At 37.9% G+C, this 64,079-nt stretch overlaps 2 protein-coding genes across 3 annotated transcripts; both read left to right on the top strand.

Moving 5' to 3' along the window:
• The first annotated feature begins 18,297 nt into the window (after nucleotides 1-18,297).
• On the top strand, nucleotides 18,298-25,841 carry DDX59 (DEAD-box helicase 59). 2 transcript variants are annotated; one of them, XM_054384101.1, is made up of 8 exons: nucleotides 18,298-18,332; nucleotides 19,719-20,545; nucleotides 21,301-21,468; nucleotides 21,844-21,933; nucleotides 22,284-22,535; nucleotides 23,289-23,441; nucleotides 23,809-23,937; nucleotides 25,578-25,841. In XM_054384101.1, the coding sequence occupies exons 2-8, from the start codon at nucleotides 19,730-19,732 to the stop codon at nucleotides 25,839-25,841; spliced, it is 1,872 nt and encodes a 623-aa protein (XP_054240076.1). In that variant the 5' UTR covers nucleotides 18,298-18,332; nucleotides 19,719-19,729. The 2 variants fall into 2 exon arrangements, with proteins under 2 accessions (XP_054240076.1, XP_054240075.1); XM_054384100.1 differs by lacking the exon at nucleotides 18,298-18,332 and adding an exon at nucleotides 19,132-19,200.
• Nucleotides 25,842-29,351: 3,510 nt separating this feature from the next.
• On the top strand, nucleotides 29,352-52,273 carry KIF14 (kinesin family member 14). Its single transcript, XM_054384217.1, is given in 31 exon segments — nucleotides 29,352-30,466; nucleotides 30,859-31,113; nucleotides 32,579-32,666; nucleotides 34,088-34,186; nucleotides 34,767-34,819; nucleotides 35,163-35,193; nucleotides 35,541-35,648; nucleotides 36,426-36,542; nucleotides 37,150-37,268; nucleotides 37,560-37,732; nucleotides 38,090-38,237; nucleotides 38,335-38,398; nucleotides 38,606-38,790; nucleotides 39,563-39,665; nucleotides 39,892-40,052; nucleotides 40,835-40,982; nucleotides 41,643-41,795; nucleotides 42,423-42,549; nucleotides 43,117-43,210; nucleotides 44,193-44,328; nucleotides 45,339-45,439; nucleotides 47,464-47,558; nucleotides 48,299-48,520; nucleotides 48,660-48,844; nucleotides 49,366-49,521; nucleotides 50,062-50,181; nucleotides 50,456-50,510; nucleotides 50,513-50,550; nucleotides 50,900-50,974; nucleotides 51,608-51,743; nucleotides 51,882-52,273. Coding segments are annotated over 31 exon segments (5,052 nt in total).
• Nucleotides 52,274-64,079: the final 11,806 nt, after the last annotated feature.

The raw sequence follows: 64,079 nt of genomic DNA, 5'->3' as shown, positions 1-64,079 counted from the left end.
CGGCTGCGCATGCACGGAGGCCACTACCGCCTCCCCGACGGGCGGGGCGGGGAGGGCGGGGAGCGCGGGTAGGGGGAGCCCGGGAGGGCGGGGCGGGCGGAGTCGGGTCTCCCTCCGCCGCCGGGCGGTCACGTGGTTGCCCCCACGCCACAGCGGGATTCTTGGCTCCGGGCCGAGCAGGGCCCTTGCCCTAGGCGGGGTTGGTTGAGGTGGGATTTGTCTCACGTTGAGCGAGCTACGCTAGGCTGTGTTCAGCTTTAACCGAGCGGCAGCGGAAGAGAGGGGTGGAGAATTTCCCTGCCAGTAAGGGGGCGCCTGGCAGTGGTCGGCTTTGGGGAAAAGGGCGGTGTCCCTTGGCCGCGGGACCCACCCGCTGCCAGCTTCACCGCCGCCACTTTCCACTGTGGGGCCGGGCGGGCCTGCCAGCGCGCTGTCCTGGCCTTTTCGGCGTCTGCTGCAAAGGTCGGAACCAACCCCCAGCGTTGAGGCTGCGACGTGCCTTGAGTGTTAAGCGCAGTCTGAGGAGCCGGCGGCCGTCTCGCTGCGGGGAGCCGGTGGGCCGGGGCCGCACTGACTGGAGCAGGGATCGCTTCTGAGGAGGCGGGTGTCTCCTAGACCTCTCGTGTGTATTCGTTCCCCCTATTTAAAATTGTGTCTATATATAACTTCTCGAATACTTGGGTAGAAAAATGACAGAGCCTTAAGATGGTTTGGGGCCTTGTTCACGTAATGACTGTAATAAAGAGGCGGTACTAACAATTTGCCCTGGAGACCATCAGCTGCCTCATTCAGAAGTACCTGGGCTGTTTTTGGAAACATATGAAATGACTTTAACAGTGGGCTGTATGGAAAGAACTCTTAGTCACAGTAGGGACTAGTAACTAGATGATTAATGACTACCATTCAAACAGAATTGGATGACTTGACTTTGAAGTGCGGGCCTGAGGTTGTGGCCGTGCTGGTGACCGGCCGCTGCTGACGGCAAGGCCCTGCCTCTCCTTTGCATGTGCACTGTGTAATTGGGTGACCAGCAGCGCCAGGGGGTAGTAAATTTGTTCTTTTTGGCAGCAAATAGTTAGGTTGGTGTCATGTAGAAGCGTGCCCTCCTTCCCTGCTAGCCTAGCAGCTGTGTAGTTGAGGTAGTTCAAGAAGCTGATCTGGCTTAAAAATAATAGTTTCTTTTTGTAGTTGGTTATTCATTTGGCTGAGCATTCTTGGATCACTAAAGGACCACTCTGGATGTACAGTAATTATTGACTAATCTGTTTTTTTTGTTGTTGTTGTTTTGTTCTTTTTTCTTCCCTTTCTGGTAATTTAGTGAGTGTCTTCCCAAACTGTTGTAGTGGAGAATGGTAGTTTGAGGTGCGTTGATGTTATTTATTTCTTGTTTGTTTAGCCCCACTCAATCTGGGAAAGACTCTTAAGACACAGTCTTAGCAAGATGCTCTTAAGTTTTCAAATAACACTTTAATCAGACTGTTATTTCTTAGTGTTTAAAGTGGACTATGGATTGATCTGAACAGAGATTTTCCATTGGTACACGGTTACAGACGCTTCTAGGACTTCGTGTGCACAATGATACAAATACTATGATTATGAGGCCTCAGTATACTTTACAGTTTTACTGACATGAATCTGTATGTACTAGTAATGAGTAAGAGAAAAGGTTTTGGAGGTCAACATTTGAAGAGATTATTGCTGACTCTGGAGGTCATTCTCTCTGGGATGGGATTCTCAAACCGTTACGCATACTGTTCATAAGTGGTACATGCTTAGCTACAAAACTAGGAGATGCTGTTGTCAGTATTCAGCAGAAGGGAGGGGAGAAGGAAAATTTAGAAATCCTTGCTTTAGCACGCTTCTGGCTGAAATTACTGTGTGCTTAACAGTGGAAATAAGAATAATGCCGAATATAAACATATGTAACATAGAGATGTGACTTGGGAAAATGATCTCTAGTCAGGAAAAGTATATGCTTAGTTTTCAGCAATTAAAATGAACCCTTTATTTGCACATTTTCCTGATATATTTTTTTATATATACTTTGGAAATGTTATTTTAGACAACATTATTTTAACTATTTTTTTACGTTGCCCCAAGAAAACTGGTTTAATTATTCCTATATATTTAACAACAAGCACCTGGAATTCATAAGCTTTAAAATCTCTCATGATGGGAATTAGAAAAACAAAAGTCGAAGATGCCAACTCATTTGTTTCTTGTATGACCAAGAAAATATCACAAAATGAGATCAATCTACAGGAAAACATGCTTAGGAAAAATACAAGGCCATATATGATGACTGTAGGATCTACTTTGAGAATCTAAAAGTTTACAAACTAGTCCCTATAAAATAATATGAAAATTTCAGAAACAGTGTTCTTACAGAAGTATGGCATAATCCAAATAAAGAATCATCAGTTATAGTTAATGTATTCTTGTATTTATCATCTCTTCCTAAGCCCTTGCAAAGTATCACCTATATGTGTGTACTGTACTATAACACTTACCTGAGGCAAATAAAAATGTGTCTAATCTTCCAAAATTCTTGCAACTCTGAGCCCTTTTTACTTAAAAAAAAGTCCTTATTGTTTAAGAGAATGCATCTCAAATATGGCAATAAATACTGTTATGGATAAGTACATATATAAACATTGCTACCAGTCTGATTTAAAATGCAGAAATCTTTGTGGGTGCGGCCTTTGTGCTGATGAAACCTGTTCAGTCGCAGAACAAAATCTTAAAAAGCTCTGTTGTGGTAACTGTAATTGAAGAGTACTTTAATTTGCATAGTCCTCTTAGAAGTGAATGCATGAATGTAAAATCTAGTATGTGTAAGTGAAAAAGAAGACATCACAAAAACATTGTGGGAGTTCTTGTGCCAGTTCTGCTTTTGCAGACATGCCAAAACGTGATCTTGCTTAATACTTTGTCAAAGATACCAACATGCCAATGGAAGATAAGATTAAAATTTGCTCTAATTGTTCATAATAGATAAACAGAAAAACTGAGTGAAAAGTAGTCCCCTTATGCTCTGGTCCTGTTTATCCATCTTAAAATATTTTAAATAGTGATAATCTCTTCTGTACACAATCTGTCTGCTGCAAAGTATTTTATACTTCAAAGTTCATTCCCAGTGGAAAAACGAAGTATTAAGGATTAAACCAAGCAGCTCAAAGAGGTTTGTTGGGTTTTGGTTTTGTTGGGTTGGGTGTTTTTTTTGACTTCTTCATTCTTTCCTTCCTTCCTTCTCTCTCCATCCCAAATTAGAAACATTTGATTAGTTTTATGCCATAATTACATCATAGGCCTGATTCTTCATTGTCATGTGTCTAGCCATTTACACAGTGCGTGTACTAAGTCTTCAATCAGTGTCAGGCAACAGGAACAGAAATTACCATGAAGCTATGAATAATAGTGTGGATGGCAGTTGTTGCTAATAGTCTTAACCTTGGGAGGCAGTGGAATGAGCCTTAACTACCAATTCTTTACCTCTGTCAGTTGCTTGAAGATTCACTTGTCTTCCAAAGAAACTATGTATAGAATAGATACCCTTAGACTAAATCTAGAGCTAGCCTGGATTACAGGGAGTGTTCAGACTGGAATAAGATTTCATAATGTAATTTCTTCCTTCATAATATTTGATGATAAAGGTAAAGTAAAATGTTTTAAATTAGTAATACTGTTGGTGGTTTTGCAGTAGCACTTGCCTATAGCCAGACTCAGTGCTAGTGAACAGTTTACCAGGTAACTTACAAAGGGTAGTCAAACATTCCCATTTCAACTTAGCTGGTTGTATGAGGGCAAATCCACAAACACAGAGGTCCACAGCAACTATTCTTCCATGTAATGCATCAGTCTTGGTGTTGGAAAAAGGCAAGGAAATAACATAGTGGGGATATTGTTTTTAATTGCTGCTATCAAAGTTGCCTATTTAAGATCTTGTCTTGGCTGTTTGGTACATTTGACATTTTCTCTGGTTACTTTGGTGTCCTTTGAGATTTTTAAAATATATTTATTTTTAATTTTATAATCTTGTTTTCACACTCTTTTGTGATCTGCCCATCTTTTGTCTTAGCTTAGAGGCAGTTATGATAGAAATGATAATGGCTAATGGGAGGGTTGCTCCCTGTGGCCTGTAACGTCTGGCCAAGAGGCATCATGCACAACTTGATGTGGTGCTGTCAAACTGTCAACATGCAGACCAAGAACCAGTCATGTCCCAGTGTGGTCCTTAAGAAGCATGCCAGTTCACTTCAGCATGTCTTATGTGGGTAGGTGTGGCTGAACAGGTAATCATTAATGATTCTATAAGGTTATTGCAGCCTTAGGATGACTTGTGAAATGGAGTTACTGATATTCCAGCCTCTCAAACTTACAATATTTTATTAAATATACTTCTTTATAAGTAATGGTCAAACCTTTAAAATTGTTACGAGTTAAGGAATCAGAATTATTTAGGTATCTTCAAGTGAGTGATTGTTTGAATTTTTTAACTTTCCTGTTTTATTATTACTGAAATGCATGTATGCAGTTTCTGCAAGGTAGGAGTTTTCTTAGAGCATGATTTTAGAGGGGAGTACGTTTTTCCCATTTCAGGATGATGCAAAAGAACGGTTACCTAATTATTTTCTTTCAAACTCTTCTATTAACTTGTAATCAGAAAGTGCTGACATTTAAAAGGGAAGAAAACAGTTTACCACCTTTACAGATTCAGTGGAGTCATGGATGAAATGGAAAATAAAGCTTTGTATGACATTTTACCTGTATGGTCTGTGATTTGATTTTTTTTTTTAATATGTCTAAAACTTAAAAAAGGAAAAAGCTGAATAGATATTTCATTTACTGCTGAAATTTGCACAACCAAAAAAACTACACAGCGAAAATAAAATGAGATACTCAACAGTCACTTCTCTGAAGAATTGGATGCTCCTGGTTTCATTTCCTGAACTTGATTTTGACCTAATGTAGTTCTGTGAAAGGGCTGGGGACAGACACAGGATGTCTACATCTTGCTCCCCTAATTTCACTGGGTTACCAACTGACAGATCTGTCCTTTTCTTGTGGACTGTGAGAGCCAAAACCTCTCATCTCCCTTGACATGCAAGGCTGTTTGGTTCACTTGTCTTTTTCTCTGCTTACTTTGATGTCTTCTGAGTTTTGTTTTTTTTTTTTAACATTTATTTTTAATTTTATAATCTGCTTTTCACACTGGCTCTTTCATGATCTGCCCATCTCCTGGAATTGTGTTTGTCCTAGGGGTTTTTAGGTGACTTTTCTTCACAGATTTGCTGTGCAATACTCCTTAATTTCAGTGCTTTCTCGTTCTTGACATGCCAATATTGCCAAGTTTGCTATGAAGAGAGTAAATACACTGCTCTAAGTGGTACTTTTTATTATGAACTTTTAAATGTGTGGAAGAGATCCTACTCTTTCATTAAGTGAAATCTGTATAATATTTCTTTTATGGCCACCTAGTACCTGATGTGTTTTCTTAAGGAAAATTCTAAGCATGATTTTATGACTATAACCTTTAAATACAAGAAGCAGCTTAGTTGCACTGCCAGATAGATGTACAGAAATGTACATTCAAACACCACTTTGCAGAGAAGTATAATGCAGTGTAACTGCCATTCTGGTAGCTGTTAGATAATGCTTTGTTTGCACTTCAGAGAAAAATGGGCATGACTTTAGTTTTCAAGTTGTTCATTAGGTGCAAGAAGTTTAAATCAGCAAGACTTCTTCAGTAAGACTCACTGAGAGCAAGGACTAAATTGTGCGCTATCTGCTGTTGAACTATACTGCAGTGAAGTGACTGGCTGATTTTTTTTTCGTTCTGCTTCTGCATGTGAAGAAAGATTTGAACATTCATAAGCATATACATGATTTTAGCAAAGCATGAGTAGACTTCAGTTTCCCATCTTTTGGCCCTGCTTTCAGTTTCCATTGAAGTGCACATATGTCTGAATGAGACCAGCAGTAAATAGGAGAGAATGCCCTGTTAGAGCAGTAAAATTCTGCTGTCATTTGATCACAGAGGAATTATTTTTAACAACAACATCCATTTTTAAAATTTTTTTAGTGATTTTCTCTGTTTCTGTTAACTGGTGGAGAAATTACATGTATTGAGAAATTTTTGGTGATTACTTCAGGAAGCAGGTGTAAGTAGCTGGTATACTGTTTAAAAAAGTGGCTGTGGAAAGTGCATATCAATGATTTTTCTTGTAACCATTTATACATAATAACTCTTGATGGTGTTGCAGATTTTGATTATGCATGCAGGCTGAGGTCATCACAATCTGAGTGCATAGAACTCTGTTAGATTTAATTCTGGTTTGGCATAATTTAAGTTGTTTATATTATTCTCTGAGTATCTTTACAGGATATCAAATACCTTACAGTTAAAAGCGCTTTCAGTACACAAAAATCATAGAACCATTTTGCTGGAAAAAACATTTAAGATAATCAAGTCCAACAGTTAACCCAGCACTGCCAAGCTCACCACTAAACCACGTCCCTCAGCACCACATCTACATATGTTTTAAATACCTCAAGGGATGGTGACTCCACTGCTTCCCTGGGCAATCCGTTGCTGTGCTTTTACAACACTTTCAGTGAAGACATTTTCCTGATATCCAATACAAATCTCCCCCCAGCACAACTTGAGGCCATTTCCTCTTGCACTGTCACTTTTTTACCTGTGAGAACTGACTGAACCCCAGCTCACTAAAATTGCCTTTCAGGTAGTTGTAGAGAGTGATGAGGTCTAAGAGATGTCTAAGCCTCATGTAGAACAATTTGATTAAAATAGTTCCTTATTTCAATATATATTAGAAACATGGAAAGAGCAACAATTATTTTAATAGCTGCCTTAAAATGTATGTGTATATTTAGCAATAAAAACTTATCTCCAATAAGGATTTTTGTCAGCTTTAGGTTAATCCTTTGTGTAGCTCCCGTTTGAAATCACTAGTGCTACAGACATGATTAAGTGTGTATATAATTGTGTCTCTGGATTAAGGGTGTCCTGCAGAATATTTGTGTTTGAAGATAACATCTGGATGATTTCTTTCTTCTAGAAAGTCTTAAAAGATAAAGTAACTACAAAAGGATTATACATTTCTCTATTTATTCTGTCCACAGGTGGTTTTCTTGATACATAATATACATGGCTCTGTAAAAGCATTATCTCAGCTGTCTCACCTGGGCAGAAAGCAGTCATAGTTCTACTTGGCATAAAGAATAGGAATGGGTGTCCTTATCACAGTTTCAGAAACAGAACCCTCCCTTTGTATTAGCTAGTGGAATAGAATGTGGTTGAAGGAGGAGGGCAAACAGACTGAAACTTGCTGCTTACAGAAAGTTTGAGCCCTAGTTGTTATGGCCACTGCACTGGAAGACAGCCCGAGACTTCCACTTATGCCCCATAATTTAGGGTTTGACTTAAGAGCCACAGTACAGTCTTTATGGATGATAACTAAATGAGAAAACAATCAGTCTGGGAAAGAATATGCTAGAGGGAACTGTGCTGAAGCAAGGGGATCATTATGTGAAATAATAAAAGTAACCCCTGGAGGTTTTATATGAGAAGTGAGACTTGGTGGGCTATATACCTATCAGGTTTCTTCTGGGTTGGCATGTCTTCTGTTTGTGTCAAGCTCTTTTTTCCTTTTCTTTGTGCTTAACAGAAAGGAAGCAATTGCCTGATTGGAGAATGTAGGGTAACAGATTTCATTGCAGTGAACCCCTATGTTGCTATAGGTTCAGGTTGTTCAGCAGAGTATTTTGCTATGCATAGGGTAGCTGTTGAAATTGGGGTACTTGAGAGTCTCTCTGCCTCAGATGGTAGTATGCTCTTTCAGAAGTGGGAAAAGCAGTAAGTCATGGCCACCAGAAGAGGAGGGAAAGCAAAAACTGGCTCACTAACAAAGTGTGTCCAAGGCAGGTGTCCCACAGAAATATTGTTACTGCTGCTAGAGAACAGGTTTACTGTTGATCAACAGAAGATGAAGAGCCATCTGCATGGAGATGCTCTGTCTGTGCTTCTGCAGGCTCTTTAATCACTAAAGGAAGACATGTCACGCTTCCCAGGGCAACACCCTTTTGTAACCACTGACTACCTTTGTGGCTTACTGCAGAGCAGACGGTGTCAGTAATGCAGAAGCCTTTTTGCTACTTTGCCTTTTTGCTTGAAGTTCCACTGTTTGGTAGCAGCTCTTTGTTCTTGCTTGTCTCCTGTCTGGCTAGCCATGTTCTTTCTTTCTTCAGGTTTTATATGCAGTAGTGCTCTATTTCGCAGGCATTTACATTGGTAATGTCAAAGGGAGCTGTTCCCATGCAGCCTTAGTTTACTCTTGAGCTGAGCAGGATGAGAATTTGAGGTCAGAGACTTACTCCAGTTCGTACAAACTCCTCAAGAATGGTGAAGTCCTTGTATACCCAGCATGGTTGACTGGATTGCAAACAGTCCCAGAGGAATTATTGTTTCATAGGATTACTTTGTTTTCATTTGTGTTGAACTATGAGGAAGGTAGAAATACTCTGGGGCATAATGTGCTCTGGGCAAATTTTCCTGAGAGAAAACCCGTGTTAGTAAGAAAATGAGCAGAAACATTTCTAAGTTACTCTGTCACATGATGTTTTTTCCAGCACTGTTCCTTTCAGTGTTTCCTTTGAAATGATCCCACCAGATATGTTCAGAACAGTTTTATAATTTATTGATCTGTTTTGATTGTCTCTTTTAGTTTTGAGTTGTTGCAAAGTTTCTTCCTCTTCAGTATATGCCTAAGCCCACACTTTTTCACAGCTCAGGCAATTACCATAGCCTTCTTTGGTATGGTTGCCAGAAAGAGAGCTTCCTTAGTTTTGGCTGCAACCTGTGTTCTCCCTGAAACGTAATTTCTATATATCTTTTCACGGGAAACACCATTGCTTTGGCAAGGAACTGTACAAAATGACCTTGTCCTAATGGGTCATGTGCCAAAAAAGAAAACAGGAACACTGAAACTGGACTTTTGCACAGCTCAGAGATTTCAATAATTTGGTTAAAATCAAACCAAAACAAAAACAATGCCACATAGCTTAAAAAGGAAATTTTAAGCTTGTTTTGTAAGAATGATGTGTTAAACTTCACCAGTTTTTTCACAACCTGACCTTATACCCAAGTCAGCTGAGTTGTATTAAGAATTGGCACAGTTTTAATCCACTGAATTCTTCAGCAGATAGAATCCCATGAGTGTTTCACATGCATTTCATACAGGCTTCCTTAAAAAGAAAATACACTTCAGTGGAATCTTGACCATATAGCACAAAAGTTTCCTTTCTCACTGCAATAGTTCAAACTTATTTAATACTAAAGAGTTAGAAAACATATAATGATTTGGGGTACAAATTCGCTAACCGGAGTTTTTTTTTTTCAGTAAAGCAACTAAGAAATATATGAAGTCCTAAATTGTTTATGTTATTTAGTGTAAAGTTAATTTATTCCAAAACTTGAAAATGTATTTTAAAAGTTGTAATTGGAATTCTTTTGAACTGAGCATTTTTTTTTTTTTTTAGCCAAGTTTCAAATCCCAGAAAAATAAGGTTTGCATGGAAAGTTCTTGGCAGGTCTCTCTTGGAACAGCACTAAAAAACCTGCTTAACAAGGAGGCATTCATGATTTCTATCTTGTTACCCTCTGTTATTACAGTCAGCAGCTGTAAGGTTACTGGCATCTTGGAATCTTTCTAATAAAAAGCATAGGGAGCAGTCATTCAAGGGCGGCAGTGAGAAATATGTTGTGTTTCTGAGGCTTTCTTTCTTTGATAGCTATTGTGCTTTATCAGGCTGAGCTAATGCATTGTCTGCGTGTTCTCGCAGCAAACGAAGTTTAGAAAACTGAATTTCAGAAGGACAGATCTGTTGGTTTACCTTTAGCAGTCTGTGAAGTGTGTAATTAAACCACCAGCGAACAACTTAGTGCCATCATGTCATGAAGTGGAGGTCTGTCTGCCTAGTATTTCTAAGAACTAGTTGATAAATACTGCAAGTGATCCACAGGAGCAGAAGCTCAAGAGAGAGTTAAAGTATTTATAGTTTTTGAACCTTGTGATGTATTCTAATCTCTTTTGGTTACCTTGAATGGTATAGCCTTATATAATCAGTGTTTATTTGTATTTTCACTTATATAGTGCCTCAGTCCTCAACTTTATCCCACTTTGACTGTATTTGCTGATAGGTCTAGCTTAAAAGAGAAAACAAAACATGCACTTTTTTTTATACAATAAAACTTAATTACACATTGCTGTGGTTTAACCCTAGTCAGTAACTTAAGACCATGCAGTTGCTCGCTTACCTGCCCCTCCCCTCCCCACTCCCCACCCTGAGTGGCATGGGGAGGAAAGTCAGGGAAAAGGTAAAAATTCATGGGTTGAGATAAAAGATTTAAAATAAACCAAACACTGTTATTAATAACAACAAAATATTGTTATTATTATAATAGCAATGAAAAGGAATGCAACAAAAAGAGATTAATACAACCCAAGAAAAGACAAGTGATGCATAATGCAATTGCTCACTACCTGCTGACTGATACCTGAGCAGCAATCACACAGAGCCCCCAAGCCAATTCCTTTCAATTTTTATACTGAGCATGGCACCCTATGCTATGGAATATCCCTTTGGCTAGTTTGGGTCAGCTGTCCTGGGCATGCTCCCTCAGGCTTCTTGTGCACCTCCTGGCTCGCAGTGCATGGGCAACTGAAAAATCTTTGACTTACTGTAAACAGTGCTTAGCAACAACTAAAACACCAGTGTTATCAACATTATTCTCAGCCTAAATAAAAAACACAGCACTGTACCAGCTACTAGGAAGGAAATTGACTCTATCCCAGCCAAAACTGGGACACACATACTGAGTTTTAGATGTATCCCTTAAGACAAAAGTACTTCAGTTGTATATTTTCATATTTAATAGTATGTTTCTTTACAGAGCTTCAGAAAAACATTTATGAAAAAAATCCATACAATATCCAGTGTTTGGTACAGTGCCATTCTCTGACTGATTGGAGGAGCCAAGCCAAGTATACCACAGGGCACAAAAATTATGTTGGACATCTCCAGTGTAAGTCAGTGGAAAAAGGGAGCCACAACGTGTATATTTTTAATTAAACTACTAGGACTGCATTAAATACTCTATACATAAAGGGTGACATTTGATAAATGGAAAAAAAAAAAAAGTAAATCTGTAGGCTAAAGCTCAACAGAGCAATGGTAAAGGCTGACATATAGGAAGCTTTTGAAACCTGAATCCTGGAGCTGCATAGCCACTAAGCCTGCTACTAGCGAAGGCGCAGGAGCTGGAAGGATTCTCTGTTTTGTAACAGCTGCCAACGGCTTCTAAAGGCAATAGTCACAGCTGGCATTCACTCAGTAGCATGGACATCCTGAATTTGGCTTCTACTTAGGCAGCAGTGAGTTGGCTTTTTGGAGATGCAGTTATAGCCTTTCTGTGTCCTTTAGCAATTTTTGTGTAAGGTATTCAACTGTGCTAATGTGTAAGACTTCATTAAGAGATCGAACAGGGACCTAATGCAAGGAAGTATGAAGTTTAAGCCAAATAATTAGTATTGGCATAGATTTTAATAAGACTGGTAGAAAGTCTAGTTTCTAGTAGCATTCTTGTGTGCTTTCCAGACCATTCTTAGTACAGTGGTTCCTGTTCTCAAAACTAGCAATGCTAGTTAAGAGCTTAGAAGTGGAAAGGGAAAATCCTCATCCATTTACTCAAAAAGCTTATGATGTAAATTTTTCTTTCAGTCTGCCTCACACTAATGGATTATAACTGTTTCTTCCACTTGTCCCTCTGTAATACAAATGCAATAAACTTATGTTTATCATACGTGGTCATGTTCATTAGAAAGGTCTTCATCTCTTTAGTTATATGATTGCAAAGAAAGTATATTGAGGGGGCAGGTGGTAGCACACATAGAACACAGGTCATCTGGCAGACTGGAATTTAATGCTTTCTGTTGTCTTTTGTGGATTTTTTTTTTCTTCCTCTCCCATCCTTTTGTTTGGGACCCCAGAGGGGAGGAAAAAGGGTTTAATTTCAGTAAGAGCATATCATGGGAGTGTTATCTTATTTTTAGAATAGATGCTAATCTCATATAGCTCCTAACAGCCTTAATTGGAACACAGATCTGAAAGGCAAACTGTTAAGCAGCTTCCAAATACTATGTTTATATCCTCTCAGAAAAAAACCCCAACCAACAAAAAAACAACCAATAAACAAAAACCCAAAAAACCAAAACACCAACACATCAGCATGAAAGGAGAGAATTTTAATTCTTCATTCTACACCTTTGAGTTACATTTATCTGATCCTGTTAATTTCTATCTTAATTCTCTAAAAGTCTGGCTTCCATTTTACTGAAGTCCATGGAAATTTGCCATTGTCTTTGCAATATTTTTGATCAAATCCTTGTTGTGTAAGTCTGAGAGACATAACAGAGATTTGTAAATTGGTTTAAATGATTCTTATACCATAAAATCGTGCCTTTTAAATGGAAAAAGCTACTTGGTATCTTGTACAAAAAAGTTGGTAACTGTATTCACTGTAGGTTTTCACAGTTGTGCTAAGGCTATGGTGATATTAAATCAGAAAGTCCTTTGATTCTCAAATATTATATACAGTATTTGAGCAAATAATCAATATATATTTTTGCATGATTTGCTTTGTACAGTTATTTCCACATGGAGCAGTGGCTTTTAATGCTGGAGCTTCAGACCAGGACTGCTATTTGTGTGCATGTTGGATTTTTTGGGTTTTTGATTTGTTTTGTTTTAAATACCACAGCTCAATAATATGATTTAAGAAGTCAGATTTAATTAGATTATTTCTTTTCATTCCAATTTAACCATGGATTTCTGCAGGGACTAATATTGACCAGTATTTCCTAGCATGTGGCTCTCCAATGAGAATGCTCAGAAAGCATGAAAGTCTTAGTCCAACACCAAGATTTACTTTCACAAAATTTACTTTAAAAAAATCTTAGAAGCTGCCTGTTTGGATTAAGCAAAACCAGAAAAACTAGGCCTCAAAATAAATATGCTGTGTGCAATATATGTACTAAATGAGGACATTTTGTATATTAGCAGAACTGAGTAGTTAATGGTTAACCACCATTTATTTGTTTTTAGATTATCTGGATTTTTCGCTTTTAAAGCTGTAATTCAGAAAACAGTGGAGTCATTGACTCACTGATTCCTTCAATCAAAGAACCATTCATTAAGAATGCTTTGGTTAGAGCTGCTGTTGACTACATACCTACAAATCTACTGAGTGTCTTCAAAATCTTGAAACATAAAAGAAATTGAAAGGTATTTAGTTTTACAGCATCAGGTGGAACACAGAGATGCCAGTCCTCAAGTAAACATGCTTTGACTTCCATGCCTTCTAAATGGAGAGACATTCCTCCTTCCTTTCACCCAAGCAGTGGCTGTTAACTCAAATATGTATTGTGGCACATATACCTAAGAAGCAAAACAAATAAATACAATAAATTCAGGGAATCCTTTGTATTCTTTAAGTGACATCTTCATACTTTTCATACCCTTCATCCATTATAACATTAAAAACCATTAAACCACTGGGATTCCTTAGTTTAGAGTAATGAGATACTTAAAATAATGACTAACATAAAGAAAACTTCCTCTTGATGAGGCATGTTTTAATTTTCAGATTTGTCCTACTGACACTTGCTACTTGAGGGACTGATGCATTAAGTGCTATTTGGACTCTAATTCGAGTCTCTTTTTAGTAGTTTGGTGTACACTGGGAGCTCATTGGACATCACATGAGGATATTTTCGCAACAAAGAAAACTTAAAATGCACTGTTGTAAAATGTTCTGGACAGTTACCCTCTGGGATGTATTTATCTGTTACTCAAATCACTGCATGGAACTCAAGAACACCTTGCTTGCCAGATTCCATGAGAGGTGCCTACAGGTCGTGTTCTGTTACAGGTTTTAATTAACAGGGTCACTCTGGGAGGTACCACTGGGGAGAGCTGAGGCATATGCTACAGTCAAGGAGCTCTTTGAAATGCTTGTGATACGGTCTCTGAATTAGTATGCCGAATGCCTGTTTCTTTTGCATTTAGTATGGCTCGGAGTAGAGGAATTTCAGAACCCGGCTTTAATCCAATCTTGTTTTACTGAATTATTTATTATTTGCAAGTGATGGGAAAGGTTTGTTCACACTTCTAAAGAATAGCTGTGAGATGTTACAGGGAAAAGTGCCTGTTATAAAAGTGAGGGCAGGAATCCAAGATGCCACACTTACTTTCTGTTATTTGATAGAGAAAACATGAACGAATACAGAACAATTTTCTTGCTATAGTTTAAAATGCACCAAAAAGTGGGATACCTTAGTATTAATAATTTGTGCTGGAATTATTGTTTTCATTATTCATTTTGACTTTTAACTGAGAGTTACTATATTGGATTTGAAATAATCTGTTGCTGTATACTTACATACTAAATCTCTATTGGTATGTATTTGTGTGTAAATTGTGACATTTCTGTAGCTCCTACTATTTATTTTTGAGGTTACTCTGAAGAGGTATATAATTATATAAGGACTTATAATTGAAGTGGAGCTTGTAATAACAGCACGTGACTCTTTCCTAGGTAACTAATGTGTTGGAATACATGCAGCATGCACAAGGTGAGAAAATTGTACATTTGTGGTGTTTTACCAACTAAGTAACAGTGTCACTGTACAAAATAAAGATCCCCCCCCCCCTTTTTTTTTTCTTTTTTTTTAATTTTCCATAATGACATGCCTGGATAAATTGTCCACAGTGCATAAAAATGGCTGTCCTAATTGTTCATGGTTTTCTAACTGGACTTAAACTCACCTTCATTCAGCCAGTGCCTGAACTAGCTAGTTTTCAGGATAAAGAATATCAAGGCAAAGCCTTTGTAGGATATCAGAGAGCATCTTATCTGGGAACATTTTGTATAACCTAGTGAACTCTAAAGGTAAAAAATTTCCAAGTTCAGAAATCTTACTAAAATGTCATTCACCTCAGATCTGATTAGCAGCCTCAAGAGCTGAGAGCATGGGAATTAAATTCACTGAGGCTATCTACTACTCGTATTTCAGCATTCTAAAAAAGCTTAGGATAGTGACTAGACCAGAATTTTTATGCTTTATTCCAAATTAAAAAATCTTTATTAAAAAAAAAATCACGAAGCACAGTATCTGTTCCAGCCTGATTAACTTCTCCATGTAAACAACACACTACATTCTGTGGAAACTTGTGCTCCTTTTCAGTTGTGAGCACTTACTATAGAGCATATTAAAATCTCCTATTAGTGTTACAAGCCTGTCTCAGTTTATACAGTAATAGTGTCTTTTCTAATATTTCCTGCAATCTAATTTTGTTGGCTTTTGTTTTGGTTTGGGTTTTTTGTTCTTTGTTGTTTTTTTTCTCACTGCTGTTATACACTGAACTGATGCTTTAAACAAAATTATTCCTCCTAATCTTCATATCTTGCTTCTAAATAATAATGGCTAATTCAGAGCCTATCACTCTGTACTCAAAATAGGCCTGTATGTCTAGATTTGCAATTCTCTGTCTGAATTTTACCTGTCATCATAACTAATTCTTCTAAGGCTCTTGTAAAGCTCTTCGGTAAGTATCTGAGGTAGCACTGCTAGCAAACTTTCTCACATTCTGTCTTCAGGTTGCCATATCTATCTGCAAGACAGTACCAAGTTTTGCAGAATACACTGGTGACTTTCCTCCCTTAAACATGGGACCACTTATTAGTGAGTTCCTTATTCTTTTTTTTTTTTTTTCTTTCCATTCTCATCTATGGTACATCCATGCAAGACCATTTCCTCTTACCCTGCATTTTTTTAGTGTCCTTAAAACTTATGGCAAGGAATCTCTTAACAGCTTTGGCAAATCAAGTATTCCACGAGTGATATCTATAATCACAGGTGTGACAGCCTTTTCTGGTACTAGAGAAGTTTTTATTAACAGTTATCCTTATTCAGCAAGTCTTTAAGGATTCCTAGGTAATTGATGATGTAATGAGAAAGAGAGATGCTTCTAGGTTTTATTAATAATATAATCCTGCAGACTGTGCAATACTTGGTTTGTCTTAGTCTTTAACCAGCTTGAATAATCTCAGTGACCTCCTTTTATCTTAACTGCTGTGATGAAGTCTGAATGCATCTTTTGAAAGACCATTATACGCTGAAGAAAAAGCTGTTAGTGTTTCTGATTAAAAATAGAGGCACGCTCCCTATTCAGAAAATGTCAATTTATGTTGCATTCTGATTTGTAATATAATACTGGTCTTATAAAATGCAACTTTATTTAAAAAAAACAACCCAGTCCCTGAATAGAAAGTGTTCTTTACTATCAAAGTAGTGTTGTCATGAAACAAATACAGGGTAGAGCGAAAATTGCAAGTCATGAATCCATAAGTGAATCATGGAATACACCCACTGACATTATTCCTTCCACAGAAATCCCTACCACAGACTTCTGCGGTCTGCATCTCAGAACAGCATGAAAATGTACTCTGAATAAAAATGATAAACACATGTATTACAGTATGGACAGTTGTATTTAATCATAAAAGCCTGAGTGTGTCTGTGTCATCAAACTGTGCAGGTGAGGGCCACAGGGTAGCTTTCAAAAAGCAAGTGTTCTTACCATTATAAAAAGGTACTTTAATTTTCTTTGAACTCAGTTGCTTCCATTAGATAAGTATTTCTGTCAATGAAACATACTGTTAGCAAAAAAAAAAAAAAAAAAAGCTGATACGTTTTCATAGCTGGACTGTATAGATGACAAAGCATCTTGTATCATATTGAATATTGTTGAATACTGGTCCATGTTTAGCAAATGATGCTTTGAATTCCAGGAAATGACTTTGTAAAAATGGAAGCAAGAAATGGAAATTAGCCTCCAGGAGGAAAAATGAAGAAAAGAAAGTCAGTGCAAGGAAAGGGGAGTGACAGGCTGAATCAGAGGAAGGTGGGGATTCTCACAGAGAATGAGGAATGCAAGGAGTGTGGGTGAAAAGTGCCTGACACCTTAAGCACTATGCACAGTTTTGGTCCCCACTATAGAAGGATGCAGACAGGCAGGAAAGGGCCCAGAGAAGGGCCACAAGAATGATCAGAGGACTGGCAGACCTGTCACATGAAGGAAGGCTGAGAGAACTGTTTTTTTTCAATGATGAGAAGACTTAGGGGAGACCTCATAACCATGTACAAGTACATAAAGGGTGGCTATCATGAGGAGGGGGACTCCGTTTTTACAAAGAGTCCCATGGTAAAGACAAGGGGCAATGGGGACAAATTGCTACGGGGGAGATTTGGACTGGATGCCAAAAATTGTTTTTTTTATCAAACTAAGGCATTGGAATAAACTCTCAAGGGAGGTGGTGGATTTCCCTACATTAGTTTGGGAAGCCTAGCTTGCCAGGGTGCTGGCCAGCTCATTTAAACTACATTCCTACCGTGAAAGGTTGAACTCGGTGATCCTTGAGGTCCCTTCCAACCTAGTATTCTACGAATAGGATGTATTTTTACTTTGGGGGTACACTGGGCTTCCTGCTTGTGCTCAAACGCAGGGCCTCTTGCAAATGATGTAGACACGGTGACACTACGTCAGGGGCCTGGTGTTGCAAGGGAGTGTCTGAAATAGGTTGAAGTACAGGAAGACCTCTCTCATCATGCCCTTTCAATTTCCTAAATAGGTCAAGGCCGGGGCTGGGCATTTCCTTGGCACACCGTACATCAACATCGTGTGCAGTAATAACATGTTTTTCACATGGGTGAAATACTTAGGTGTTTGTAGCATCTGGCAACTCGCACTGTGAACGCGGATGTGCAGGGCGAGACCTAGAGGATCAATAGCCGCGCATTCAATCTCCAAACCGAAACTCAATTCGGCGGTGACATCTCCCGGCCGTGCGGTTCTCCCTTCCCAGCCCGAGTACACAGGCCCGGACAACACTGGTCTGGCCATATCCCGGGAGCGGGGACGCGCCGGCGCTGCCCATCCCCGCCCCGCGCCTCTCCCCATGTCAGGCGGCGGAAAGCCCAGCCGGGGAGGTGCGACTGTGTCGGGTTGCTCCTTCCCGTGCGGCCGAGAGCCCTTCCTCCTCCTTTCACTGCCCGGGCCCACACTTCCGGCTGCTCTCAGCCCTCAGCTGCGGGTCCCTGTCTGCGGCGGCGGCTCGCACGGCGCTGCTTGCATGCAGTCGTCGCCATTTTGTGAGGACAGCTGGCGGCGGGGCTGACGGCCAGTCGGTAGCGGTACGTGAGACGACGTCTCTCTGCCGCCAGCGAGGAGGCGGGGGAGATTGGGGCCGGGCTACGCTTCGCAGCAGTGGGGCGCGGGAGGCTGTCGGAGGGAAACGGCTTTGCGCCGCCTTGGTTTCCCGTGGGGTGGGTAGCTGTTGCCAGAGAAGGAGGCTGGGGGGTGGGGGTAGAGGCAGCCGTGGTGCCCGGAGCCCCGCGGCGGGGGCGCTTCCCAGAGGGGTCACCGCTGGCGGCTGGGCGCGACCCTAACGAGAAGCCCGTGAGGGTTACAATCTCTTTCGTTTTCGTGAGCACGGTTTGCTCCCCTCACCTTGAAGGGCTCCTGGGCTTGTAAAGACGTTTGTTGCGGGAAATTCTCATTAGGTGCAAAAAATTTTAAGTGTCTTCTGATAAAACAGCGAGGGGGAGAGACCGCCATCCAAGCACCTGGGTCGTGCTTGCAGGTTTTAGCCAGCAGACCTCATCTCCTTATCTCACCGGTGAGCTTCATCGCTCTGGATTGCTTACGAGTTGCGCAGAGAAAAAAATAAGGTGCCTGTAAACACAGACATCGCATTGTGCATTCTTAGAAAGGCTGATATGCACAGTACGGTTAATTTAGAATGAAATGACGGTGCTGTCTGTAATTTGCTTACCGATTGCACCATAGCAAATGGTTGTTGAGAATGTGGGACACTTTGAGAATCGGCTGTTGAAAGTTTCAGAATATAAACGTTGTGGTTATGTACGAACTCTAACTGTGACCTCCTTGAATTGCAGTAGAGATTTGGGAGCTGATCGTGTAGGTCTTTGCTCTTTCTTTGACGATCTGAACAAACAGAGCTGGGCACTAAACATCTCAAAGTTTACAACCTTTTAAAATGTGAGTGGACTTTGAAAAGGACATTGAAAAGAGTGGTCTTGGCTGGTTCCTGTACTAAATTTTACATTCTGTTCGAATTTGATAATTTTCTATGTTTGGTTTGTTTGTTTGTTTGTTTTTCCATAGCTTGGAATAATATGTGGTTTGCTTCTATGTTTCATCTTAGAAACAATTAAATTTTCTGACGATTTAATTGTGACTGACTCCCCAAATGGATATTTTTTCAGACAGTTGAAATCCGAGTTTTTATTTGATTGCAAATGTTTAATACTCGAAATTAACTGTAGGTGGATTTCTGTTATTACATGTTTGCACTGTTACTTTAAAGTATTGTTTTACATTGCATTAAGTCCAAGATAATTTTTAAACAAGGCAGTTTCCAGATCTTTTCAGGGATTGAGAGTTGGTTCCTAGGCTTGCAAATGTATTTCCTAGACTTTATTTCTTTTGTGATAATGGTAAAGTGTACCTTTCCCGGTGATAATAGTTTATAACAATTGTAACAATTTTCTTTCTAGTGTACTAAAGCATGTTTTTACCAAGAGCTATTAAAGTCAAGAGAACTGCTGATGAGGACAAAAGTTGTACAGCTAAGAGAAATAAATCATCTTCTGGAGGATCTTTGCTAGAGGAGACTGCTGAGTACCAGGACTGTCAGCCAGTTAGCACACAAACTTCTGCCTCAAGATGTAATTTGAATGAAGTTGTGCAAGAACACACACAGCCTGCAGCTGGAGACCTTAGTGCTGCTAATGCAACTTTGGGAAAGGACAACCAAAATACAGATGAAGGTAGCATTTCAGAAGAACCCATAAAATCATACAGCAAATTGCAGCGTTGGGCAGAACCTGGAGAACCTGTATGTGTTGTCTGCGGTCGCTATGGAGAGTATATCTGTGATAAAACAGATGAAGATGTATGTAGCTTGGAATGTAAAGCCAAACACCTTCTACAAACTCAAGCAAATGAAAAGAAGCTAACATCTGATCAGCTCACAAAAGCAGAGTCTCAAACAGAAACTCACCTTAATGCACCTTATTTCTACAAAGATCATTCCTTTATTTTAGGTTTGCGAGAGGAGCAGATTGAGAACCTTAAACTGCAGCTGGGTATTGCTGTCCATGGCCAGCAAGTGCCAAGACCTATTGTAGAGTTTGAACACTGTGGTTTTCCTGAAACTTTAAACCATAATTTAAAGAAGTCTGGCTATGAAGTCCCAACTCCCATCCAGATGCAAATGATCCCCGTTGGACTATTAGGGAGGGATATTGTGGCTAGTGCAGACACAGGCTCTGGGAAAACAGCAGCTTTCCTACTTCCAGTTATTATGAAGGTTTTGAAAGAGGTAATGAAACTTAATGTCTTTAGAGAAAGTGATTTGAAATTTGTCTCTTGGATTCCCTGTGTAACTGAAAATGTAAATGGGGGCAATTCTGTGCTTCTGTGGTAAGTTGTTTCGTGATACTTATATAAGGAAAAAAAATTAAAAAAAAATTAGGACTGTGCCACTTTAATGATTCATCCGTACCTGGCTGATGAGTAGTGAGTCAGAGGGGCTATTAATTTTTTTATTATTATTTTTATTTCAGACATGTATTTGCTATATAAAGTTCCTATCTGCCTGTCTTCCCTGGCTAATACTTACTGGTTTCACTTAGTGGTGTGCAAGACAGTAAAGAGAAATCATCTGTCCTACCATTCTGTGTTTTGAGTTCATGTGGAATTCGTTCTGAATTTCTGTTACAGATTCAGTGCAATAACCAAAATAGGAAAAAGCAGTCTTCACAAATGACTACCATCTTTCTGGGTCTTTTTGTGGTGTTGTCAGGAAGCTATCCTAACTGTATTCTTACACATGTGTTAATTTTTCTTTCCAAAAGTTGAGTAATTGAGGAATAGGCTTCCTTGGCCTGCATTGTTAAAGGTATCATCCCCTTCTACTTTCTGTCTTCAAATAGAAAGGGTATTAAGCAGTCTAACTGTATCCACAGTAGCTGTGCTATATAAATGTTATTTTAGTATTGGGGGATTAAATCTTGAAACTTTTTTATCTAAATAATAAAGCAATTCCACATTCAGCAGGTCTTCCACTCTTCCCAGACAGAAACTCCATCTGCCCTTATTTTGGCACCAACCAGGGAGTTAGCAATTCAGATAGAGCGACAAGCTAAAGAACTGATGACTGGTTTGCCAAACATGAGGACAGTTCTCCTGGTAGGAGGTTTGCCTCTGCCACCCCAGCTTCACCGTCTCAAGCAAAGTGTTAAGGTAAGGACTGGGGTGTGGAAAGATCCTGTGGAGAGTTATGTTTTCATGACATTTGCTGGAAAGAACGATGTTACTGTTGACATGTATGGACATTCCTGCTTTCAAATATGCCATTTGATTAGCCAAGGAGTTGTAATTTACAGTCAAAATAGTTTGGGTTTAATGAAGATTACGTTACTTGTATTTAGACACTTCCATTAGAGCTGTGAAGATCTGAGGATTCTTAAGTTATTTCACTAATTAGTGTCTTTCTCACCTATGTGCTGTAACTTGATAGTTTTTCTAGGACAGTCATCTGTCCTTTCATGGAATTTCTAACGCCAGTTTTGTTTGTGTGCGTTTGGGTTTTGTTCACTTGTTTGTTTGTTTTTTTAGGTTATAATAGCAACACCTGGAAGACTTCTTGAGATTTTAAAGCAAAGTTCTGTTCGTCTGAGTGGCATAAAAATTGTAGTGGTGGATGAAGTAAGTTTTTAGTTACCGGGGCTGTATTGCCTATACAGAGGTCCTTGAAGAGCCAATTGAGGGACTAGTCTAACTTATTACAGAGAGTTCATTACAAAGATAAAATACGTTTGTGAGAGAAAAATTCTTTTTTTAGCACAGGCTGAAATGTGTTTGAACCATGCATGTTCTGTTGGCTTTAAGACTTAGAGGGTACTGTTTGCTGAGCTTTTCTTCTGACTGAAAATACTCCTGCATTTGGGTTATTGCTTGCCAATCATACACACACATTATGGTTCTTCAGTCAATTCAAGTTCAAGATTCTGCTGTTAATGGAAGAATCTGGTACAAATCTAATATTTTTCACTTAGGTGGATACCATGTTAAAAATGGGTTTCCAGCAGCAAGTGTTGGATGTTTTGGAAGGCATCTCTCAAGATCATCAAACTATACTGGTGTCAGCCACGATTCCTGTGGGCATTGAACACTTAGCAAATCAGCTTCTACACAATTTTGTGAGAATAACTATTGGAGAAAAGAATCTGCCTTGTTCCAACGTCCGCCAAATTATCTTGTGGGTAGAAGAACCGTCTAAAAAGAAAAAGCTGTTTGAAATACTAAATGTAAGTGCAATTTTTTTTTTCATAAGAGCCATTTAAAAATTATTCATGTCTTTATGCATGTCATTCAGGTTCTCATCTTTTACTGTAACCTGTACGTATTGAAGGGGTGGGGTGAGGTTAAGCTTGTAACTGTGCTCAGTAGTGCAGTACTTCTGGAGTGTAAGAGTTTTAATGGCAATTTCAGGGATTATTCCACCACCATCACTAATACTTCCTTCTGTGCAGCAGCAAACCCAATTCCTGTGCTGGGACCCATTTTGATAACTTTTTCTGTGATTCACAGTATGGCATCCCAAAGATTTATAGTAGTTATCTTTGAGTGGTAGAGGAGCAGGACTTAAACTGCTGCCTTACTGCCTGGGAACAGTTTGTAATTTTTTAAGTCATTAAAAGAAACCAATGGGATAGCTAACTTAGTTGTTAAATTTTCTTTATATGAATAATAATAGATACGTTTTATGAGTAAACTTGCTATGTAGCATTTAAAGTAATAAAAAAGAAAGCTGCTGACTTACAAAAATGCATGCAATGTTATAAGCTTGGATTCTGAGTCTACAAATCATTATATGTTTATAATGTACATGTTTGTGTAGTTTCATGGCTGGTACCTTTTCCCTTATCTACAGTCTAAAAACATTTATATTAAAGTCTTCTGAATGCTAGAGATAATGAACAGAATAAATTGAATCCAGATTGCTGTTGATGAGCAGCAAACTCTTTCAATACCTTCATAAAAACAGTTTAATTTTACAGGATAAGAAACTTTTCAAACCTCCAGTGTTGGTGTTTGTGGACTGTAAGCTAGGAGCTGATCTGTTGAGTGATGCTGTTCATAAGATTACAGGATTACAGTGTACAGCTATGCATTCTGAGAAGACTCAGGTGGAAAGAACAGACATATTACAGGTTTGTGCCTCCTAAAGTTGCAGGGGTTTGAACAGATTTTAACTGACCAATTTTTTTTTTAAGTCATAATTTACTACTTTTTTGTAGGGTACTGGAGACTACTTCCTAGGTCTTTTGCTTTGAAATACAAATTTAAATATGCATTGAACGTTGATGATTTTTTTAAAATGGCGATTTTGGCCCTTTTTAAATTAACTCTGTGAATTATATTCCTATTTAAAGGAAGAGTACAAAGGGGCCATTTTCTCTTCTGCAACAGAATAATCCCTCTGGATGTATTCTTACATTGTATATATAACCCCAGCCTATGCTTGGAGAGCTTCAAAATACAAATAAGAAAAAATATTGTTTGTTCTTGTCTTCTCAGGGATTACTTCAAGAGAAGTATGAAGTTATAGTAAGTACTGGAGTCCTTGGACGAGGGCTTGACCTGGTTAATGTCAAACTGGTAGTAAATTTTGATATGCCATCAAGTATGGATGAATATGTACATCAGGTAAATAAATGAATTGCTAAAGCATTATTTGAAAGAATACTGAAATGCTACTTTCGCCTCTGGAAATTTAAATGTAAACATAAATACTATTTTCCTCATTAGAGTATTTGTTTTATATGAGAGTAAGGTACCGAATCTTTTCTGTAGATGTAAATTACAAAAATCTAGAACACTGTTCTTATATCTCCTGTATAAGTTACTAAAACTTATATTGATTATGGTTGCAGTATTATTTTTCCTGTTTTCTACTCTTTTGTATCATTTTGTGTCTATGGAAAACAATATTCAACATATTTTTATGATTTCTGTTAAGGCCAAGTACCTCTCTTTCTGCTGCAGCTCATCTCCAGTGTGGGATGTGCATGTGATATAATCAGGAAACCAGCCATGACCTTAATTTTCATTCCTTCTCCCTATTCCAGTATCTTTTTTTTTTTTTTTCCCTGAGGATTTACTGCTGTAAAAAAGATGCTGTGTGGTTTGCATGCACATTAGTGCATATCTATGCACAGTGCAACCCTACTTTGGCTAGTAGGTGAAGAGAACTAATTAATACCCTCTTTTGGCACTTAGAAGCCACAGTAGTCTACTACTGTGTCCAGTTATGAGACTATCAACTACAAGAAAAGCCTGGAGCTACCTGTCACAGAATTAGAGAACTGTTTTGGTTGGAAGAGACCTCTAAAGATAAGTCCACCAAAGACCACCATGACATTAAACTATGTCCCCAAGTGCCATGTTCACGTGCTTCTTGAACACCTCCAGGGATGGTGAACTCCCTGGGCAACCTATTGCCATGCCTGACCACTCCTTCAGTAAAGAAATGGTTCTTAATATCCAACCTAAAACTCCATTGGCAAGGAGAATAGAGTAATTCCCACCTCACTACAACCTCCTTTTAGGTAGTTGTAGAGAGCAACGAAGTCTTCTCTCAGCTTCCTCTTCTCCAGATTAAAGAATCCCAGTTCCCTCAGCTGCTCCTCACAAGGCTTGTGCTCTAGACCCTTCACCAGTTTTCTTGCCTTTCTCTGGACATGCTCCAGCAACTCAGTGTCTTTCTCGAAGTATAGTGAAAGGAATGAGAGCAGTCACAACTCGCTGAAAGGGAAATTCTCGCTTCATAACAGGCAAACATGTTTTTCACAGTGAAAGTAGGCAGTGGAAGAGAGCGCCCAGAGTGATGATGGAACGTCTGTACTTGGAGACACTCAAAATTCCATAGGACAAGGCCCTGATCGAACTAACCTAACTTTGAAGTTTGCTCTGTTCTGAATAGGTGGAAAGGACCTCTAGAAATGATCTAGTGCCATGAACTAATGTATTCTGTGTTGCTAACTGCAGTATACACCTCTCTGGTTTTTAATTATCTTTCTGCTAAGGTTTTGAGCAAGTAGTAAACGAGAAGATTGCAATTTTAGATGCATTTAAACTGACGTTTCACATCTGCATATCCTGAATTCAGAAGGTTTGTTAAACTTTATGCTTAGAGGATGAAATAAAGAGATTTGATCTTGTCACTTAGGTTAGTTGCTATAAACTTAGGTTTATAGCTGTTTTCTATAACAGAAAATAAACTTCAAGGATATTTGAAGGTCTTCAATTTCATATTGATAACTTAAAATGTGGTTTTGCTTTTTCAGGTTGGAAGAGCGGGGAGGTTGGGTCACAGTGGCACTGCAATTACTTTTATCAATAACAACAGCAAGAAGCTCTTCTGGGATGTAGTGAAGAGAGTGAAACCAACAGGCACCATTCTTCCCCCACAGCTGATTAATTCCCCTTATCTTCATGACCAAAAGCGAAGGGAACAACAGAGACTTAAACAGTTACAGAACAGCCTTGTGACAGGAGATAATCTTATGGACATTATTAGAAAACATGATAAAAATACTTCTCAGAGGTAATAAATACATGCTTGTATTATAATAAAATTGTGATTAAAAAATAAACATGGAATTTTGATGCCTTGTTATGTAGCCGTTCTAAAAGGAGTGTATATATTCCATTTCTTAATGAGTTTCATTTTTGTCTCAAGCTCTTGTGTGTTTACATTACAGCAGTGCCTAGTTAACATACTCCATGTAACCGTTTTTCAAAACCAGTACTCTGGTCTTGCTTGCAACAAATGGATTTATTTTCTTTTTATTTCTTTATTTTGTTTTAATGTTTCTGAATAATCATTTTAGACATATTGTGAAACACACTTTAATGATAAGTGTTAGGAGGTAAGATTTTTGAAAAGGACCCCACCAAAAAAAAAAACCAAACATCATCTTAGTCGCTGAAAACAAGCCTCAATATACTCCTCTGTTTGTTTACATAAAAGCTTCCACTGGAAACACTGCTCTGAATCCTCAAGATTGTTCTCTGGTGGGTTCTTGTCAACATGTGTGCAAGTTTTGTTTGTGAACTACTGAAAGTTAAGTTTCTCTTTTAGTGGTTGTGGATTGAGTAACAGTCCTAGTCCTCATCAAGCACATAAATAAGGAATTTGCATTCTTATTTAATGAACTTAAGAAGAAGTTTACATGCTCCGACATCAGATGCTGTTTCTTTTTTAAATTTTTTTTAAGGAAACGAGACTTGTACTGACAGTAGTGTTGTATAACTTAAACCAGCTGGAGGCTGAGATAAGTCATGATCAAAAATAATTTTTTTCTTGCCTTTTTCTTTTAGACTGAGTCTTGAGAAATTAGTTTCATCAGACCTTTCACGCTGCTGTGATGCATCATCCCCTTTTAGGGAGGCTGAGATGTCCCAGGAAGTTTGCCTTGTATAGTGAGTTGTCTACTCGTTGGCCAAGGAACGTCAATATGATAGGCTGACGTTTGTAGAAAACTGATTTATGAAAGGGTAGTAGCCAATTTATTCCACCTCGCCCTCTTCTGAACTAGAAACGTGAGAGGCGTTACCTGCCACAAGACAGAAGATACAAGCATGGCATTGGTGCCAGCGGCTCTTTAGCAGGCTCAAGAATGTCTTACGACTTCTGATAATTTGAAAGATGGTATTTATTATTATTTTTACTGCTTTAAACATCATCCGACAGAGGGAAAGCCTCGTTTTTCACTTGCCCTCCCCTGCTTTGTCTTTTGTCTCCCTCTGCTGTTCTTGTTTTAAAGAAGTTTTTCCGATCCACTCCGCGGCGTGGCACATTTGTAAGTGCCGAATCTTTTCTGAACTGCATATATATGCTTCAGCAAGAGATCAGTTCCTGTTACGGGTGGAGATTTCATGAAGGGTAACGTGGTAGTCTTTCTCATTCTGCAGTCCTCAGACGTTCCAATTATCCCGAGTTGGTTAGCGCTGCGTTCTGAATGCGGCTTGGTGCCTGTGCCGTGCGCTGCCGAGCGATTCGCCTCGGAAAGCGGGCACCGTTCATGGGCCGGCGGGTATCGCGGAGCCGCGCCTGATTCTAGGGGCGTCACTGGCTGCGCCGGGCCTCCTGCCCATCAGCCGCAGGCTGTCCTCCCTAGAGAGAAGGAAACGCTCCGGCAGGAAAGCCGCGGGGCCCAGTCGTGGCTGTGAATGGGGCGCGACGCTCGAGAGGCTGCCTGAAACCTCCGGACATCTAGGGGCTGCCCCTTTCTGACGCAGCGCCGGGCGGGAGCCAATCCCGCGGGCCCGGCGGATTCAAACAGGGCAGGGAGAGGGCGCGAGTCGTGTCCGGTGTGGCTGGGAGCGGTCTCGGCGGTGAGGTGAGGGACGGGCGGCTCCTCAGGGGGTGGGCTTCCTTTCGTTGTCTTGAGGGCCTGCAGCGGCACGGCTGGGCCATTGCTTCGAGACCGCCGGGGCTGGGTCGGTGGCGCGGGGTAGTGGAGGAGTTACTTCGTGAAGTCCCCTCAGGCTGGGTCAGGTAGCCGTTTTTTTCTTGTCACCTTCTCTCCGAGCACTCGGCGATCCAGGGGGGCGGTCGGAAAACAGATGTAGTTGTGTGTCGAGAGGCTTATGTGGACTCGCCTGAAGAGGGTCGGTTTGCCGAAGGACAGTAAAGCTTTCTCCTCTGCTTTCACCTAGCTTTGAACGTTGAGTTTCATCTCTGATTTACTCCTTGTAATCGACTGAAAACGAGGAACGAGCGTGCTTGTGCCAAGTCTCGAACCTTATTCCTTATTTCATAATGAAGGAGCTTTTAATGAAGGCATTAAGCTTTCCACAGGAAAGCTCTATGGATGTTCACCAGGCATAGGTACAGCATCAGGAAGGGAGAACTTCTTAATGCTAATTGTTCTAAAGCTGAATGAAAAACACTGAGGTAACTCATGGCTTAAAACCATACCGAGTACTAGGTGGAGCTACAAAATGTGTGTTTCGCAGCTCATGTGACGTGAGCGGTGTCCTGTGTCAAACTGAATTTTCTGAAATCTTTCCTCAAAACTTTTGAGCTATGAAAACTTTGTGCAGTCAGGACGCGTGTAGAAGTGGATGCAATTGCATAAATTCGGAGAGGACTCCCAAGGCTTTAACTTGTAAGTGTAGCATTAAATGAAACTTGTATTGGAGCAATGGTCAAATAGTTACACGTGTTTTACTGTCTTACTATCATCTAGTGATGGCAAACCTGTCACAATCGGTAACTGATGTAGGGTCAACAGCAAAAGCATATCTTTCTATGCAGATTGGATATGTACAGCTCTCTAAATATTTACATGTAGAAAGGATATGGAACACATTTTACAGTTATTCTTCTGTCCCCTATGTGAAGTGTTTTGTTTTTTTTTTTTGCTATGTATGTATGTGCTGTAGTGAAGTAAAATAATGTCCACATATATTGCAATAGTCATCTTTATTAGTTGACCTATTCTGATAGTTAATTTTATCTTGTATATAAAAATCCTGGAAAAAAACATCTGCTTTGTGTTCACAGATCTTCTGTTCAGCACTAAGAATTTTGTTGTCCTGTTGGAATTTGTTAGTTGTAAAACATTAAGAGCATGGATAGTTGTGAGTGAACGGATGCAGGATGTTCAATTGTCATTTGGAAGAAGTGTCCATGGTGATCTTTGATGCTAAAGTGTTAGGTTGTTCTTTGAACCAACTGCTGCTTCTTCATGATGTCTCGTTGGCTTTCTGAAACAAATAATACAGAACTCAATAAAAGGAATAAAGGAACCTGTTATTGGTGGAAGTAGTCCACCAATTCAGATGAAAAATTAATTTTTTTTTTGGTTGGTTGGTGTTTTTTTTCCCATTGGAGGTGAGACGGAGTACTAATTGTTACTATTGTTTGGGTATGTGTATTTGCTACAGTATATGTAAAGAGCTCCCCATATGCTGATTCACACTGGACAGGAGTATCATAAAATCTTTTGTTTTGTCTTCCCAGATTCCTTAAGAAGCAGCAACTAGAAATAATCTTTTAGGAAAGGTGTTTTACTTATTAAAAACCTAATGTGAACTTGCTTGAAGACAAAATGCCTATTTACACAGTTCCTGTGAGAAGTCCCTGTGAGGCACAACCTACTAAAACTTTGCAGAAGACTTCTTCACAGAATACCTTTACTAGCATCAAAGCATCTGGGCAGCAACCAAAATCACAGATTTCAGGAGAGGAAAAAGATGGTCTGCCTCCACGTTCTCAGTACAAGACTGAGGAACTAAATCGGACCTATGTGATTTCAACCTGTAAAGAAGCAGGTGATGCATCGACTATGCATAAACCTGAAGGCAGATTAACACTCCAGAGGAGAACTGGAGCAAGCAAAATATCGGTGTCAAGTAGTGAACAGCTACATACAAACACAACACAAGGCATGAAAAGCACACATCTGGAGAAAAGACTTACTCTGCAGAGGCGTACGAGGACTTATTCCACAGAGAAAAGGAAAATTAGTCAAAATACTGTGCCTAGAACTGAAAATAATTACTCTGCTGCACAAAATAACTGCAAGAGTGCACTTCTACCAAACGTTAAGAATAATGATACTGATGATGTTAAACCTAGCTTTAGGTTAGCTGAGGGTCAGCCAGCTGCGAAGGTGCAGTATAACATGAACAGCAAGGATTCCTGCGTCTCTGTCAATGGTCTGTGTGAAAATGACAACTACACGCATATAAAATACAGGGCAAGTGCTGCTGACACAAGACTTAAAAATGAAGTTGCTAAATCAGAACAATTAATTACCTCAAAATGTATTAATAGGATATCTGAAGAACAACTGAATGAAAAAGATAATATAAGTAAGTTAGCTGGAAAGCAAAGGTTGCAACACTTGATTATAAAACATAACAGCTCAGAAAGACCTAGGACACCAATAAAAGGTTCAATAGAAGGGTTTCAGCTTACACCAAAGAGCAGCACTTCTCGAGATCAACCATCTTTATCCACTTCAAATAAACGAACATCTCGTCCTCAAACTTTATTCAAAAAAACCCCTAGAGTCTCTATCTCTCCTCCTGTGAGTAGATGTTCAAAACCAAAAGAAAACACAGAGACTCTAGCTGAGAGCAATAGCACTGAGAAAGATGTTTTCAAAGTGGAAAGCAGCAAAGTGGTTGTAGCTGTGCGTGTACGGCCTTTCAGCAAAAGGTTTGTATCCTGGACTTATTTCTGATGCTGACAGTAGTTTTTTATATATTGATTCCTGCTTGTTGTGGGTTTTTTTGTTTGTTTAATCATCGACCAATAAGGATACAATACATACTTTAAAATCAGCATATAATTCATGCAACATCAAGATAAAGGCTTTATTGAATTCACTTTAGAGTTGTTTTGGGCTACTTTTTTACATATTAGCTGAAGTATTTTGAGCTTTAATGCTTTATATATTTGTCAAGCAGCTCATTTTAACAATGGTTATTGTACTTTTTTTTTTTCCATAAGGCAGTTGATTGAAACAACTATTGATTGAAATGAAACTTGGGGCATTTAGCTTATTTATGCATTTAATTTTTTTGTATTTTCCTCCTGCTTTCATTCAGAGAGAAAGATGAAAACTCACTTCCTGTAATCTCCATGAGTGGTCCAGAGACAGCTGTACGAAATTCAGCCACAAACCAAGTTTACCGCTTCAGTTATGACTTCTCTTTCTGGTCTTTTGACAAGCGTGATCCTAATTATGCCAGCCAGGCAATGATTTATGAAACTTTGGCAGTGCCGCTCCTAGAAAGAGCTTTTGAGGGATATAATGCTTGTCTTTTTGCTTATGGGCAGACTGGTTCTGGAAAATCATACACGTAAGTTCCTGGTAGTAATTGTTAAAATTCTGTAGGAGCCAATTGTTACACAATGTCAAGTCATGAAAAGAGACTGTATGACATAGGTTTCATAGTTATTGAATTGTGTTAAAATGCTTTCTGTGTGTTTTAAACCAAAAATAATTAAAACAATGTCTATAGTAATTAAGACACAGTTAGCTATAGACTGGTTTTATGTATCAGACATTTTCCTCTTTATGCTTCTCATGAGGAAAATAAAAGCTCTTTCCCAGAGATTTTAGTGAAGAAAAACCTTTATTAATGACTTGAGCTTGTCAGAATCTAGTGCTTTTGGTCACCACTGCTTGTTACTTCGTGTGAAGTAGCATTGTAAAGCCCATTGGTTTTTGACAGGACCTTTAAGAGGCCATTCTAATTATGGTCCTGATTGTTCCAGAAGTTAAAAAAAAAATCCAGGTGCTTCTGGCACTGTTTACTTGAAATGTAATCTTTACGCAAAATTATCTCAAGAGAAGTCACATCTTTGGAGTTGATAGCAAATATATACCTTGTGTATATTTTTCCATAGAATGTCTAGTGAACTGTTTAGTTTCCAAGCATGCATCTGTTAAGGTCAGCTCTATGAGCTTTGTTATTCCCATAAGGTATTATAGTTTTCTACAGATGTAGCTAGGGACCAGAAGTGTTTCTATTCAATTTGTTATAATTTTACTGTCTCTAATCACTATATTAATAGATGGAGAAATTATACAGAGTTAAGCTTTTTTCCTTCTGAAAGGAAAATACATTTTTACTTAGTGTTTACTTACCTTGGTGTAAAAGAAATGTTCAGCATTGCAATTGTTATCCTATTTGTAGGTTTGCCGGGGTTTTTTGTTTGTTGGTTTGTGGCTTGTTTTTTTTTTTTTTCCCTCCACCTTCAGGTAAACAATTACATACCTTCATCCCTTTGTATTTTAAGAAAGGCTGAAACGAGTATCAGTAATAACTGTGTCCTCAGTTGAAGTATACACAACAAATTTCTGCTGACAACTGTGTTGTGCAGCTGAGTGTGTTTCTGGGCTGTAGCTGAATTAGTCCAGCATACCAGTGTTCTGCACTGGTAGAACTAGACAGGAAAAAACTACCCAGAGGTGGAAGAGAGATTGAGATTACTATCCTGGCAGTGTGCACAGAATATAAAATGCTTGGATGTTAGGATATCAATTATCTATAAATTTTGCTGTTTATAGTGCAACTCACTCTTCAGTTGTTGTAGGTTTTCAACTTATTTCTCAGTAGGTGAATTAGAAAATATCTCTGGACGTCACTTTGTCCAACTTTCCACTCAAGCAAGCACCAACTTAGATAAGGTTTATTTCTGTTACTTTTTAATTTTATAACTTAGAAGTAGATGATATTTCAACTTTAGAGGTATACAGTTATTATTAAAAGTAGCTGTGGAGTGTTACAAAAGGGAACTAACAGTTTTTTATAACTACAGAATGATGGGATTTGATGAAGATCGAGGAATAATTCCAAGACTTTGTGAAGATCTTTTCTCCCAAATAGCACAAAAGGACAAGCAACAGGTGGTATGCTTCTGCAGTTTGCTTTACACTGAATTATGAGGAACCTCAAGCATTTCAGTACTTTGATACTTTTTCATTTTATACCTTAGTGCTGATCTATTTATTTATGTCTGTATTCTTTGCTGATTCAAATCTGATTTCTGACAGTAGCTCTGATTTAATAGGGTACCTTAAATAGTCCAAGTCAACATTGTTTTACTTCCTTAATGGCAATAATATGAAAAAGAAATACGGACATCATGTTTTTGATGTGTCACTAGATTAAAATTTCCTCTTCTGTTTTGCATGTCTTAGAAGATTTTTGTAAGGAAAGGCCAAAAGAAATCATTGTGGTATCAATACTAGCAGTGCAGACATAAAATAGAACTCAAAAAATGTACATTGTCACAGAGAAGGGTGATGAAGCTGGTGAGGGGCCTGGAACACAAGTCCTATGAGGAGAGGCTGAGGAAGCTGGGATTGTCTAGCCTGGAGAAGAGGAGGCTCAGGGGTGACTTCATTGCTGTCTACAACTACCTGAAGGGAGGTTGTAGTCAGGTAGGGGTTGGTCTCTTCTCCCAGGCAACCAGCAGCAGAACAAGGAGACACAGTCTCAAGTTGTGCCAGGGGAGGTATAGGCTGGATATTAGGAGGAAGTTCTTCACAGAGAGAGTGATTGCCCATTGGAATGGGCTGCCCAGGGAGGTGGTGGAGTCACCATCACTGGAGATGTTCAAGAGAAGACTGGATGAGGCACTTAGTGCCATGGTCTAGTTGATTGGATAGGGCTGGGTGATTGGTTGGACTGGATGATCTTGGAGTTCTCTTCCAACCTGGCTGATGCTATGATATCTATGATATAAAAGCAAAATACAGTTGAATAACATTCTAGTATTCTATCTTAGTATTCTTGCTGAAATAAACCAACAGAACTCAACTACTCCTACCTGGATTTTTATTAAAAATACAGTAGAAGTCATCTACACACAGTTGGAGTTTTTTTCCCCCTCAAAACCTAAAATTTTCATTTTCAGTAACATTTTATTTCCTTCTCTGTTTTGAAAATACATCTTTATTTGTAGATAACTGTGTATGAAATAGTGGCTTTCTAAAAGAGGCTGAGAATGTTTCATCTGATCACCATGTATTTTGATTTTAATTCCTTCCTACCCCTATAGTACACATTTTTAAGGTGGATGCATATACTTCTAAATCTTGGTATCTATTTCCTGGGAATTGTTGTGAATGGATAAATTGTGTTATTAACTCCAGATTAGCAGATCCTTGGTTTAGGATGTAATTTCTCTTGGCAAGACTTTTCAGTATAAATGCTTGAAACATTGAATAGCTGAATCTGGTAAACTATATTCATTTTTTTAAACAAAGGATGATGAAAATGCTGTGTGCGCCATACTAATAACTTTTATTATTAATTTTATTAGGTTTTGTATCATCTTGAAATTAGTTTTTTTGAAGTATACAATGAGAAGGTTCATGATTTGCTTGTCTTTAAAGCTGAAAGTGGACAGAAGAAACAACCAGTAAGTTGCTCACAGAAACAAGTATATTCATGAATGACAAATGATTATTTTCTTGTGTAAGTGCCTTGCATTGTTGTAAATAACATGATTCAAGTGAAAAAATAAATATGTACTTAATTTACATTGTTATTCAAATAAGTGCTTTATCTTAACCTTGGGGCTTACATAGACTAGTTGTATTACTGTAGGAGTGTTGTGTTCTGAGTTCCGACTGATTTTTTTTTTTTTTAACTGAGCTATTTAACTTGGAAAAATACTTATTTTGCAGAAAAGTTGTGGGGGTTGGTTTTGGTTTGTCGTTATTTTTTGTAAGATATCATATGTAAGATACATGTTCTCGCAGTTAGCTCTGCAAGCATTGGCCTGGTGCAATCTGCTATGATTTCTCAGACAGTTGGAAAAATTCAGTTGTAGGTACTTCCTTAAAAATATTGTGCTAGGTGATTCACAATAAGTTTTGTTAATGATAAACGTCATGCTAGGGATGTAGATAGACTTTCTTGTAATTTGAAGATATTCCTGAGTTCTGGTCTAACAAATGCACTCATGGTAACTTTTCTTTTAAAATTATTCTCTCCAGCTTCGTGTAAGAGAACATTCAGTGTTAGGACCGTATGTGGAAGGCCTGACAGTGTAAGTCTTAACTATTCTCGTTTTAATAGATATGTGGTGTAATCCTGAAAGAGTGCATTAATTGTTATCTTGAGGCTCTGTGGCAGCTTGTGTACTCGCCACTAAATTAGGCAAGTATCATGTATTCTGTGTACCCATGTCTAGTTTGACTTGAGGTGCTTCTTTTGGTGTATTGCTTAAATGAAATAAGCCTGTGGAAGTCTCAAGACAACTTGAGCTCTCATGGTATATTTGTATTTTGTCTGTAACTGGGGAAATGTTTCAGAACTTAGGCAGCAGGGAAAATTGTAGAAAGAAAAGAGTCTAAACCCAACCCTTTGTTTTTTTCCACTCCCCACCTTAGGAATGTTGTCAGTTCTTACTCTGATATCCAGGTAAGAGTTATTTGGTTGCTTAAAAGGGAATCCAAATATTTTTACTTGCTCCTTTGTTCACTGCTGATAATGACATTCCATGGGTGGGAGGAAAGTGATTTACAGAGTGTCCAGTAGTTTATGATGTTTCAGCTAATTTTGTAGAAGGATAGTGTCCTGTATAATGGAGCTAAGTGCATAAAGTGAAGTGTCACTCTCTTCACATGGTTCTCTCATCAGTTTCAATTGTTCCCTTATAGAGTTACTATTTTGTGTTAATAATTTTATTTGCAAACATTTTAACCTTCAGTTAACTTCCCTCCCCAAAGTAGGCTTTAGTTTCCCAACCTGGTTTTTATCTCTTGCAGAGTTGGCTTGAACTAGGAAATAAGCAAAGAGCGACAGCTGCTACAGTAATGAATGACAAGAGCTCTAGATCTCATTCTGTCTTTACCCTTGTCATGACACAAACCAAGGTACTGCTGAGTGGGCTATATCTGTTCAGATTGGGTAGTAAAAAGTTGTGTGCTGCCTAGAAAACTGTTTGAGCATATACTTGAAGATGATCACTAAAGCATGGGGCATTTTAACGTGGTTTTCTGCACAACAAAACTTGTTTTATTTTACATGCTTTGAGTAAATTCTGATGCCAGTGTGGTGCCTGTATTTATAGTGGCAATATATGTGTGTCTAGACTGGCAGATCTAGGAGCAGTTCCAAGCTTCTGAGTGTGAATTTTGAGATGTAACTGAAATCCAAATTGAGGCCAGACCTAACTTCACACTTCTGACTATGAATTTTAGCTTCTAAAAAGGTTGGGCTATGCAAGGTGAATAGCTGTGCTGAATTTCTTCAGGTGATGAGCTGGGGCAATGGTAGGAGATATAGAAACTGAGCAGAAACTCTATAGTTCACAGAGCAAATCTTTCCTTGCTTTAGGATGCCTTTCATCCATGTGTCTCCAGGATATAGGGACTAAAACTCCTCACCTAATTTACAAATGCTTAAGAGACGAAACCTGACTCAGTGAGATGAGCCTGAAAACTGAAATGGAATAGGTAGAGCTCCTCCAGAAATCTACAGAGCGTCAGTTTCTCTGTTCACAAATAAGTTGTTGGTTTAGGATGGTTTACAAACCAACAACAACAAAATGGAAGTGTCGATTTTTTTCAATGTATTTGAAGTGAACAGCTTGTCATTTTTCTGCAGGCTTTTTGTTTCAGTTTGAATACAAACATCTCCTTTCTTTCCAGGTCGAATTTGTGAATGAAGAACAATGTGATCGTAGGCTTACCAGTCGCATAAATCTAATTGATCTAGCTGGCAGTGAGTGCTGCTCAACAGCTCAGACCACTGGAGAAAGGCTGAAGGTAAGCCAGTGCTGGAAATCTGTGGAAAGGATTGACTCTGAAGAATGCCTCTGAACTCAAAGGCATCCTTGTGTACTAGCACTCCGGTTCCTGCCTGGCAGTTGTAAAAGGATAGCCCTATTGCTTGTCAGTGTTGCATAGCATTTTGGTAGCAAGGGTGGATGGCCCTAAGAAGCTGTTCTGACTGTACAGTATAGAAGGCTAGATCTTGCATAGGACAGCACTTACCATGGTATGCAGGCCTAATGATCCTTTAGAAGGCATGAGAACTATCTGCATGACTTTCCAAATTGTGAATCAGTCAGGCCTTGCCCCTTTTTGGGGGAATTTAAATAAATGGAGTTTTAATAAGAGACTTTCAAGCTGTTTGCTAAAATTTGATGGTTCTTAACACTGTTTTAGAGCCAGGGTCTCCGTTCTTTCCAAATCAAGGTCGTCTAGGATATTCTTGTGTGTTATTATTGTTTTTTAATCAGTGGTGATTTTGAATATAGTACAGCTATACCATGCATTGAAGAAGCACAATGAAATGAACAGCACAATCAATAACATGACATAAGAAAATACAATTGTAGTATAATGTTTTTTTTTTTTTTGCTTTGTGTAGGAGGGTGCAAGTATCAATAAATCACTGTTAACCCTTGGAAAGGTTATTTCCGCACTCTCTAAACAGTCTCAAAATGGAAAGAAAAGTTTCATTCCTTATCGGGAATCTGTCCTTACTTGGTATGTACAATTCAGAATGCTTTTTATGTAGAAGTAAAGGCTTTCTCAGATTGTGGATTTTTCTATTCAGAAGGCATTGCTTCCCTTCCTTTCCTTCTTCTCTTTATCTGCTGCACCAGTTAAAGAACAAACAGGATCTCAGTTTGCGTTTGAAGTAGCTAACAATCTCACAAGTAGCAAGATTCTAGGTATTTAGTATTCAATCTATTCAGATTGAGAAGTTTAGTTGTTCTTTCAAGGTGGGGGCAAGGGATTGACTTCTGTACTCTCCTGTCCAATGTCCTCTCCAAGGTTGTTAAAGGAAAGTCTTGGTGGAAATTCACAAACTGCTATGATTGCCACAGTAAGTCCAGCTGCCAGCAGTACAGAAGAAACACTCAGCACTCTTCGCTATGCAAAGGAAGCTTGTTCAATTATCAATGTTGCTAAAATAAATGAAGATGTGAATGCCAAGGTAATCAGAGGTGAGGTTGACATCTGCAGTCTTTGAGGGTTTTGAATTTGCATGTTTATTTAAGTGCTTTGTAAGAGTTGTAACAACAGTCAATGGTGGTTGACTGACCACTTGTTAACCAGGCTAATACAACTTAGATTATCTTCCTTTTAACATTATTCTTTTTTTGTGAGCCTTTTTTTTTTTTCTTTGGCAAAAGTTCAGATGGTGTCTTAGGCTACATTTGAGAACCTGGATTGGGGAAAGTTGCTTAATTTTTAATTAAATAACAGGATGAATTTTCAAGTATCACACTGAATTGTCTAAGCCCTGTTTTGATTTTTTTTTTTTGTTGATGTATACTGTATGTCTGGTTTGTCTAATGCAGAATTGAAAGCTGAAATAGAAAAACTGAAGGCAGCTCAGAAAAGAGCTGTGAACACTGACCCTGAAAAGTACAGATGTTATTTGAAGGAAATAACATCTTTGAGAATAAAATTGCACCAGCAGGAGAAGGACATGGCAGAAATGCAAAGGTCGGTCAGTCTGTGTCTTACTTTAAGATAGAAATGGTAAAATTTATATACTTGAATCTTTCCTAATATGTTGTGCTATTCTTCCTAATACATTAAGGGCCTGGAAAGAAAAATTTGAACATGCAGAAAAAAGAAAATTAGAAGATATAAAAGAATTGCAGGTACATTTGCTTTCTTCACTTTCTATAGGAGGCAGTACAGAAAATATAGCACTAAGCCTTCCAGGAAAATTGGAGAAGCTGTAAGATTTGGTTTCCTTAATGCTGATTTTTAACAGATTGCTGTGTCTTCTTAGGAAAAAAAAATAACATAGATGTTTGAATGTGCAAAGTGAATGTTTTTTTTATGCAGAGCTGTCTTTTATCTAGAAAGCAGGAATTGCATTCAAAATGGACAATCGTTTACCGAATCTTGTCAATCTCAGTGAAGATCCTCAGCTTTCTGAGGTGCTGCTGTATATGATCAAAGAAGGAGAAACTACAGTTGGAAGGTGTACACCGAATTCAAAACATGATATCCAGCTTTCTGGAGTGCTAATTGCTGACGACCATTGGTATGTAGTGTTTTTGCTTGGGTGTTTTTGCTTTGTTTTTTAATACTTGCGGTGAGAGCAGCAAATACTTCTTCTTCCCCTCACCCTTCCCTGTCTTTGGAAGTCGCTCTTACTTCTGGCAGTGTCAACATACGGTTCTCTAACCAGGATAATACTATTTAGGGGGAAAAAAATGTGCTGTTCAATAATTAAGCAAACTTCCTTCTGTTCCCTCTAGAAACCTGTTAACCAGGGTCATTTAATTTTTTTGTTAATTCTGTTCCTGTAGCAAAATTTTGTATTTGTGCAGAAATGCTGGTTAAGGACATGATCAAATGATGCTGTGTGATAACTAACATGTTATAGTCAATGAAAAAGTGAAATGCCTTGACAGTTCTTACCTAAAACACAAATAAGTAGTAACTTGGCCATATTGCAGCAATATTCAAGTGCTGCAATTGATCCTAGATAGAATGTTGGAAGAAGCTTAACAAATCAATTACCAGACCTATGAAAGAGATGGGTATGTTAGGAAATGAAGTATTATCAAAGAAATGCTCAGATGACAGGCTATTGGACTATTTTTTTTATGTAGCAGTGAACCCTTAGATATAAATTGTCTTTTGAAATACAAGTTAATGCTCTTTATGTATGTTGTAACTAAAGAGTATGAAGACGGTCCGCATCTGCAAAAACAATAACAGAACAGTACCTAAAGCATGAATTTGTCTTTTAAGAAACATAATGTGCAATTAATGTGAACTACTGATATCACAACATTTCTTGTTTTCAGTATTATAAAAAATACTGTTGGCGAAGTGAGTATTACTCCACTGAGAGAAGCCAAGACATACGTCAATGGGAAATGCATTTTAGACCCAACAGTTTTGCATCATGTAAGTAATTCATTTGGTAATGTTAATATGGGCATGTGGTGATGTCTTTGCTTGGTTAATATCACAGCTTCAGACTGCAGGGTTTCTTAGAAGGCTCTGGAATGGTACATTTATGTCTCTTTTCTCATTTCTAGCTGCACTTCTTGTACTTTAAGCACTGTAAATTTGCTTACAAATCTAAAGGTTAAAGCACAAACCTTTCCCCCCCACCCCTCTTTCCCAATAGGGTGATCGAGTGATCCTTGGGGGAGACCATTATTTCAGGTTTAATCATCCAGCAGAAGTCCAGAAAGTTAAAAGGCCATCTTGTGGGACTATGCTTTTGCATGAGGGTCCAAAAGATTTTGAATTTGCAAAGAATGAGCTGCTTGTTGCACAGAGAACACAGTAAGTATCATGTCATCTTGTTCTAAAAATTCAGAAGTTAGTGCAACCATGCAGTAATTGTTAAGAAATAATATTACTTATTTCACAGTAAGGGGAAGAAGGATAATAGCAAAGCTATAGCAAAATCCATTTATAATGAAAATGGAAGTCCTGGACTTAGCTGAAATGAATGTACGCCTCTGAGATGTGATCACTACAATCTAGTCCTGTTGTCAAGAATGTAAACAACTGCTAAAGGAACACTGATCTCCAGAGATCCTTGAAGTAGTGTATGTGAAACCTACTTTTGATGTTTTAGGGGAGATTTCAAGCCCCAAAAGCAAATGTCTTAAAATGAGAAGTACCCCAAGTTACAACGTTTCTGTGATGGTGAGGAACGTGAGACAGTAAAATGTTATTTGTACTTGCTTTTGTTCCTGGGAGCCTCAAACCTACAGGACTCATTGACTTAAAATTTACTTTTCTGCATCTTAATGTGATATTTTGAGTTTCTATTGAAGTTCTTAATTTGTGGAAGGTGCATAATAAAATAAATATAGAAATCAAGTGGGCTTTAAAGATCCGGAGTGTCTTCAATTTCTACCAGTGTCCGTTTTCATTGTGAAATCAGAAATATCTATGTAGAGTATAAAAGTTGCTTTTAAAGACATCAAAACAAATTCTCATATTTTTACTGTTCTAGTTAGAGGCTCCTGATGTGATAGAAGAAAAGATTTTGCTCTCTACGCAGCCTATAAGAGATAAAAGGCAGCATTCTGAGTGTATGATTCTTCCACTTACAGGCTTGAATCGGAAATTGAAGAGGCACGACTCAAAGCCAAGGAAGAAATGATGCAAAGTGTCCAAATTGCAAAAGAGATGGTTCAGCAAGAACTGACCTCACAAAAAGAAGTTTATGAAAGCAAAATAAAATCACTGGAAGCAGAGGTGGTAAGTTGCCATTGCATGAAATATATTGATAACATAAACCAGAAGCTGTAGTAAGGGGTTTGTTTGTTTAGTTGGGGCTTTTTTGTCTTGCTTATGTCTTGGGGAATACTAAGCTTTTTTTTTTTTTTTTTTTTTTTTTTTTTTAAATCAACCTTACCTAAGAATTAGGAAAGTAGGTATCAGAATTATTCTAGGAATCTTATTTTATAGAATTAATCAGGAACTGAAATGCTCATCTCATTATGAATTTGAGGGTGTAACTTGTATGTAATGGGAAAAAAAATCCCTGTGAAATTAACGTATTCTAACACTGAAGTATTTTAGTACTGCTTTTTCTTTTTCTTCCGAGTTTGCATGCTACTGTGTTTATTTTTTGAGTAATTTTACATAGAAATTCACATAGAATAATCATGGTAAAACAACAATAATAATGGAGGATCGTATTTCTTCAATGTGCTATAGAAGACATAATCTGATGCTTATGAACTGGGATATGACTGTTGATTGTTGGCACTGGGCTGAGTAGTCCACAGGGGCTGTCTGTTTTAAGTGTGTTGAAGTTAAAATAAACCCTAATATCTGCCTAAGGAATAAGTCAGGAAAGTTGTACAAGTGGTTAATCTCCTTTCATTTGTCTTTTTTTTTTTTTTTTTCAATTAGAGAGAAGAATCTCGTAAGAAACAAATGCAAGAACTGAATAACCAAAAAGCTGCAACTAAAATACAGGAGCTAGAGAAGGCAAAGCAAAACCTGGAGCTGGAATTACACTTCAATAAGAAGCGTTTAGAAATGGAGACCTTAGCTACTAAGCAGGTAATTTCAAAATAAAGCTTTTTAGGAGATGACAAATTGTGGTTTGTTTGTGGGTGGTTTTGTTAGTTAGTGGTTTTGTTTTTCTTTTGTTTCATTTGTTGTGGTGTTTGTGTTTTTTTTTAACAAGTCATTGTGAATAAATGCTTTTGAGTATTTTGATTCTATGTGTTTTTATGTAAAAGCACAGATTGTCTGTTTACCCTCTGAGTATGATGTATTAAATTGAAGGATAAGCTAATGCTGACCTCATTTCTTATGTAATATGGATGGTTTTGTTCATGTGCCAAACTGTGTGACCATTGCCTGTGCCAAAACTTATGACTCCAGACATAAATAGGAGTAATGACAATTTTTTGGCTGGTGTTTATATATTTGCTGCAACAATCATATGTAACTTTTTTAAAAAGTTGCTTCTTTTTAATTTCAATATTTTTTAAAGCATAGCAGTATCTAAGCAAAACAAGAAAAGTTTCAGTTTGAAGATGATGGGCTTACTATCAATATAGCAGAAGTCCAATATTTCATTCTGTTCTGTTAGCTTTTAAAATGACAGGAACAAAACCTTTCACTTCAATAAATAGAATTAAGAGTGAGCAAGTTTGTTTTAAACCCTACCTTCCCACCCAGGCTCTAGAAGATCATACTATTCGTCATACGAAGATACTTGAAGCTCTGGAAGCTGAGAAGCAGAAGATTGCTGAAGAAATACACACCCTTCAGAAGAATCGTGGAAGTGGGAGTAAAAGTATGACTAGTATGCTTATACATAACATTGTAAAAGCAATGCTGACCTCTTTTGCTTGTTGAGCTTGGATTTAGTGGATGTGGCTCCAAGAGCTTTTTTCTTGTTTAACATTCCTGTAATGATCCTGAATATTTTGGCTGCCATGGTTCCCCCCTTTCTATTTGTAAGCTATATTTGTCAGACTGTGCTAAAAGCTGTTTGTCATTACTCTCAGGTGATCAGGTAGATAGCATGTCGTCTGTATTTATCTCAATTAATTTAAGTCTATCCCCCACCTGCCTGAACTCCTTAGGTGCTAGCTCATTGGAGAAACAGGAGTAATTTTCACTCTGCTTAGCTTCCTATTTAAAATTAATATATAGTGTCTGGTCTTAGGCCTCTATTTTTTGCTTTTTATAAAGGATTGTCTTGGTTAAGAGGGTAATTTTTCCCTATTTATAGGGAATTCACAGAATTGTTGGCTGAATTCCATTGAAATTTTTTGGTTGTGGTTTCTTTTTGCCCTTTTTTGTTTTTAAAGTTGTTGCTTCACATTGTGTGATCAGCTTAATCACTATCTGTTACATTCTTCATTAGTTCCACTTAACTGGAATTCTCTGAAGCTATCTATGATGATCAAAGAGGCCAACACCATTAGTAATGAAGTAGGGCAAAACATGGTTTTCTGCAGGTGAGTATGAGAGTTGGTTAACTACAGGGGATTGTGTAAAAATCTCTATCTCTCTATATATGAGACACATATGTATGTATGTATCATTGGGGGATGGATTCTGGATGTACAGTGAGCTGTTTGTTTTTCTTTTAACAGTTCTGTTAAGTTGAATGTGATAAATCATTTTTCCAAACAAGCTTTAGTTACTTGTGTAGTTTAGTCTTGTTTGAAAGGTGAATTTCTACTTTAAATTTTAGATTAAGAGTTTAAAGATATGTCTACAGACAACTGGGTTTTTTTTGGATTGAATATGCTTTGGAGGTGAATATTACGATACCCATGTACATCCTGCTTTGGTTCACATATTAAAATGATCCTAGAGCATACTAGTTGCATACCTTTGGGAGAAAACTAAATGAGGGAACATGTGTCAGACACTAGGAGATGTTCGGTTCACAGACCCACAGCAGAGGTAGCTCAAAGTAAAAAGCTCAAAATATACTTAGAGTGGATATCAAGTATTCAAGACCAGTTGTTTTACTTCAGAGATCCCTTGCTGTGCCATGTTACTTGCTAGCTGTAGCTGAAGAGTGTTCTGGAAGTGGATCTCTGTTGGCCAGGTGTTCTTAGCATTAAGTGGAGATATATTTGTGCAGAGCAAACTCTGTATCATTTGTTAAAAAAGGACAGTAAATGCAGGTAAGCCAGAACTCGGTAGCAGATGTATGTAGTACTGTGTTTTGCAGATGCTGCCTTTTGACATTCTTCAACAAGAACTCTGGCAGTAGAATTCTGGAACATGTATTTGTTTCTTAGTTTCTTGAGAACCAAGACTTCTGCCTCTGAATGCAGCAATTAATTTTCTCCTTTACATAAATATAATTTTGGTGTTTTTTTTTCTGTGATTGTAATCACGTTTTTATCTGTATAATCCTACCTTATTTTTGCAATATGAATAATGTGGTTTTTATCTTTTTGTACAACTTTTTCAAATTCTCAGGCATGACAAAGTCGATAAAACAGGAACAGTGTCTTCCGTTCAGGTGCGGGTTCGTAACATCAAACTGGGAATAGCAACTTTCTGGAGCCTAGAGAAATTTGAATGTAAACTGGCAGCAATGAAAGAACTCTATGAGGTCAGTAGCAATTGAAGAAAACCTCTAATAATCAGTAATATTTTGTGAAAGATAAGAATTTGATAATCCGTGCAGAAGGAAAATCTGGGGGTGTTTTGGGATATTTTTGTTGGTTTGTTTTTTTTAATGTGCTTTTAAACACCAAATTTTCTTTATTAAGCATTACACACACTTGTTCCTCACACAGAAAAAGAATGGTAGAAACCCATTACTTTATTCAGGTAATTTTATATACAGTGTGGGAACTAGTAAAGTAAGGACTGCTTTGTGCTTCTGTTTTTCTGTACTAGAAGAAGAAATCTCAACTGTTGGAGCACTGAAGGTGCTGGTAGGGGAAAATATGAAAGCTTTTTACACTTCAATGCTCTTTTTCTAACTTAAAAACTAATTACATCTTATTAGAGAATTATTTCATATGAAACAATAGCTTCTTTATGTGTAAGTATATATCTGAAATAAAATTTTTTCAATGTTATGTCCAAAGAAAGAGAAAAGCTATCCAAGAAGGCCAGAAAAAAAACCTGAGGAAACACTTCTTTATGATAGAGTTCTCTAATATGCAATTCTGTCCAGTGACAGAAGAACATTGCCCTGTTTTAGGTATTAAAAGTATCAGATGCTGGATTCTATTTCCTGAACAGAACTTGCTAAAACAATTACAGAAATCCAGATAAAAAATACAAACTGTAAATGATATTCCCAGAGTTTTAGAAGTCTGGCGTTTGGAGAGAGCTGAGAAAGTTGTGTACTTGGTATACTGTATCTCAGATGCTGCATAGCTGGGTGTCTTTGTTAAATGTTTATCTTGGTTTAGTTTGTCTCCAAACACTTACACCTGAAGCTGGCTGGCAGTCAGTTATCATCTAGATCATACATGTCCTAATAGAAACTCTAAAACTGCTTCCTACTGTTAGTTGAACATGTTGCCTTCATCTGCACACTGAATGTTTTATCATCACTCTACTCCTGTTTAACCCTCCTCCTCCCTTTTATTCTCTTTATTCATTCAGAGTAATGACAGCAGTAAAGCTGCTGATGTATTTTATGACCCTGCTGATGAGTGGGAACCTGACCTTTCAGATGCCTCAGTTTCCTCTCTTTCTAGAAGAAGGTAATACTAATTTGTAGCTTCTTCGTATGTGCTTAAAGCAAAAAAATAATTTGTGTAATTATCTAAGCATATTTCTGTGCCACTAACATAATTCTTCTTTTACCTTATTAGAATGTCAAACTTACACATTAAATGAAACTGTATGTATGCATTTGTGAGGAGGGGAGCAAAGTTTAAGCTTTATATGATACCTTACTATGACTTACTGTCTTTGCCTACAAAATGTGTATTATCATGCAACATGTCAATACTGCTTACTGAAGCAGTTTGGCAGATTAAACAGCAATGGTTCTGAGGTCAGGCCTACCATATATGCAATGTATGTCTAATCAGTGCTAAAAGGTTTTATGTATGGGTGTTGACAAGTGGCTGGAGGTAATTAAAGGCTGTTCCCAATAATGTCAGAAAGCTAGCTCAGAAACAGATAAATTTCCCTGTAGCACAGGACTTTTAATTAATCTGCTCAGGACCCACAGGTTAAAGTTATTAGACACTACATTTCATTAGTAACACAAGTGATTTTAAATAGGCACTTGAACATCTGTTCCTTTTCTTACTTACTTTATATGCTGTGCCAGCTGAAGAATTCTTCTCTTCATTCTCTTATCTTTTCTCATGAACATGAAATACAAAGAAAAGCTTTTTCAAACCCAGGCATACATTTTGACAAAACATGTAAGGGTCTCTAAACCATATATCAAGATACAATCAGTGCAGAGTCAAATATGTCATTTTTAATGTTTCCTTTATGCTTCTCTAAAAATGCAATAATTGTTTTTAAACAGTAAATTTCAGCTGGTCTGGGGCCTTGCATTTGATATGTTAGCATTGTGACTATAACTGATTTGCCAGCTTCCGTAAGTTGTAAATCTCAACAGAAATGCTCATGGAGCCTTCATTATAGCTTTGCTACTGAGTAGCAGTGTTGTAAAGCAGGTAAGTTTATCTGTCTGCAAGTTTTGGAAAGCATTTCTGAGAAGAATGCAATGCTCTTGATGCGTAGTGACTTGAAGCATAAAACACAGACTGTTTCAAAAGAGAAGGGCTGTTACAGGCTGAATGTGACAAGAGAGTAGACAGGATAGCACCTTGCTGAAGATAGCCTTGCAGTGCCAGAGTGAGGTGAGCAGAACAGGTCTGAAGATGGTATCCAGGGTCAGTTAACAGTCTGAATCCAAGGGTAAATGTGTAATGACAAGGCAGGACTGAGATTAAGCTGTGAAAACGCATCAGTGAGTCAGGACTAGGTCCAGGATAAGCTTGGGAGGGTCAGCCTGCAATCCAGTGATTGCCTGACATGCCTATCACAATTAAGTCCCAGGTAGAACTAGGAAGTCAGGTCTGCAGGTCTCCACCAATGTCATACATGGCCAGGCACAGGCATGGTTTTTACACAACTGCAGTGTAAGTCAGACAGGACCAAAGGTAACAGACTCATCTTAAATGCAGTTCCAAGAAAAGTTAGGGAGCCCCTAATGAGTCTCCTTCCACCTTCAAGGCTGGCTGGTGCTTCTCAAACAGTTCTCTTACAAGGGCTGGCCTCAGGCACTGGCAGCGAAAAACCAGAGCTGGGCCAGAGAAGCTAAGTTAGCTTGTCTAACTGACAATACAGAACTTTACACAACACCTGTCTTTTACCAAGGAAAATTGCCTTCTGGTCTGGCTTGTCTTGGCAAACAAGGTTTAAAGAAAAACGAACGTAGATAGGAAAGAGATGTGTTTGGTCTCAAGTTCTACATAATAATAATCCAGTAATCAACCAGTATCTTAAAGATGGGAACATGTAATGAAGATCCTGCTGTAGTAGCAAGAGCCTGAAGAAAGTAAGTAGAATCCATCCTATGGGGTGTGTTACCTTGCTTTCACTCTGGTTTAGGTTCCATGACAAGTTCAACTAATTAAAAGTAGACGTTCACTTTGTTTGCCAGATTTCTGTTAATATTCATTGAACTTTAGTGGATATGGGGAGAGAGAGTTATTCTCTTTAAGTTCTTTCATGTTTTCACTCTATTATCCTTTTCTAGAAGTAGAAGTTTCATGAAGAACAAGAGGATTTCTGGATGTTTGTCTGAAATAAAATTGCCACCAGTTCGGAGTGTACAGAGCTCCTATGTATCAGGTACTTACTATAGGTGGAACAGCTTTCACTTAATTTTGAGAACTTAAAACTACATGTATAAAACAGATGCACTTGAACAGTAGTTTGAAAAAGTGTGGGTTGGAAAACTAAATGAAAAATGTCCTATTTATAGTATCTTCAAATTTATAATGTCAAGCTGTTAACAGTAGTGCTTTGTGTATTTTTGATAATGCTTTAAGGCAAAATCTTCCTGACCAGCACTTATGACCCTTACTTAAGCAGTGTAATCTTTTAGGTAAATTCCTTAACTGTGCAGGTTAACTGGAGAAAGATGATAGTTTATGTAACAGATTGCCAAAGGTTGAGTCCTTATAGAATAATTTGGAGACTGCTTGAGTTCATGCTGTTCATTCAAGTACTGAGGTTCCCTCAAACACTTTGTCAAATTTTATGAACTTCTTTTTCTGAAGTATTAGGTGCTTCAGTGTTCTAAATATGCATTCTGTTTTTAGGTTGGCTGGGTTTTGTTGTCTTTTGTTTTCCCTGTAGGTAAGAATTTACATGGAACGGGAGGATTCATGTTAAAGAATTCCGTTGTGGAATTTTGTCTTTGTACCAACTGTAACTAGAAACTATTTGAATGTTTTTTCCTGACTTCTTATCTTGAGTAGTTGAACGCTGCTGAAGAAGCAAAATCAAATAGTCATTACTAACATCTGCTGACTGTTCACTCCTATGAAGAGTTTCTTGCATATATATTTTATTTTCACATCATACAGGTTCAGAGAACAAGTCCAACATATGCCCAGGATTTTCTGAGTCCTCTCTTCTTGGAATTTGCAAAGAATCTATAAGTTCAACTTTAGATTTACTGGAAGAGAATCATGAAGGAGGAAAAAGCATAGTAGATAGTCTCCTAACTGATTTGTTCATCATTTCCTCTGGAGTGTCTGCCATTTCAAAAGCCTATGAGCGGCAAGATGAAGAAAGTCAAGAAAACTGTAAGTTTCAGTTTCAGAACAGTTTAAACATTACTAATGACTTGTCTTTCAGATGCAAAAGTATTCATGTCTTTGCCTTTCAGAAGAATTAATGTTCCCACTTTCATCTGTGAAGATCTGATGTATTTTTCTCTTGTAGTTTTCGTTCTTGATCATGCTGCTCAGTCCTACAGCATCAAAATCATCTCTGCTTTTCAACGGCTTGTAGTTCTAACCAAACTCTGGCTTAACAATATCCAAGAGTGTCCTGGATCTATAAAAACTGATCAAAAAGTAAAACAGGAAGTGAAGAGCTTGGGAGGTTATTTACAGTTACTATTGCAGGTAAAGTATATTAATCTGTTCATAGAGATGCATTAATGCAATATTGACTACAGACTTGCTATAAAAGAACTTAAATGTCCAACATGTGCAAGGACAAATTGATAAACAACAAAGGGTGCCTTTTTGCTGTTTATACTCATACTTCCATATGGTATTTCAGAGTAAGGCAAACCTTTCAGCGTCCAGCCCCTGACAATAGCACAGGTTCTTAAACATAGAAGGGGAAAATAAAACATGCAGTGACAAAAGCTAATGCTTCTTCAGATTGTGAAGTGCTGCTGTTTATAGACCTGTGGCCAGGGTAATTTTTATTTATTTAAGCAATCTAGCATAATGATACCATTACTGTCTCTGATTCAAGATATGGTCTTTTATCTGCGGTAGGTCAGTCACTGAAAGTAGGAAAATGGAAAGTTGAAAATGCCTCAAGCTGTGGTGTTATGAACTCTTGTGTTATTGTAAGTTTGTGTTCTTTAACCGTCATTTCTAGTTTCAGTCAATGATATGCCTTTATTGCTCAGGGATGTTCTTCAGATATATCCTCGATGGTAACAGAAGCATGGAGCAAAGTAAATCAAGCAGTAAACCAAACAATGAAATATGTAGGACACTTGGCAGTAGTCACAGGAACCGATATTTCATTTTCTGAAGAAAACATTCCTGCAACTAGTCCACAGGTAAAAAAAAAATTTATTAGGAATAGTAATTTTAATGTTGACATCACACTTATTTTCAGTCATTGTGTTCATAAGCAAATTGTTACATATAACAGTCTGATCAATTAAATCAAATATTTCCAAGAGTTTCTCTAATACTGAATTTTTATGCTGAAATGGATGTATGTTAAATAGCCTTTTTTTTTCTTCTTATATACCCCTTACACTTCAAATCTGTCTAACTTTTACCTATAAAGAGAAAAAAATAGTGGTTGGATTTTTGTTCTTGTTGGTTGTTTCGGGTTTTTTTGTATCTGCACTGGGATTGTACTTAATTGTGATTAAGTACCACACTGAATTTTCAGAAATCTGAAGAAAGTTAGGGAAAAGAGGCTAAAATGCTGAGCTCATGTGGTCCAAGAATAACATGTGACTGCACAGACCAGCACTGAACAATCTGCTCAGAACAAAATTGGTTTTAGCCCACTATGGAGAATCTGTTTTAATTCAAGGCCATATCAATTCTTCTACTCATTATGTTTTGAACCTTTATTTTAAAAGGAATTTGTACTTGCCATTTATGATGGAGTAGGCTCAGGGCTGGAGTTTCTCATTGATACAGTACAGGAAAAAGCAAGAATGGTGCAGAAACAACTTGGGAAACTATGTCCACAAAATGAGGTGAGATGAAATTAAGATTAAAAACTACCACTACTACTACTGTATCTTAGAAGCACTTGAATGTGTCCTGCTCTTTTTCATCAATTCTGTTTAGAAGTTTTATAGTAGGAATAAAGTTGTGATTATTAACGAAGTTTGAAATGAGTGAGAAGTGAGAATATTAACCACGTAGTATTTAGCTTTCAGTTGAAAAGGAGTGATTAACTGCTTGTTTCAGGGAAAGCAAAAAATGTCTTCCTACTTTTTTTCAGCACTGTCATTCTTACTCCTATAGATAATAGTGAAACTCCAAAAATCTTGTATGTTCCCATTCTCTTGCCTAACTCCAAATGCTTTGTGTTTCCAGCAAAAGGATTTGAGCAGTCTGCTGTCTAGTTGTTCAATTGCAGCAGATATACCAGACTCCTGCAGATTCCTGTGTGTGCTTGAAGGTCATTGGAACAGCAATACAAAAATTACAGGACAGCCTTTCTCTAGTCTATGTTTGAATTTGCTCATTCGATCCTCCTATATTAAAACCTTCCAGATAGAGTTAATAATGGTGTTTACAAGTCAACATTTTTACATGAAAAACTGCGTTTTTATGTTGCAAAAGACATTTACTTCTGCTTCTGAGGTTTTTTTCATTAGTATGCCAATGTTCATTGTTATCCTTCTAAAATATTAATGTACTTTGTCTTGAATCAAGTGTACATTGTAATTAAAAGTTTCTTTGTAGATTCAAAATCGAATCAAGGATAATGCTGTGGCATTAGCTGGGTTCCTTGAAAATAACATCTCCTACGGCAGAAAGGTAAGAGAAGTGTTTCTAAATGTGTGCTTTGAGTCTAGGCTTTAAATTTAAAGGATGCATTATCACGGAAGAGAAATTGAAACTACCTTCTCTACATTTATAATTGCATGATAACACTTCCTGTCTCAGTGGCATCTTGGTGACTGGAACACTAACTTTTACTGCTGCTGCCTTTCTACCCAAAACTGTCTGATTTGAATTTTGCTTAAAGTGTTTTTGGAGGTTCTTGTATCTTCTTCTCATGCTCATCACAAACAGCCTCACGGCCTGTTTTGGTCTGGTTTCAATTGAAAGCCTCAAGTTTAGGAATGCTATTGTGATTGTGTTAGAAGAGTTTACAGCCATAGTTATTGCTATTACGAATTAAAAGCCAGGATGAATTATTTAGTCTATCTTCCAAGAGCCACACTTTTCCTGGATTTTACAGTTCCATTTTGCTTGTTTAGTGTTTGGCTTTTCTATCTCTGTCAACAGTCTGCACCTCTTTATAGAACTATCTTAAGTTTTGTGACTTGACATTTCATTTTGTGTTTCATCATTGGCCTATTCTATGTGACTAGTTTAATAGTTGATATGTTGTCGTGTATTTGGTTCTTTTTAAATTACTCTTTTTTTTTTTTTTTTTAAATACAGAAAGAAATAGAATCTCAATTACCACAAGAATCTCTATATCAGGAAATAAAGAGAAGTACTGACATTGCTGCAAAATATTTGGAATTGGAGCAGTGCCTAGCTGGAGTCTGCCAAATTGTTTCTTCCATGTTCCAAGGTATTTAGCAGGGTTATTACCAGTTTTGACAGTAACCTGTGGACTACAGCAGATGTGTAAAGCAAGAGGGAGGGAGGGTTACTTGGTTTCTCTTGGCAAAATTCTGCTTGTGATGACTCTTGGGTTTGTTTTCCACAGGGTCGTACAGAAACATGAGCCCTCTCAGGAGCTTTGCAGAAAAGATTTGTGTCATAGCTGGGTATTTTAACAACTATTTTGGTATATTCGCCTTGTCTTCTACTTCCACAAACAATTCTATCCGGAAAATATCTATGCCTTTTATGAACTTGGATGAATTGGACTCTCTTGTTGATTCCCTTCTTATGAATTATGAACTTGAACAAAGACAGCCATTACTGAAACCTCAAACTCTTGGTAATGAAACTACTGAGACTCAAGGAGGACAGGTTGAAACAAGTGAAGCTGAGTTTGCTTGGAAAAGGATGGGGATTCCAAAACACACACACAAACTCCAGTCTTCACATCCATTTCCTGCTGAGTTTTCACCTGCTAGGATTCAGTGGGTATGAAATGCCATTATCAAGAAATTCAGGGCAAGTCTTTTCCTTTACAGGAAGGGAAAGCAATGCATCACAAACCCCTACAATTTGTTCCTGATATTAAGTGTTCTGAAAGTAAATTATATGTTTGCATGAGGGTAAGTACCCAAAATTTCACACATACAAAAAAAAGGAATTCCTTAAGGAGCTGTCAAACTTTAAAATACAGTGCCTTTTTTTTAAATAAAAGTATTGTTACCTAAGTCTATAAGAATTAATTTAATGGAATAAGTTAAAAAAATAAAATCTATTGGAGATAATATGAATGGAGAAACTAGAGCTGCTGGGGAAATGTAGATAATGTGGGCACCAATTTTTTTGTAACAGCGTTGCTTGAGTTCTGCGTTATTATCTAGTATTGTTACTGTAACTTAAAAGTGGGTTTTATATCCCTTCCTTTTTCTTAATGTTTTTAAAAGAAAAAACAAACAACACACAAAACCAAACAAAAATAAAACCCAAACAAAGCCAAAACTTTATTTCTGTAGGGCAAAACTATCAGAGATGGTAAACATATATTTTGTCATCTTATTTGAACACTTTAAGTGGGTTCTGTAATCACCTGAAAAATCTAGGCTTCAAGTATCAATGATGGGTGCTCTTCAACAAAATCTGAAGTATATTCACACTGAGTGGTGTTGCTAGTGAATTATCTTTTGATTGCTCACATCATTTTAAGTGCACTGTTCATAGTGTATTAGAAGCAGCTCTTCCTATGAGGTGGTAGAGAACTTTACCCATCAGCTACTTCCTTGTGCTTTTTACTGTAGACATTATTTAATCTCTATTCTGCTGGCTCAAGCCAATGAAAGTCAACAGCAAAGATGAAAATTAATCATAGTTTTTGTTGTTGAATAGTGGATTATAGGAATCCTGGACCTAGCACATTCTACTCACAACAAATGCTGACAAATTCTTAATCTAAAACCTAAGGCTTTTGATATATATCAAGGCTTACAAGGCAGATATTCATAGCTGTTTTCTTTACTTCTGAAGGAAGATGCTCGACATCTTGAGAATTTCATTCTTTGACAACATCAGGTGCTCAGAACTCTGCCAAGTAATGTCTTGCACAGTCTTGCCATCAAAAATACTCTCTCAGCCAATAATTTTCTTATCACGTGAGATGTGACATGGCATATTCTTTCCTACTTCAAAGGCATTTACAAGTTTCCTCAAGGGTTAACAAAGTGTATTCAGTTCAGATTTTTATGCTTTGGACATGAAGAAAAATCTTGATCTATTTCTACTTCTGTAAATTGTATTACTTTGTATTTGGCTGGATGCTTTAAGAACAACCTGTTTGGAATCATGTATTTAAGGCTGAGCATTGTAAAGAGTAAAATTAGCTCATATAAATGATCACTAAGTTTTACAACTTTGAATTCTTTGTCCATTTTCTTCTGTATGCAGTGGTTTTTAAGACTTTCCATTGTCACTGAGAGTATTGCTTCCTTGCTGAAAGTACCGTAGTATAAAAATCTAGAAATATTAGTAGGAGATGATTTCTGTAGTTCAGAAGTGAAACAAAACAATACCAGAAAACATTCTTTCCCCCCAGATCTTTCTGTCTTGGTTTTAACTCAGTTGGCAACTGAGTCCCAGCAGTTACAAGAGAGGGTTTTTTTCCTTCCCACTCCCCACTTCCCTTCCTGGTGGGCAAGGAGGAAATGAGCCAGGAAACCAGAACTGTCAGTTGAGATAAGGACAGTTTGCTACTCTATTGCAGGGATATTGGATTACACAAAGGCAAAACAAACAAAAAAAAAACCCCAAACAAGAAAAAAAACAACAAACAACCAACAAGACAAAAGGAAAAAAACAAGAAGCAGAGGTACCCATGGACACAGCAGACGAAACCATGAAAACCACTGCCCATCAATGCAAGCTGGAAACTGGAACAAAAGGGATGAACCCCAGCCTAGAAATTGGGGAAGAAACATAAAAAACCTGGCCTAGGAAACTTTGCAAACTAAAGAATATATTCAAGTCCTATAAACCCCAGCAGGCACCTTTCCTGTCATACAGTGAGATCAGACCTTCCCAGCAGCCTGTGTGTGATAGGGGATGTGATACACCCGCTCAGTGCCATGCTCCTTGTCCCGAGTGTCTATGAGGCTGTTTAAAAAATGAGTTTCATTATCTGACTCAGTTCTTCTTGGGGTGCATGTTACCACAGGACTTTTCTCAAGGCCTGGGATGGAGTTCAGTGGTATGGGGCACTGTGAATATGTTTTCAGCCATCCGGTGGTTGCTTCCACCCCTGTAAGTAAATAGTGTTTTCCTTGGCAGGTTTGTGGCAGTGAGATGTAATCAATTTACCAGGCTTCCCCATATTTGTATTTCAGTCATCTTGCCCCCATACCACAGAGGCTTTACCTGCTTGGTCAGTTTGACTGCAACACATTTGATGTTCGTAGATAACCTTTGCAATAGTGTTCCTGGTTAAGTCCACCCCTTGATCTCGAGCCCATCTGTATGTTGCATCCCTTCCTTGATGGCCTGAGGCATCGTGGGCCCACTGATCTAGAAATAATTCACCCTCACATTGCCAGTCCAGATCTGCCTGAGTCACTTTAGTCTTAGCAGCTTGAGCTCCAAATTTGGTCTTGAAAGGTTTTCTCTGGGGTTCTGAAGCCTGCAGTCTTCATCTCTGTGTTGCTGATGTTGAATGGTCAGGAATATGCACAGGGGCAGGGAAGCAGGAAGTGTCACAAAGAAATATTTAGAGCCCTGGATGGGATGGGGTTTTTTTCTGACATTATTTACAATGGCTCTACTTTGTTGTATGTATTGATGTAATTTGCTGTCAGTTTACTATTGTGTTTGGGTGTTGATTATTTTGGGTTTTGTTAGTTGTTTTCTGTGATGTGCTCTCTTTTTCATTCAGGAAAATATTCTTCAGTCAGATTTCAGGTAAAATGTAATTGGAACTTTATAATGTAAAAGAAAAAGAGGAACTTTGTTTTAATTTCAAATAGAAAATGGAGAGTTTGAGTGTTCAGAATTCTGCACTCTAGTTTTGTCTGAAAGTATGAAGCAGAAAAATCTGACTAATGAAACCAATTATCTTCATAATAGAAACCACTTAAGCTAGTAAGAAAGAGATATTCAGTTCAATAGTTTAAGAAATAGTACTACATTGTATACTTTTATTAATGATTCTAAGAGCAGTGATTGGCTACTTTATTGCTTTTTACAGCTCAAATCTGGTTTTGTTTAACAGAGGAAAATAAGATGAAAATGACTCATTTTAACATTATCCAGCAATAACAAGCTACTAAACAACTTCATAAAAATATAATGCAAGTCGATTTTTGTTATAGAAACTGATAAAGCTTTGGGAGATAAACTAACTCTTGTTAGGCAGTAAAATGGTGATTTTTATCTCTAACTAGGAATAAAAAGCATCTTTGTTTCAGGTAAACAGTCCTGGGAGGAAGTATCAGAACATGAACACTGAGTTACTTGATAATCCTTCCAACAATGCCATGCGGTAAATGATCTTTCAGGGAAAAAAGTGCATAGTAGCTGCTTTTTTTTAAAGAACATATGCAGCTGCTAGAAAAGTCTTCTAGCACTCTGACTTGTGAGAGCAGATGAAGAAAAACAAGCTGCAGTTCAGATTTAATTTGATCTACTAATGGCATCTGCAGGCAGAAGAGGAGACTACATCTGATTCACCTCTGCAAATACAAACGAATTTTCTTCTTATGCTTCATATACTCTAGCATACTGATTACAAGAGTCCTAGTGCTTTTGTATGCTTTGCAGCTTTTCTGATTTCATGGTAAGATGAGGTTTGGGTTGTTCAGTTTGGGTTTGTTTTGGTTTGGTTTGTTTTTTTTTCCCATAATATTTTTGTATTTTAAAAACATAGCTTATTATTTTTCAACAGCATTTTAATCCCCTCCCTGCCTTTTGGTAGGATTTGAGATTGTCTATGCATCTTCCCAAGGGCTCTTTGCATTTTTTTAAGTCCTAATATTTTTCTTTTCTATATTAAAGTATTTGCCATAAGTTTTTTGGTTTCTACTCTTTTGAGGGCTTGTATGTGTATATTGTTTACCCTTGAAAGCTTTGTTGCTCTCTGTTCTGTTTATTCTTTTCCCCGATATGTTTATATTTCTGTTTGTGTATTCATATAATTTCATTATATATTTTTTTAAAATTATAACTTCCTTACCTCAAATCCACCCCTCATCCTATTGCAACAGGCCTTACTAAAAAGACTGTCCACATCTTTTGAATAAGTTTCTATACGTACTGAAAGCTGCAGTAAGGTCAAGTTGGAGCCAGGCTGATCAACCCCAACTCTGTCTTTCTTCACAGGAGTGGTGTTCCAGCCCTCTGACCACTTTTGTGCCCCTTTTCTGGACCTGCTATAACAGGGCAATGTTTTCCCTGAACTGAGAACTCCAGAGCTGAATATTGTACCCTAGGCAGGGTCCCATCAGAGCAGAGGGGCAGAACTGTCTCTTTGAACCTCGTGGCCACACTTTTTTTTTTTTTAATGTGCTTTAATTACAGAACTTTTTAAATGCACTATTTCATTTTCCAGAAATGCAAGTAGTATGCAAATTTCATCTTACAAACTTGGGGCTGTCTCAAAGGTGATTAGCCCAAGAAAGTGGGCAAAGCTGTTTCTTTGTGCTCATCCTATATGTATTGTTCTAATTTTGTAGTTTGCAGGAGAGGGAATCCAGACTGCTGCGTAAAAATGCATTACAGAATGCTATTAGGTAACACTGTGAGGTTTGTATGTATGTAGCAAAGGAGGTGATAAGCAACAGACTCGTGCAATAAGGATATCGGATCATTTCCTGTTTGCAGCAAACTTGTTAACGAGTCTGAATAGTCACCTTAGGCAGCTGTGGCTAACACTGCAGGTCTGAACTCATGCTGTTCCTGCTACTGTTACCATGAGAGGATCACTGACTTCTGGGATTACCTCAGGGAGACCACAGGGAGTTGGCTGTAGCTTCATGTGGTCTGGGGGGATCCATACAGAGTGCTCTAGGAATAGCTTTTGTGATATTGTGGACTCCTGAATTACACCAGCAGGAGCCTTTGCTGGTGTTCTGTGTTGGTGTGCTGCCATGTCTCATGGCCATTTCAGGAGAAGGGATACTTCCCTGCTTATGGTTCTGCCACTGTAACGTTAAATAAAATCTACTTCCAGGGTTAATTGACTAATTCTTTATCCAAACTGATTTATCACTTATTAACATTTCTTTCATGACTCTTTTAACAGTTTCAATTCCATGACTTGCCAATGCTGTCCTTGAACAGCATTCCCAGAAAAAGATGGAAGGGAACAAATTTTTCTAGATTTCTCTAGTTTTAGATTTTTTTCCCCTTTATTTTAGAAAAGTTCTGCTGGCTCTACTCTGTAACTACCTGCAGGGAAGCTGTAGTAAGTTGGTCTTGTTCTTCTCCCAGGCAACTTGTGACAAGATGAAAGAGGGCATGGCCTGAAGCTGCACCAGGGGAGGTTTAGGTTGGGTGTTAGGAAGCACTTCCTCATGGAAAGGGTAATTAGACACTGCCCAGGGAGGTGGTGGAGTCACTGTTCTTGGAGATCTTTAAGGAAAGATTAGATGTGGCACTTAGTGACATGGTCTAGTCGATGTGGTGGTGTTAGATTATCGGCTGGACTTGATGATCACGGGGGTTGGAACTAGATGATCCTTAAGGTCCCTTCCTTCCAACATTAACAATTCTATTCCAGCCTCAGTAACTAACTCTGTGATTCTGTGCTTGCTGAAAAGAGGAGTTTGAAGAGGAGGCATATATAATGTGGTTATTTTATTTCGGTTTTTATTTCCTCTCTGGCAAGATGATGGAAAAGTTTGGTCAGTTATGAGACCATTTGTTCAAGGACCGTTCAGGGGAAGATTGCACCGACTGTTTGTTCTCCACGTCGCCATTTCCTTCAGCAGTTCGTGGTTCCCCCTGCAGCCACTAGATGGCAGTCTTCCACAAGGGTGTACCGGCGAAGAGCCTTTTTGGCAACATCTCCTAACCATGCCTGGAAATATGCCTCCTAAAAGTTAACCTTCACACAGTATTCGTAAAAAAACCCACTTTCTATAGAAAAATATGTTTCCGGGTTTTCATAGTTTATAGAATATTTTTTTCTGTTATATATTCCCTTTAGTAATTAGACTTGTATGCAGCTGGTTTTGGACTAAAGAGAGATAGTTAGCAGAAGAAAACTTAATGAGACAGAGCATGGTGATGACTGTGTGTGCTTCATGTCCATTCCGTGGTTCAATGCTGTGCAGAAGTAAGCATTCCCTCTTTTATAAATGATATTTAAATAGATTATTCTGAGTGGGAAAAGCAGCTTGATACTTGAGAAAATAAACCACCCTATACATTCTTTTGAAAGTGATGAGGAGAGTAATTTTGCTGATAGTTTGTGGGTGTCAGACAGGGGCTTCACCAGATAAAGGTTGGAGTAGTGCTAGACAGGCATCACTTCAAGGATGGGGCTAGGCAATGTCCTGCTTGCCATATGTACACAGGTCCATGTATGCAGTGAGCAGAAGGTAAATTTAGTGATTTGCAACAGTTTTTAAGACGTCCGGGTTTTCTGGGGGGACATGGTTTTAGTGTTGACCCTTCAGAGCTGGGTCAAGGGTTGGACAGGATGATTTTTGAGGTCTCTTCTAACCAGGTGTATTCTATAATTAATAGGACAACTATAGTTAGCTGTAACCATGGAGATAGCTATTACTGCTCTAGGCTTATTTTTCACATTGTTAGTTTAACATTTTCACTGTATTAAAGTTACCAATAACAAAAAAACCCCAAAAAACCACCCCCCAAAAAACCACCCCAAGAAATTGTCCTTGTGCACAATACAGTTCAATAACTGCTTTTATCAATATCACAGTTTATATTTCTATTTTAGAAATATATCTATTTCTAGATATATGAACAATCTCAAGGAATAACTTTTCCTGTGCTGTTCATGTGAACATTGCAGGAAAAATAATTTTATTAGCTCAGGTTCCTTATTGAAAAATGTAAAGCTAAGAGAGATGAAGGCCCAGAGAAGCAAATCTGGTGCTTTTTTATCTTCAAGTTAATTTTTCAGCTGCTTGTAATCCCCAAAATGCTTACAGATAAACTAGCACAGGGCCTTGAACGGCTCCTTATTTCTCCTTCTCTCTCCCACAGGTCACATAGTGAGGATGAAATTCAGAATGGAACTTGGAAGTTCTGGTGTTTCCTGTTATAAACAATAGGTAAGAAATAGCTTGCGGTCTTTTTTCTCTCTCTCTTTTTTTTTTTTTTTTTAACAGGTTAACTTTCTAAATAGAAGCTGTTGTAAATGTATTATAATTGTGAAACTTAGGTTTATTAAGGTTTATGTTTGCATTGAATAAGAGAGAGGTTGGTGAGGCACTGGAACAGGTTGCCCAGAAAACTTAATCAGCTGTTATGGAATGCTTTTTCATGTGTGATTTTGTTTTTAAAAAGCCAGAAGTAGGTACAGTTCTTGACAGATATAATTGAAAGAGACATACTTTCTTTGCATAGTATTAATGTACTTGGATCATAATAGCTGTGGCTTGACCTCTTCAATTTCTGATGCTATTGAGTCATCAAAAAACTATCTCCTGGTTTCTGGCTGTGCCTGGAATTGAATGAAAATTGACAGTCTAGTAGATCTGGAAGTGCTTTGCAAAGGTGAGAAACTATTTCTCATTTAAAAGACTGGGGGAGAAAAAGTATTCAAATAGATTAGATGGTTCCTGTCTCTCAGCCGCAAAGCAAATCAGTGGTCTAATTATGTCTTTATGAACAGCTCTTACTGAAGAAACAGATTCTCAACTTCAGAAGGATCTGTTTAGCTGAGGTGGTATTTTTTAAACTTTAGCAACAGCCTGTGCATAAGTTGTCTTAAGAATTCAAGTATTTGCTTAGTGCACACTTTGCATGGATACAGTTATAACAACATGTAAAGGAACTTAGAGTTAACCACAAAGCAGCTGCAGACAACATCTTTGTATGTAGTAGTAGGTGAAGTGGATTTGATTACTTGAACTTAAAAGCTCTGCATGTAGATGAGCCCTGCAGTTTTGCTTCCCTGCACTTTTCAGTATCATTGTTGCTGTTCTTCCAGTACCTAGAACCCTAGTGGAACCTGCTTTTTCATGTCAGTTTGATGGCCCCTTTTTGATTGGACTTGAGACTAGACTCCAGTGCTATTAGCTTGCAGCAGTGGCATAGGCACGATGAGACTTCAGTGAGATACTGAATACATAAACCACATCTATGACACATTGCACTGGCAACACGTATTGGCAGGCAATGACATCCAGAGAATAAAGATCATTCTCTGTCATGTGCTTTAACCAAGTGAGGCTACGTCGTGAGAGGGCATTTGCCAGCATGCACTACACAGACAAGTGAAGTCATCAGTGATCTGCCCTTCACAACTGCACAAGGGGCAAACCAGAATAGTTAGCTTTGCTTGTGATTTCTCGGAGAGTTGGAGGTTTCAGTGAAAAACAAAATTCTAGACTTGGAAGAAGAAATCATTAAAAGAATTTGTAGTTCACAGTATCTTAAACTGTTTCATAAACAGTCTTGAAAATCATCATAGTGTTTTGGAATCATCAGACATTGCATACAAACAGTTAAACTCAAAAATAGATTCTTGTGGCTGGTACAATTAAGTCAACATAGGTTGAGAAGTTTCTTTGAAGCTAAAGGCATAATATGGGCAAAACCTTTCTTTGTCCTGTTAGATGCTAGAATGTGGAAGCCATATATTTAGCAAGATATTGATACTTTTTACAGTTACAGTGTTAGGGTAATTCCTGCTCAACAGAAATTCCCCTGTCATGAGGTATTTTAATTTGCTCTCTCTTTTGTAAGGAAGGAGTCATCTGCTAGGCATCTTCAATAGGAACTTAATGATTCAGTAGGCAGTGGAGTGCACCAGCTCCTTTTCCCATTTTTGTCTGGGCTGTTGAACTGCAATAAGATGTAGTTTGTTACTATAGAATGGAAAATACAACTCTGAATGCACAAAGATGGCTTTTCTGTTGAAGAAGGTTCTTTTTGCAGCGACTTTTTTTGATTGCAACATTTGAAGATTTGTTTGCATAAATTGGGAGCAGTGTACGCTTCTTTTCACAGCTTATCAATGCTCTTTTTGTGATCAAAAGTGGTCAACCAAAGCCATATTCATGTAGAATAGGGGCTTATGACTGAGTTATTAGATTCCTGTCAGATTCTTCTAAACCTGGTACATAATGGATTTAGATGCTGGTATGTTTTCTTTGTGAATAAAGAGTATGCATGTTCATATGTGTGCAGACATCTGATCTGTTTTCTATTCTGTATTTGTAAACATCACAATATACAGAGCACGTTGGTATATTCCATCTTCATGAGATGCAGACCTCTTAGCTGATGTTGTTTGTAGCTTCTTAGTCTGTGTTTTGTCTGCTGGAAGCAATTTTTTTTTCCCTTCAGTTTTTCTTGTTTGTTTTTATCTTAAAATGTAATACTGACGTTTCTAGTTTTGTGTAAATGAAAATCAGATTGTAAAAGTAGTTTGAAGATGGTTTTTAGCCTGCCACTGCAGAGGCTGCATCAGGAATTTGCTTAGCTTACAGATATTTGTAATTGTTTAGATTGTACAAATGCTCACAGTGTGTAGGCATTTTCCAAATGTAAAGGAAATCTCTGTCCCAAAGAACAAGTGGGGGGAAAAATTAGTTTGGAAATTATAGCACAGCCTGAGAATCAAAATTCCTTTATATACACAGGTAGCATTTTTACATTCTGCTGTTATTCTTCAAAATGCCATCTAGAAGAAGAACAAGAATGAATTTGACTTGATTTGGAAGGGAAGTCAAGGAAAGATAGGGGTGGGGGAAGAGAATATTTTAACTCTCCCATATGATAATGATGACAAAGGGTAGGAAGGTGACATGTTAAAATTAATAACAGTTGTGTGGTACCTATCATTTTCTTTCTTAGGGTTAAAAAAGTAGTTAAAATTACCATATCAGTTAGATGATTTGATTCCATTTTAAATTCAGAATTCCCCCAGCATGTTCACTGTGTCCATTCAGCAATACCAATGCATAAAACTAGGTCAAGTGATATTACATGATAGTGTGTATTACATGAACAGCATATAGGATCGCTCAGTGTTTTGTTCTGGTAATAAGAGGGATTTAAGATTACTATGAAAGGCCTCTTTTAATACTTAGATGGTTGACACCATAGTATTAAATAAAGGAAGAATTAAAAAATTAAGCCAATTACTTGCCAGTGGTAATTGTGGACTACTGCTTCTTTGAATGAGTGGCGTAGATTTTGCTGTTTTGATGTTCAGTGCTGCTGTACAGTAATTATGCCACACTCTTTCTTTTGCTTGTGTACCAACTAGAAAACTGTTGATGCTGTGTAAATAACAGCAACTCTCAGCAAATACGCCTGTTTTGAAGTGTTATAAATTGCTTGAATTTCTAATGTGATCTTTGGAAAATACCTGTGCCATTCTCTGGTAATTAGTAGAATTCCACAGATGTCACAACAGGAATCTAGCTCTTGTAAAGCCATACCACCATTAGAATGCACAGCTTTTTATTGAAAGGTTGAATACAGTGCTTCAACGATGTGACAGCTGCACCAGTAAGCAAGCTGTTAACAGTGGTGTATTATACTGGGAGATTTTCCAAAACCTGCCATGGCTTTTGGGTGCACAGATATCACTAGATAGCAAAGGGACTCTAGCTTCTAAATCTGTTTGGTTATTCTGAAAAACCCCTTCCAAGCTTTAAACTGACATTGCAGAGATAGACAAAGTGCACTTAATCCTTCCAAGTGGTAACTTGAAGTAGCCAGGCTTCTGAGTAAGAGCTTTCTTTGATGCCTACTTGAGCTTAAAGCCCCTGGCCTGTCAACACCAGTCTGAATTCTATGTAACAGAGAGCACTGAGGGCCAGAAATTCAGATACTTCCACTCCTTGTTCCAAGAGATCTCAGTCAAGTTTGCCTTCTACAGTTTTTATGAAAAGGGGTTTCTATGTTATCCTATATTTTGTGTGTGTGTATGAGCAGACCTGGGGTCAAAAAAGGCAGCAACTGTGAATCACATTAATGCCTAGAAAATTAGTGAACAAGCAAACAAATTACAGAACTGCCCACTCAATTGTTCCAGGGAACAAATATTACTGCAACTTACATGTTGAACAAATTAAACAACTTCTTCAGACTCTGCAGAATTTGTACGTCATTTGGTGATGTATGCAAATAGTGGTCAGTGGTGTCCTTTCAGTCCTTTGCTCAGAATAAAACTACAGCTCCTGGTAGCTTAAAGGTCAATGGGACCTATGTTTCGGTTAGTGGAGTTTGCTGCATTTTGTATTCTGTCATTTTTAATGTAATAGTAGTTTTAATTTTTTTCTCCACAAAATGAGAATTATATTTAAAGAAACTCTTGAAATGATAGGGTAAAAGCTATTTATATTGTAGATTGTCTTTGAGATACAGACCTATCAGCCTACTGCTGACCTTAAGTTCACTAAAATCAGCATCCACGACACAAGTTAGAGAAAGCAGATGAGAAATGCTTTCTTTTAATTTTGAAATTACAAACAAAAAAAAATCAGTTAAATGAGATTTGGAACAGTTTTGGGAAGAAAGGCCTGTGGCGTTTTTAACTTTTGCTTGATTTTATTTTATTTTAAAATTAAAATTAAAATATAATAGAGTGGTGCTGGTTTGGAGGGGGGTGGGT

This window comes from Indicator indicator, chromosome 10, assembly GCF_027791375.1.
Source record: "Indicator indicator isolate 239-I01 chromosome 10, UM_Iind_1.1, whole genome shotgun sequence".
Taxonomy (NCBI): domain Eukaryota; kingdom Metazoa; phylum Chordata; class Aves; order Piciformes; family Indicatoridae; genus Indicator; species Indicator indicator.
The sequence above is the reverse complement of the archived record's forward strand: the minus strand, read 5'-3'. Positions and strand labels throughout refer to the sequence as shown.

Coding starts and splice junctions, on each gene's coding strand:
- DDX59 (XM_054384101.1), top strand. CDS start 19,730: ATGTTTTTACCAAGAGCTATTAAAGTCAAGAGAACTGCTGATGAGGAC. Junction 21,469..21,843: donor GTCTCAAGCAAAGTGTTAAG/GTAAGGACTGGG, acceptor TTGTTTTTTTAG/GTTATAATAGCAACACCTGG. Junction 22,536..23,288: donor AGCTGTTTGAAATACTAAAT/GTAAGTGCAATT, acceptor TTAATTTTACAG/GATAAGAAACTTTTCAAACC.